The sequence below is a fragment of the Vicia villosa genome, linkage group LG3, assembly GCF_029867415.1.
Source record: "Vicia villosa cultivar HV-30 ecotype Madison, WI linkage group LG3, Vvil1.0, whole genome shotgun sequence".
Classification (NCBI taxonomy): Eukaryota; Viridiplantae; Streptophyta; class Magnoliopsida; order Fabales; family Fabaceae; genus Vicia; species Vicia villosa.
In genome coordinates, this window is record NC_081182.1 from 146427204 (window position 1) to 146499292 (window position 72089).

Consider the following 72089-nt stretch of genomic DNA (forward strand, 5'->3'; position numbering starts at 1 on the left):
TCTTACCACTTCACCCTTCTCGCTTAGCTTGTTTCTGAACACCCATTTAGTGCCAATGATGTTAAATCCTTCTGGTCTAGGAACCAAGTCCCATACATCATTCCTTGTAAACTGATTTAGTTCTTCTTGCATGGCAATTATCCAGTCTGGATCTTCTAGAGCTTGATCAACAGAAGTTGGCTCGATCAAAGAAACAAGACCTAATTGACATTCTGCATTGTTCTTAAGGAATGCCCTTGTTCTGATGGGATCATCTTTCTTCCCAAGGATCACATCTTCTGAATGAGCTGAGGCAAGTCTAGGTGATCTTCTGACTGTTGGCTCTTCAGAAATCCTGAGATTCTCTAAAGATGCAGCAACTTGATCTTCTGATTCATTGCTTCTGAGACTGCCAGCTTCTGCAGCTTTGCTTCTTGGTTCTACTTCTTCTGATATATCAATATCAAAATCTGCAAAATTCTCAAACTGCTTTGGTTTTTCAAGACCAAGCTTATCATCAAACCTGATATTGATTGATTCTTCTACAATCAATGTTTCAGTATTGTATACTCTGTAGCCTTTAGAGCGTTCAGAATATCCAAGAAGGAAACACTTTTGTGTTTTAGAATCAAACTTACCAAGATGATCTTTAGTATTCAGAATAAAACATACACATCCAAAAGGATGGAAATATGAAATGTTGGGCTTTCAGTTCTTCCACAGTTCATAAGGAGTCTTATTTAGAATAGGTCTGATAGAGATTCTATTCTGAATATAACATGCAGTGTTTATTGCTTCTACCCAGAAATGCTTAGCCATATTGGTTTCATTTATCATGGTTCTGGCCATTTCTTGTAGAGTCCTATTCTTTCGCTCTACAACTCCATTTTGCTGTGGAGTTCTAGGACAAGAGAAATCATGGGCAATACCATTTTCTTTGAAGAACTTCTCAAAGAATTTGTTCTCAAATTCACCACCATGATCACTTCTGACCTTTATGATTTTGCACTCCTTCTCAGATTGGATCTGAGTGCAGAATTCAAAGAACACTGAATGAGACTCATCCTTGTGTTTCAAGAACTTTACCCATGTCCAGCGGTTATAATCATCAACAATGACTAATCCATATTTCTTCCCTCTGACAGATGCTGTTTTGACTGGGCCAAACAAATCAATGTGCAAGAGTTCTAACGGCCTTGAGGTAGAAACAACATTCTTAGACTTGAATGCGGGTCTGGAGAACTTGCCCTTCTGACATGCTTCACAAAGAGCATCTGATTTGTATTTCAGATTTGGGAGTCCTCTGACCAGATTTAGTTTGTTAATCTGAGAAATCTTTCTCAAACTAGTATGTCCTAATCTCCTGTGCCAGACCCATTGCTCCTCAGAAACAGACATAAGACAAGTTACCTCCTGCTTCTCAAGATCAGAAAGATCAATCTTATAAATGTTGTTCTTCCTCTTGCCTGTAAATAGGATTGAGCCATCCTTCTGACTTACAGCCTTGCAAGACTTTTGATTGAAGATTATATCATAACCATTGTCACTTAATTGACTTATGGACAATAAGTTATGCGTTAATCCTTCAACAAGAAGTACATTAGTTATGGAAGGAGAGTTACCAAGACTTATGGTTCCAGAGCCAATGATTTTGCCCTTCTGATCTCCTCCAAACTTGACTTCTCCACCTGGTTTAAGCACCAGGTCTTGGAATGTAGACCTTCTTCCCGTCATGTGTCGCGAGCACCCAGAGTCCAGGTACCATGACATTTTGCTTTCTGTCCTCTTTGCCGCCAAGGATATCTGCAACAGAAATTATCTTCTCCTTAGGTACCCATAATTTCTTGGGTCCTTTCTTGTTAGTTCTCCTCAAGTTCTGATTGAACTTGGGTTTAGCAAAATATTTAACAAGAGGAACAGCATGATATTCTTTAGGTTTGTCAGCATGATATTTCTTAGGATGTGTCACAAGTTTCTTGGTGTGAACAGTGTTAAACTTCTGTGCATGTGAAGTGAGCCTAATATCATGTGCATGGCCATATTTGAACTGATCATACAATGGCTTGTATGTGATCTTCAGATCATCAATAGGTTCAAATTTATGTGAGGTGTCACCCTCATAGCCAAAACCAAACCTTCTGTTTCCAGAAACACCATATATCATAGAAGCAAGATGACTTCTGCCAATACTTCTAGATAAGAACTTTCTGAAGCTCGAGTCATATTCTTTCAGAATATGATTTATGCTAGGAATGGATTTTTCTGTTTCAGAAGGAGATCCACTATCTTTGGATAGATTTAAAACTTTTTCCTTCAGTTCAGAATTTTCCAATTCCAGCTTCTTAGTTTCAAATTCAAACTGCTTTTTCAGCTTTTTGTATTTGATACTAAGACGAGCCTTGAGTTCCAGAAGTTCTGTTAAACTGGAAACTAACTCTTCTCTAGATAGTTCAGAAAATACCTCTTCAGAATCTGATTCTGATGTAGATTCTGATCCATCATCTTCTGTAGCCATCAGCGCAAAGTTGGCTTGCTCTCCTTCAGAGTCAGATTCTGATTCTGATTCAGAATCATCCCATGTTGCCATAAGACCTTTCTTCTTATGAAACTTCTTCTTGGGATTCTCCTTCTGAAGTTTTGGACACTCGTTCTTGTAATGTTCAGGCTCATTGCACTCATAGCAGACAACCTTCTTCTTGTCAGATCTTCTGTCACCAGAAGATTCTCCTCGTTCAAATCTCTTTGAACTTCTGAAGCCTCTGAACTTCCTTTGCTTGCTCTTCCAGAGTTGATTTACCCTTCTGGAGATCATGGACAGTTCATCTTCTTCTTCAGATTCTGATTCTTCAGGATCTTCTTCTCTAGCCTGAAAAGCGTTAGTGCATTTTTTTAACATTAGATTTTAATGCAATAGACTTACCTTTCTTCTGAGGCTCGTTTGCGTCCAGCTCTATTTCATGGCTTCTCAAGGCACTGATAAGCTCTTCCAAAGAAACTTCATTCAAATTCTTCGCAATCTTGAATGCAGTCACCATTGGGCCCCATCTTCTGGGTAAGCTTCTGATAATCTTCTTTACATGATCAGCCTTGGTGTAGCCTTTATCCAGAACTCTCAATCCAGCAGTTAGAGTTTGAAATCTTGAGAACATCTTCTCAATATCTTCATCATCCTCCATCTTGAAGGCTTCATATTTCTGGATTAGAGCAAGAGCTTTAGTCTCCTTGACTTGAGCATTTCCCTCATGGGTCATTTTCAATGACTCATATATATCATGGGCAGTTTCCCTGTTAGATATCTTCTCATACTCAGCATGAGAGATAGCATTCAGCAAAACAGTCCTGTATTTGTGATGATTTTTGAAATCTTTCTTTTGATCATCAGTCATTTCGCTTCTCGTGAGCCTTACACCAATAGCTTTAACAGGATGTTTGTAATCATCCAACAGAAGATCCCATAGATCAGCATCCAGACCAAGAAAGTAACTTTCCAGTTTATCTTTCCAATATTCAAAGTTTTCACCATCGAATACTGGTGGTCTAGTATAACCATTGTTACCGTTGTATTGCTCAGCAGAGCCAGATGTAGATGCAGTTGGATTTGTAGGAACTTCACCAGCCATCTTTTACTGAAGCGTTTTTCTCTTCCTGAATCTTTTCTAAACACGGTTAAGTGCTTGCACCTTAGAACCGGCGCTCTGATGCCAATTGAAGGATAGAAAAACACTTAGAAAGGGGGGGGGGGTTTGAATAAGTGTAGTCTTAAAAACTTGAACGATAAAAACAAATTGTACAGCTATTTTTATCCTGGTTCGTTGTTAACTAAACTACTCCAGTCCACCCCCACGGAGTGATTTACCTCACCTGAGGATTTAATCCACTAATCGCAACAGATTACAATGGTTTTCCACTTAGTCCGCGACTAAGTCTTCTAGAGTATCCTGATCACAACCTGATCACTCCAGGAACAAATGCTTAGACACAAGCTAAGACTTTCTTAGAGTATCCTGACCACCACGTGATCACTCTAATTACAACTGCTTAGACACAAGCTAAGACTTCCTAGAGTATCCTGATCAACACTTGATCACTCTAGTTACTTACAAATTAATGTAATCAATTCTAAGAGTATTACAAATGCTTCTGAAAAGCTATAATCACAACAGTGATATTTCTCTTAACGTTTAAGCTTAATCTCACTAATATATTACAACAGCAATGTAGTGAGCTTTGATGAAGATGAAGTTTCTGAGCTTTGAATTTGAACAGCGTTTCAGCAAGTTTATTGTTAGCAAAATCGTCAACCTTGCTTCTCATCAGAACTTCATATTTATAGGCGTTTGAGAAGATGACCGTTGGGCGCATTTAATGCTTTGCGTATTCCGTACAGCTTTGCATTTAATGTTTCACGCTTTTGTCAACTACCTCGAGCCTTGTTCACGCTGTGTCTACTGACGTTGCCTTTAATAGCTTCCAACGTTCCTTTTGTCAGTCAGCGTAGCCTGCCACTTGTACTTTCTTCTGATCTGATGTTTGTGAATAAAATATTTGAATATCATCAGAGTCAAACAGCTTGGTGCATAGCATCTTCTTATCTTTTGACCTTGAAGTGCTTCTGAGCGTGATACCATGAGAACTTCAGTGCTTCTGCTTCTGATCTCAAGTTCTTCTGATGCTTCCATAGACCCATGTTCTGATTCTGCCTTGACCATCTTCTGATGTCTTGCCAGACCATGTTCTGATGTTGCATGCTGAACCTTCTGAGACAAAGCTTCTGAGCGCTGATTTGTGCATACTCTTTATATATTTCCTGAAAAGGAAATTGCAATGTATTAGAGTACCACATTATCTCACACAAAATTTATATCCTTGTTATCATCAAAACTAAGAATATTGATCAGAACAAATCTTGTTCTAACAAGGACTTCTCTCCTCGATACTGCCCTTTAATCGCTCACACCCCACATGGGCACACGATTAACCTCATCGCTCACACCCCCATGGGCACACGATGACTTCTTACTAATCTCCACACAATGGGAATTAGCCACCAACGATCCACTCATCAACGAGATCCATCATCAAATGCATATGAATGAATGAAACACACATAACATACTTAAAACATCACCGAATCACGATGAACAACTCACCTCAACACCACATCACCGAATAAGTATGTACATGTTTTCAACATCATTCAAATAGCCATGCATTCATCACAATCACAATATTAATCACAACCAATTCATCATCACATCAAACACATTGTCACACCTATCTCATATGCACACAATGTTCAATTCTCATCAAGTAATTAAATCGAGTTTTAAAGAAATAAAGTCGGCCACCGCCCATATTCATCATTCATCATATAAAACATTTAATTACTTGCATAACGCCCAAAATGGCACTAAGAAATGATACACGGATCAAAAGAGACGTTATTTTAAGTTTTAGAAAAGTTCACACACAGCAAGGTTTGCTCAGCGAAGCAAGACAGAAGCGAATCCTTCAGACCTCCGCTCAGCGGACCTCTAGCGACGTCCAACAGAAGCAACCTACGTTGGGACCTCCGCTCAGCGGACCCCCTCCGCTCAGCGGACCTGCGATTTCAGCAAACCCCAAGTCCGCGACAGACCCTGCGATTTCACACCCTTTTCACCCAAAAACGATTCCAGACATCACATACAGGCATATAATCATCATACATTCAATTATAAACCACAAAACATCATTTGAATGCATTATTAACCAAATAGTTCACACAATTATCATCAATTCAATCCAATTATAACAACCTAACCTAACAACCCCAGTGTCTAATTGAATCAAACCATACATCAATCTACCTATTACCTAAGACCACATAAGAGATACTAAAAGGAAGAGTCCCCCCTTACCTCGATGAATCTCTTCAATGCTCTCCTACCGGTTCCACGTTCTTGCCTCTTTCTCTTCTCTTGCCCTTTTCACGTGTTCTTCCTTTTTCCCCAAATGGTTCCTTTTTTTCTTATCTTATGAAAAATAAAATAAAATAAATTAACCATAACTTAGTAAAAGGCCTAACCAATTAGCACCCCTCTTTTACTAACATCACACCATAAGCCCAATAGCTCTTACTCCATCATTTTCCAATTAAATCCAAATAAAATACTAAAATTCCAATTATTTAATTTAAATCCAAATTAAATTAATAAACTGAAATTACGGGATGTTACAAGCGTTTTCAGCCAAAACTAACCCCTCCATTAAACTCAGGGAGTCATAATTAGGTAATTTGGGTTCCCATGAACGGCTCTTTGTTGTTGTTCTTCGTGTTTCAGATGCGCAGGTTTGATGAAGGCGGCATGGCAAGAAAAATCGCAGCTAAAGCCATGGATAAATCCGCAGGAAATCTGGGCTCAGATTTTGTTGAGGATGATGAACAGTGTGACGCATGGCGCAGAATTATTGGTGGGTCAGCGAATCCAGTCCTCTCTCCAAACTCCATTGGCCGGTCAATGTTCTCAAGCCACTCTCTCCTCTTCTAATTGGATCACGCATGAACATGAGGGTCCCACTCTAGTTTATATATTGACTTTTCAGTTTCTTTGCATTAACACATTATATTTTTATTGTGTGGTTATATTACAAAGGAACAAAAGCAGCTTTGAATTACCAGCACCCAGGTTTGTTACTTTCCCTTTTCTTTTTCTTTTTTTATTTCTTTTCTTTAATTTTTGTTATCAAAATAATTCTTTTAATTAACATAGGATAATTAGTAATTAGAATTAAGTTAAATAATTAGATAATTAGTTTAAATAATTAGTTTAATTTAGAGATTAATTTTAGCCTAATTAATTAATTTAGGCTAGTTTTAGGTTAAATAACTTAACAATTTAGGTTTAATTTTAGGTTATATTGATTATAAATAGATTTTAGGTTTAGCCTTAATCAAAAACTCATAGGTAAACCTTAGAAATTATCAATAAAGTAAGAGTTAGGTTTTTTAACCCTTAGGTTTTAACATTTAGGTTTGTCTAGGTTTTTTAGCCATAAGGTTTTTTAACCTTGATTTTTTTAAAGTATATTTTATTCGCGATTTCTCTCATCATCTCTTACTCCAGTGTATGTCGCATGCCTTTGATTGATTTCTTTTCTTTATTTTTGCCATTTAAATTCTAGAAAATGTGTATAGGTTTGCAAAAGTTTTTTATGTAATAGTAATTAGGGCTTTAACTTCCGCCTTTAATTTCTCGCATTTTATTTTCCTTTCCCCTGACGGGTTTTTGACTATGTAATCCCCCTCCCGAAGCCTTGTAATAGCGTAGGAACATTTATATTTTTGCCTTTATTATACTGCGTGGTTACTAATATAGGGAGTGATAAGCCTGCTAATTGGACCTAGATCACTAATTATAAGATAAATATAACTGAATTGAATCACATGATTGTTGTGTTAAAACACTTCTTAGTTTTGAGGACAACATGTTATCATCCTAACTCCTCTAACAAGTGTACCTTGCAGGTCCTCTTATTGTTTAAACTCATATATTTTGTTTTAGCTTTAACATGATCTTATCAAAACATGGGCAAAAGTATTTGGTTCAAATGACAGCATATTCCATCCAATCAAAATAAACCAACGTGCATCTATTCAAAAGATAATGATCATCTACTCAAAGGACTATCTTCTGAATCCTCAAAGTACACATCCAGCTAAGACAGACTGCTCTTGTACTCAAAGGACTATCTGTTGATATCCTCAAAGTACACATCCAGCTAAGAAAGATATTTTATTGCCTTGCAAGTACAAACAGACATATTCCTTCTTGCCTCTATATAACTAGCACCTCTTGCAAAGAACAAAATAACTTTTGACATTCAAGCTTAATCTCATTTTGAATCAAAGTCAAAAAGCTTATCTTATTCATAAGAAGAGGAAGAAATCCTATCACTGCCAAATAGTGAATCATCTGCAAATCATCCATTAAATACTTTTGTATATCCTCAAGAGATATAAAATCTTGATTGTAACAAGAGAGATAGAAAGTTCTAAAGTGATACTTTAGTGTGTGTAAAAGCCTTTTGAGGTTGTGTAAAGCATAACATCTTTATCCCTCGTTTAAAGGATAAAAGTGTAAGATATAAGAAAATCTCACTGTGTGTGAGGACTGGACTAACCCTTTTGGTGAACCAGTATAAACCCTGTGTGTTCTTTATTACCAGTCCTATATTTCTTTATATCTTACTCACACACTTAAACTAAAATTTTAAGAGGTCACTATTCAAACCCCCCCTTTCTAGTGACATTTATTACCAACATTTGGTATCAGAGCTCGGGCTCTAAAAAACTGCACTTAACCGTGTTAGAGTAAAACGATCACAACAACCCAAAGAATGGGTGAACAAACAAAATTCATTACTGAAGGAGGATCATCCCACAGACCTCCACTCTTCAATGGAATTGACTACTACTACTGGAAAGGTAAAATGAGACTCTTTCTCTTATCTCAAGATATAAATATGTGGTCCATCATTGAAACAGGAAACTTCACTCCAATGACTGCTCCAAATGACGCCGCTCCTGCTGCCCCAAAACCTCAAGCGTCCTGGACCCCTGAAGAGAAAAACCAGGTACTCTTAAACTCAAAAGCTCAATTTATTTTATCATGTGCTCTAAGCAGGGAAGAATACGATAGAATTGAAGAATGTAACACTGCCAAAGAGATCTGGGATAAACTCAAAATTCACCATGAAGGAACAAGTCATGTTAAAGAAGAAAGAATAGATATGGGAGTAAGAAAATTTAAAACATTTGAAATGAAAGAAGATGAAACTATAGACAAAATGTTCTCCAGATTTACAATTATTATTAATGAATTAAGATCTCTGGGAAAAACTTATTTTGTTCATGAGAGAATAAGAAAATTACTCAGATGTCTCCCTAAAGTATGGAGACCAATGGTTACTGCTATAACTCAAGCTAAAGATCTGACAACTCTACCGGTTGAGGAACTTGTTGGTTCTCTTCGTGCTCATGAATGCATCATTCTAGAAGATAAGCCACAAAAGAAAGGAAAATCAATTGCTCTCAAGGCTGCTCAAAACTCAAAAGAAACTCAAATGAAAAGTGAGGAGTCAAATGAAACACCTTCTGAAGACGAGGATGATCTAGCACTCATATCTAAATGCATTCAGCAAATGGTATTTCGAAGAGGACAAAACAAACGACCATTTAGAAGAGATCCTCAAAAAGCTGAGATAGACAAAAGCAAAATCACATGTTATGGATGTAACAAAGTTGGACACTTCAAAACTGAATGTCCTCAACAAAAAAGGTTCGTCAAAGGTACACCATTCAAAAAGAAATCAATGATGGCTTCATGGGATGATTCTGAAAACTCAAATTCAGACACTGACAAAGAAGAAGCAAATCTATGCCTTATGACTACCCCTGACTCTGAAGTAAGTCCTCTTATCACCTGTAACACTTGTCATGAAATGAACTTTATGTTTGACAATCTACTAGAGGATTCAGACCTCTTAACTCAAAAATGTCTTTTTTAAAAAGAACAAATTTCAAACCTAATCAAAGAAAAGGAAGATTTAAAAAGAATAATTGATAAACAATCTATCACAATAACTAATCTATACAATGCTCACTCTTCACTCTCCTCTAAACAAAAAGTACTAATTGAAAAATCAAATCTTCCAAAAATAGAAACTTTAGAAAACAAGATAGAAAATCTAACTCAGGATGTCACAAAATTTGTTAGGACTACTGAAACATTTCAAAACATAATGGGATCACAATCAGGTATTTTTGACAAAGCAAGAATAGGTTTCAAATCCTCAAAAAACAAAAAAAAATATATGAAACGTTTTTTACACCTCATATAAAAAATTCAGATAACACCACTTTAATACAAATAAAAAAATGTTGCTACTGTAAGAAAACAAATCATGAGGAGTCAAAATGTTTCTTTAAAAGACCATTTAAACAAAACCTTGTTAAGAAACAAGACAATCTATTTCCTACATGGAAAGAAAAATCTCTTTCTAAACCCATAAAATTCGTCCCTGCCTCCAAACCCATACAGATTGTACTTTCTAAAAATAAATCTAACCCTAAAGGACCCACTCAAATTTGGGTACCTAAGAAAATGCTAACCTCTTCTACAGGAATGTCTTCTCACAATAAAGAAAAAGGTTTGGTACCTGGACAACGGTTGCTCACGTCACATGACTGGAGATAAGGATTGCTTCATCTCTCTAGAAAATAAGGATGGAGGATCAGTCACATTTGGCAACAATGAAAAGGCCAAAATAAAAGGTATAGGAACCATTGGTAAGAATGGTTCCGCTGTAATTAAAGATGTTCAATTTGTAGATGGATTAAAACATAATTTGTTAAGTATAAGCCAACTATGTGACAATGGTTATGAAGTTATATTTAAACAAAATACTTGCATCGTGAAACATCCTCTCACAAATGAAACTCTTTTTTGTGGAACCAGACACAAGAATCTACATACTCTTTTCTAAGATGAAATTTCATCTGAAACTTGCTTTGTATCTCATGAAAATGAAAAATGGATTTGGCACAAACGTTGTGGCCACACCAACATGAGAACCATCTCAAACCTAATAAAACTTGAACTAGTAAGAGGCATTCCCAAAATAAAATTTAATAAAGACGCAGTTTGTGAAGCTTACATCAAAGGAAAACATGCAAAAAGTAGCTTCAAATCAAAAAATATTGTGTCTTCAAATAAACCTTTGGAACTTATCCACGTAGACTTATTTGGTCCCGTCAAAACTTCAAGTCTTAGTGGAAAAAGGTATGGGTTCGTAATTGTAGATGATTACTCTAGATTCACTTGGGTTCTATTCCTAAAACACAAGGATGACTCTATTGAGGCTTTCAAAAACTTCTGCACAAAAGTCCAAAATAAAAAAAGTTCTAAAATCATATCAGTAAGAAGTGATCACAGAGGAGAATTTGAAAACTCTCTTTTTAAACAATTCTTTGAAGAAAATGGAATTTCTCATAATTTTTTGTGTCCTAGAACACCTCAACAAAATGGTGTGGTAGAAAGAAAAAATAGAAGTCTTCAAGAAATGGCTAGAACTATGATTAATGAATCAAATGTAGAAAAGTATTTTTGGCCTGAGGCAGTTAATACATCTTGTTACATTATAAACAGAGTTACCATTAGAAAATTTTTAAATAAAACTCCCTATGAGTTATGGAAAAATAGAACTCCTAATATTTCATATTTTCGTGTTTTTGGATGTTATTGTTTCATCTTAAATAACAAAGATAATCTAGGGAAGTTTGATTCTAAATCGGACAAAGGAATATTTATTGGATACTCTCAAACTTCAAAAGGATATAGAATTTACAATCATAAAAATCAATGTGTGGAAGAAAGTATGCATGTTATATTCAATGAAACTAATGAACCTTCAACCATTGAAAATCTTGATGATGAATTAGATGAACAGGAAGAAATCCTCAACAAAGAAATTCACTTAGACTCTATTGAAGAGTCACTTCCAACTCCTCCAAAAGGATGGAAAACTGTACCACATCATCCTCATGATGTAATTATTGGTGAAGCCTCTGATCAAGTACGTACAAGACAATTCTTCAAAGACAAAAACAACAACCTAGCAATGATGTCTCAAATTGAACCCAAACATATAAATGATGCTATACAAGATGATTCATGGATTCAAGCCATGACTGAAGAGCTTTCACAATTTGAAAAGAATCAGGTATGGAATCTCGTTCCAAATCCTCTTGATAAAACTATTATTGGAATTAGATGGATTTTCAGAAATAAGCTAGATGAAGATGGAAACATTATAAGAAATAAAGCTAGACTAGTTGCTCAAGGATATAATCAACAAGAAGGAATTGATTATGACGAAACATATGCTCCAATATCTAGACTTGAAGCAATATGTATCCTTCTTGCATATGCAGCACACAAAGGTATAAAACTTTTTCAAATGGATGTGAAAATTGCATTCTTAAATGGTTTTTTAAACGAAGAAGTTTTTGTTAAACAACCACCTGGATTTGAGGATTCAAAATTTCCAAATCATGTTTATAAATTAACAAAAGCTCTCTATGGTCTAAAACAAGCCCCTAGAGCTTGGTACGAAAGACTTAGTCTATTCTTACTTAAAAATGACTTTTCTAGAGGAAAAATTGACACTACCTTGTTTAAAAAAATCATATAAGGAAGATCTTTTAATTGTTCAAATTTATGTGGATGATATCATTTTTGGATCAACAAATGAAAAAATGTGTGATGATTTCTCAAACCTCATGAAAAGTGAATTTGAAATGAGCATGATGGGAGAATTAAGATACTTTCTAGGACTTCAAATAAAACAATCAGAAGAGGGCATTTTTATCTTTCAAGAAAAATACATCAAAGATATTCTAAAAAAATATGGTATGACAAATGCAAAAATAATGTCTACACCTATGCATCCTTCTTCTAGTCTAGATAAAGATGAACAAGGAATAAATACATCTGAAAAGGAATATCGTGGTATGATTGGATCCTTACTTTATTTAATTGCAAGTCGTTCTGACATTGTATTCTCAGTTGGACTTTGTGCTAGATTCCAAACAGATCCTAAGGAATCTCATCTTACTGCTGTAAAGCGTATTCTCAAATATCTTATAGGTACAACTAACATTGGTCTTTGGTACAAAAGAAGTTCATAATTTGACTTAAAAGCATACCGTGATGCTGACTATGCTGGAGACAAAGTAGAAAGAAAAAGTACTAGTGGTGCATGGCAAATCCTAGGAGATGCTCTTACATCTTGGTCATGTAAAAAACAAAGTACTATTGCACTCTCCACAACTGAAGTTGAATATGTGTCAGCAGCTAACTGTTGCTCACAGATCATTTGGATAAAAAATCAATTGGAAGACTACTCTCTAAACTACTCCAAGGTACCAATTTATTGTGATGATACTAGTGCTATAAATTTATCAAAGAATCCTATCCAACATTCCAGGTCTAAGCACATAGAAATAAAACATCATTTCATCAGAGATCATGTTCAAAAGGAAGAAGTAGAGTTAATTTTTGTACAAACTCAAAATCAACTAGCTGATATCTTTACTAAACCATTGATAGAAGATAGATTCAATTTTTTAAAACAAAGATTAAATATCATAGCTTGTCCCATCGAATCCTCAAAATGAAAAAAGAATCTTCAAAATCCTTTTTGAAGCCTCATTTCATTAAAAAAAGGACAAAAGAAAAATGAATTTTTGTCTGGTTGTTAAAAGTGACACATGGGCACAAATGTCTTGTCCTTTGCATTAAATGGTTCACTATTCACATCACATTTATGTCTAATCATTTTAGAAAAAAGGAGAAAAAAAGATATCTTTGCATTTATTGAAAAAATCTTTTTTCCATTTTTGATCTTCTCCAGGCATGCTAGCTCCACATACTTCACGTTTTCCAATTCTTTTTTGCACAGCTTTCTTAAAAACAAATAATGTGCATGCATCATTACTTGTACTCTTCATCTTCCCCCACGTGCTCTCGACCTTTTCAACTCCAAATGGAGGAACAGGAGTGTGATCTACGGAAAACCCATGGACTTTGAAAGCTTCACTGCCCGTGGTTACAACATTGAAGAGCTCATACTCGTTCAAGGTTGGAGAAAGATGTTAACCCTAGAAATCGAACCTACCCAAAATTAGTTCGTTGCTTCTATGCAGCAATCCATCAAGACACCAACGATGTGACTCTCAAATCTACCATCAAAGGTATAACCATAACCCTAACTCCATCTCTAATCTGTCAAATTCTTAACATCCCTGATTCTGGCATTCATCTCTTTGCAAAAGAATGGGTTGGATTGTACAACACCACTATGGATAGCGTTTATCGTGAACTACTTGTTGATACCACAAAACCCCTAGTGTCTTCAAATCTGAACCCTGTCCCTCGTATCTTACACAAAATGTCCATTCACAATAAATACCCCCTTTCACTAGAGGGCCATGTATTGATCATTCTTACTCTTACTCTCTTGTACTTGCACTCCGCCTTGCTCTCTCTCTCTCACACACACACACTTTGGCATTGGAGTACCTTGCAGGTACACCCCCATTCTTAGAAGTCCATCAAATTGCAGGCCAAGACGATCCATTATGATAAGGTACAATCAATTTCTTAAGGAAAATTATTATCTCTTAGAAATCTGAAGCTTCAAAGAATTTTGAGAAAAAAAATCAAGAGAGAGTCCTCCAAAGCTTACCTGCCAATTGATCTTAAGTTGAATATTACCATATGCGGGGAGAAGCATAATCTCATGCTCACTTTGCAATATCCTTGCTCGTGTATTTTTTTTGAAATCTTGATATCCGGCCTTGTGATCGACTAATCCAAGAGTACCAATCCTTGCTCGTCTACTTATGAGATAACTTGCTCTTTTACATAACCAAATATGTTATCTATGTGCTATCCTTTTTTTTTCCTTTTTGATTATGCTAAAAGATGAGAAATATACTCTCAGGACGAGTAGAGTATACTCACTAAATACTTTACCACCCCTAAAAAATACTTCATCATCATAAAAAATAGGCAAAATACTCTTTTTAGTATCGTATATTAATCTCGAGGTTCATTTTGTTCCCTTAATTTTAAAAAGTTCCATATTGGTCCCATAACTCTTCAAAAGGTGTCATTTTAGTCCTTTTTGTCATATTAGCGACGAAAAAATTGAAAAATTGGTCGCTAAATCGGTCGGTAATATGACAAAAAGGACTAAAATGACACCCTTTGAAGAGTTAAGGGACGAATATGAAACTTTTTAAAATTAAGGGACCAAAATGAACCTCGAGGATAACATATGGGACCAAAAAGGATATTTTGCCTAAAAAATACCACCTCCCTAAAAATGTATTATCATCATAAAAAATAAAAAGAAGGTAGATCTATGTATTTGTAGACATCAAAAGTTCCTATATTGAACACATGTCGCATAGCATGTTGAGGGCAACAATGAACTTTTCTTAGGTAGATTATAGATTAGATATAATTAGTTCATACTTTTTTTTTCTTTAGGGAGTTCATAGGAGTTGAATATTTATCTTAATTATTCTCATCGTCTTATAATTCTAATTATTATACTAATTATACTCCAGATCAATTGGCTGCACCTTGATCATAAAAGTTACAAGTTTTCTACTTTCCCTTTCGAAGGTTCCAAATTCTTCTCCACAATGGCAAGCGTCTCGGTAGCCGCGGAGTGGCAGCTCCTCTACAACCGTTATTACCGTAAGCCCCAACTCTATGAAATACGCTGGAGAAACGTGGACCTCGCCCGCAACAAGGTCGCCGCTGCTCCTTTCGGAGGTCCCCTGGCCGTGATCCGTGATGACTCGAAGATCGTTCAGCTTCACGGCGAATCAGCCCTCCGCAAGCTCCGTATATTTTCCTCCTCCGGCCAATCCCTCGCTGACACCGTCTGGCGTAACCCCGGCGGTCGTCTAATCGGAATGTCGTGGACCGATGACCACACACTCGTGTGCATCGTTCAAGACGGTACGGTTTACCGCTACGATGTTCATGCTAACCTCATCGAACCGAATCTATCGTTAGGTAAAGAGTGTTTTGAAAGCAATGTTGCTGATTGCGCTTTCTGGGGAAACGGCGTCGTTTGTATCACTGAAGCGAATCAGTTGGTCTGCATCGCCGATTTCAAAAACCCTATTGCGGTTAAGCTAGCCGATCCTGGTATAACTGAACCGCCGCGATGTATGGCTGTGATTGAGCCACAGTATACGGTGTCTGGGAACGTTGAGGTTTTGCTTGGAGTTGGTGATGGTGGTGAGGAGGAGGATGCTGTGGTGCTAGCTGTTGAGGAGGATGGCGTGCAGCGTCTTGGTGGCGAGATGCTTCGGGGCCCTTTGCAAAAGATGGTGGTGTCAAGGGATGGCAAGTGGCTTGCGTCATTCACTCATGATGGCCGGCTTCTTGTTACTACGTCGGACTTGACTGGTGTCATCATCGAGAGGGAGTGCGAGGTGCGTGAATTCTGTTTTAAATTGGCTTGGAAATTGAAACGTGATTGTTATTGTGATTTATGTGTTGTTTGGACTATGAACCATTGCAGATTTTGTGGCCTTAGACGAGAGTAGTGATAATTTAAAGTTGAAATTCTGTCTTATAGTTATCTAGTTATTTCGTCAATGAAATAGGCTATGAAACACTTACAAAGACGTGGACACTAGGCATGATATTTTCATTAACTAATAGGTACCAATAATAATTTAAGAAAAAAAGATTGAATGGAATCACATGTATCTGTGTCGTGTTGGTGTCTGACGTCTATATGTGTCGGACACACCTTTAATTGGAAGTGTCGGTGTTACATAGGAAATAAGTTATTTTGGGATTTTGTAGAATTTGAGGGATGTGCTAAAAAGTCTAGATTGGTGAATGCTTAAGAAATGTATTTGTTGGCATGTAGCATACTTTTAAATTTATATCATGTGAATCAGTTGGTTGCTGTTTGTATATGAAGTTGCCATTGTCACCCAATTTTACTTATTGTTATTATGATATGTTATGCTGCTAGTACATCATGTCTCTATGACAAAAGAAAAGGCTGTATCTAAACTTGATAGAGACATCCATAGTTGTTTATGATCTGTACCATAATTGTTTATGATCTATATATGCTCTATTTGCGGTCAGCTCTATTGTTTTCATATGTGCAGTCAGCTCTTCCTCCGGAGCAGATTGCTTGGTGTGGAATGGATGCTGTGCTTCTTTACTGGGATGATAAACTTTTAATGATGGGTCCTGATGGAGAACCAGTTGCCTACCTTTATGATGAACCGATAATTCTTATTCCTGAGTCTGATGGAGTGAGGATATTGTCCAACACTAGTATGGAATTTCTACAACGGGTTCCTGACTCCACAGTTTCAATTTTCACAATTGGCAGTACATCACCTGCAGGTTTGCTGTATGACGCCTTAGATCATTTCGATAGGCGTAGTGCTAAGGTAGAGATTCCATTCCTCTTCTTTTACTGTTGCATGACTGACTTTATCATTTTTTATGTTTCGTAAGTTATAACTGTACATAGAGTTTGAATATCAAGAACTTTGAGGTATCAGCTGAAGTATGTCTTGTTCATAGAAATTTTAGCCTACAAATTTAGGGTATGATTATATTCAGATATCTTCTCATTGCCGACGAGTGAGTTTCTCAAATTGTCATGTACATAAAAATTTTAGCCTACAAACTTAGGGTATGGAGTAGGTAAAGACTGCAGAGTTTGTGTGATTTTGCTTGAAGTGCAGAGACCTTAAAATTAATATTTCTTGTCTGCATAGCTTGGTGATAATTCTCCATAGGCTAAAACTTCTACATTGGTCAATAATTATAATTTTTTTTGTCTTCCATCTTAATAATTTAAAAAAAATAAAATTTTAATAGGGAACTTAACGAGAGTCATTCACTGATAGCCTGCTTCTTACCAAAAATGATTGTATGTTAATTATTTAGGTGTAGCCCTATAATTAATGAATATATAGATTAACAAGATTATTGAGCAACAACGCTTTTATATTTTCATATATTTACACAACAGATTTTTGTTGGAAATTGGAATGTGCATTCAAATTATTATATATTGTAATTTTAAATCTGTAGCATTGTAAACTGATTATGGTTTGATTTTACTTTATAGTAGACAACTTACTTATATGCTCAAATATGTCTTGCTGAACACTGGGCATATTGAACATTACTTTGTATTGACATTATAATATGCCTTTATTGGACTTCTTTAAGAAATAAGGGTTAATAGTAATTCACCCCCCTGTAATGTTAGCGAATTTTGCTTTTCCCCCCTCCCTACCTTTTGGCAACGGTTTTTTCAAAAAAAACTGTTGCCAAAACCTGCCTTTGGCAACGGTGGGGGTAAACCAAAACACGCTCATATTACAGGGGGGTAAACTACTATTAACCCAAGAAATAAACTATGTCTATGACACCCTTTAATAAAGATAAAGATAAATTTGGCTGATTGAGTTTGGCTAATTTATTTTCTCTATTTAAGTTTTACATAATGGAAAATGATGAAGGAAACAAGCTTTTGTGTGTTGTTTACAATATACTTTTGAAATAAAAGTAAGGAAGAAAAAGTGATTTGTTATATGTGGACTTGGTTGATGCGTGAGGTCTTTATTTGCAATTAAATAATGGCATCGTCAAACAGTTCAACTTGTAGATGACTGTCTGATTTTCTTATTATCATTCCCCAGGCAGATGAAAATTTGAGATTGATAAAATCTTCTCTTCCCGAGGCTGTTGAAGCATGTGTTGACGCTGCAGGTCATGAATTTGATGTTTCACGCCAAAAAACTCTTCTAAGGGCTGCCAGTTATGGGCAGGCCTTTTGTAGGTGAGCTTGATTTGGATTTTCAGTTTGATATACTGTCCAAAATGTTTTAAAAATTGTTTTGATGCCTTAATTACACTCTTAGTAGTGAAAGTTTGGCAAACATATTTTCTGATATTCGCTCTCGGTAATGATATCCAGTTGACTTTGGCAGCAATTTTCATCGTGACCGTATCCAAGAAATGTGTAAAATTCTGCGGGTCTTGAATGCAGTGCGCAGCCTTGAGATCGGCATTCCTCTTAGTATTCAACAATATAAGGTTTTAAGGCATACCTGTCTCTTTAGTGCTGATATTGTCTTTGCTGACCTTATACTGAATTTGCTTATTACTATCAGTTGCTTACACCGTCTGTCCTGATTGGTCGACTGATTAATGCTCACCAACATCTGCTTGCATTGCGGATATCGGAATATCTCGGAATGAATCAAGTAAGTGTATGCATGTTGTATATTTTTGCACTTTTTTTCGTAACTGTGTATCACCACCATCTGATCAAATACAAGATTGAGACTTGATTTTCTTGAAATATTCCCCTTTACGGGGAGAAATAAATGCATTAAGTTACCTATCAAGTCATGGATTTCGCTGCCCTATTTTATAAAATCAGATATTCATTAAGACAATGAGAAGATGAAATTAAAGAATTTGGAAGATAATAGGCCCTGCTTAAAACATAAAGGATATACGAACAACAAAGCATGAATGCTACCTAATTCTTTGACTTACGTAAGGAAAAATTCTTTAAAAAGAGAATGTGCTAATACAAAGTAGAAGCTAATTGCCTAATCTTATCACAAAGTAGCTGCTCTTCCAAAGAATAATACTTATTAATGTGAAAAATTCACACACAAACCAAATGCACCAAAGTAAAACATATATTTTATGGTTATGGACGTGTAAAGGTTCATGCTTCTAGTCCTTCTAAGCCTTTCTCCAAAGGGCTGTGCCAGTCTGCCAGACACGTTTTGAATGCCGAGACTTCCTCAGACATGCGCTGAACAAGTGTCAGACACTTTTTAAAGGTGTGCAATTTTAAAAACTAACTATTCTTGGCTTGAACACCTGTTAGACACGTGCCAAGGGACTGAGTCAGCACCTGCTCTTGGTCAAACACTTTTTGAACACCCCCGACTTATATTAGATCTCTTATTGAGATAAATATCAAACTGATGCCTTTTATCATCTCTTTAGGTTTATTATCATAGGATTTACAAGTTGTTGTAGAAGACATGATCCATATTCTTAACTTAGAATTATGTAGGGATTGCATTGTAAATGATTCCTCTTAGTTTGTGTACTCTTTTTTGTGAGGGTCATTATAATTACCATAAATTTGTTTTGAGAAGGTTAATATGTTAATCGTAATTCTTAATTTAGATTTTTCTCATGTTAATTATATATCATAGGCACAAACACATCAATAGAAAATATTTATGCGATGTCTCAATGTTCTATATGGTTGACATTAGCCACGTTTCCTATCGAAATCTGTGTTTCATAGGGTTCAGTACATCCATGGGTATTGGCAAACAATTGATACATATTGTTGGTTGTTCAAATAAATTAACAGGCTACATGAAAACAATGCATGGTATAATGAATTGCTACAATTCAATTGATTGATTGTCTTACTCTCTGTTTTATTAATTACTGATCTCTTCATTTTGTCAGTACATCAGCAATCTTCTTTGAGTATTCTACTAAATTTGAACTTTTTCCTGACTACTTTTATGAAGGAGGTAGTGATAATGCACTGGGCATGTGCTAAGATAACTGCGTCATCGGCAATACCTGATACTACTCTTCTAGAGATTCTGCTTGACAAGGTACCTCTCCCCCACTTCAAACTTTTTTGCAATCTTCCTAGTATATGCAACTACTCTTGAATTGCATTCTTTTACTCTCAGTTAAAACTGTGCAAAGGCATATCCTATGCAGCAGTTGCTGCTCATGCAGACAAAAATGGCCGCCGAAAGTTAGCTGCCTCGCTTGTTGAACATGAACCCCTTTCGTCTAAACAGGTGGAATTCTGGTTTTCCGGTCATTTTGGATATTTTTAGAATTAATGCTGTCTCAATCTTGTCTCCCTCCTCCCCAAGTCACACAATTTGCTGACTGATTTCTGATGGGATATTTTATTACTGTTCTCATTACTTCGTGCTTAGGTTCCTCTCCTGTTGAGCATAGGAGAAGAAGATACAGCCTTGATGAAGGCAACTGAATGTGGTGATACAGACCTAGTTTACCTTACACTTTTTCATATTTGGCAAAAGGTATTAGACTCTGGAAAGTTTTATATTTTAAATGTTGTCAGGTTTGTGATGTATATGGAGTAACACGTGTATCTCATGCACACATTCTTGTTATATGACACAGAGGCAGCCATTGGAGTTTTTTGGAACCATACAGGCCAGACAATTACCGCGTGACTTATTTATAACTTATGCACGGTATGTTCCATTTAACCATTTTTCAAAAGGTAAGACAGTGTGTCATGGTTATGTAATATTAAGGTTCAGTGAATCAGTGCTAACTCGTAAGAAAATGAATAAATGAAACTGCAGATAATAAAAAACGTTTTCTTTTGACCTAATCGCTGGAAGAGTTGTGTATTATGATATAAGTAGAAGTTCAGGAGATCACTGAACAGTATTTTCTTAAGATCAATGCTACCTATACACTTTTGGTTTTGGATACGCCCTTTATAAAAACTGGCTCAATGATAGAAAACATGCTTTATATATGTCCATGTTTTTACTTGCCAGTTTATTTGTAAAAACACTTTAGAAAAAAATGATGTCATTTAATTTACTCATACCTGGAATGACACCTGTCAATGTCATGTGCCAAAGAAATCTCTGTTAATCCATTCTCTGAAATATCTAGAGGGAGTAGCTAGATCATAATACATAAAGTTGTAACAAAAATAGAAAGATCCTCCTAAAACAAAAAATAATACCAAGGTAATTAAAACCGAACCGGATATTAAACCGGTATACTCATGGGTTTGAGGTTTAAAGGTTGGATCGGGCTCGGTCCGAGGTTAGGCCGGTATTATTGAATATATAATTTATATTTTTATATTAAGTAGTAATTCAAAAGTAAATATTTATATTAATACTATTTAAAATTGATAGAACTCATAGTAGAACTATTCATTTCAGTTATAACTGAATTCTGTTATTATAGCAGGTCACCTACTGCTGAACCTGACACATGTCAGTCATTACAAGTGTTTGTAGAGTATAACCTACACATCTCATCTATACTCTAATAAAAATGATAGTACTCACTAAAAATAAAATAAATATAAATTTATTTATTTTTATTGAACTCATGTTTTTTATTATAATATAATATAATAAATAATTTTAATATATTTAATTTCTTACTGTTTCTTTAAACTTTTATATATTATATATTGAATGATAACAGTCCTACGCACTAACGATACATTCAAAATAAGGTTACAATTAAAGTATATTGGGTCAATAATGTTAGGCCCAAAAATTTCATTTGAAAAATAACCCTAACTGATATATTAGTTATTGAAATCATATATCTTCTTAAGTTCTCATATGCGCCGCTCTTCTGTATTCTCATCTGTGCCACACTTTTCTAGCATCTGTCCAACAATTTTCCAGTAAAACGACATAGATAAAGATTGAACAATATTTTCTATGTTTTTTCTATTTTCATGTTGCAGTAGAGCATAAAGTGGAAAAAGATGAAGTAAAACACTATCCAACAATTTAAACCGGTTGAACCGCTTATTTTCCGGTTTTCTGGTTTCTTTCAGATTTTTCAGTTTGAAATCTGGTTTGTATGCATGCCGGTTTTTTAGGATAGTTAGATACTGAGATCGGATATAGGTCCGGTTACCGGTCCGGTCCGGTTTTCATTATATTGAATAATACTGTATATTTCGAGTATTTTTACACAATATTTTAGTGGGTAAGAGGTTTAAGCATGTATATCTTGACAATCTTGGTCTAGAATATATGAAAGAGGTTTAAACATGTATATCTTGAAAATATAACTTTCTTGAATTATTCATTTATTTGTTTATGGTTCCTAATTAGCAAAAATAGTTCATTTTTAGTCCCTAGAAGCATGTATGTTTAGTCCTTCATGAGTATTAAAAATATTTTTTAAAAATAATTGTTAGGATTAAATTTTTATAAAACTCAATAAGGATGAATTTTAAAAATAGCCATACTTTTAGGGATTAAAATATATTTAAACCTATCACATAATTGTAGTTAGAATAATGGAGATTATTTTAGCATTGTTAGGTTAGGATCATTTCCATTAGGTTAGTGGTGCTTTTGGTTTCTGTAATAGGAGACCGATAGATCTTAGTCTCTGCACATTTTTTTGATTCCATCCTGAACATTTAAGATTCTCCCATTTTTAGGGCTCTGTAGAATCTGATATTGTCTAAATGCTGATGTGAAAAATACATGCTGAGGTGTATATTTTATAATAACGTGGCAATTTAATTAGTGATTACTCAATGCTTATAAAATAAAATAACAAAAGACAAAAAAACAAATAAAGAAGAGACAAGATTAGGTTTATCAGTTTTACCTTCCCTCATATTGTATCCCGCCTACTGATCTTACTCATTACCATGTGAGTGTGTGACCCCATCCTTCCCTACTATCTGTGGCCCAATCACTACTCAACCCTTAATCAAGTATCCAAGACCACACTCCCTCGTTATTCCTTCGTTGTGCTACTCATTAATTACCGGTTTCATAAAGTTCAATGTGCGAAAGATTGATTTAGCAGAAGTAACAAAGCTTTGGAAGTTCAATGGTAGGTATGGGAAATTCTATGAGAGAACACGTAAGAGAGAGAAAATGGGAAAAGAACAAAAGGAATTAGTTGTTGCTGCACATGACTAGGGCCAGCTGGCAGCCTCCTAGTGGTGAGAGATTCTAGGATAGTGGAAATAAATGATGGGGAGAATCATTCTTTCTGGCAGGCAGAAATTGAGTGAGTTTTCCACTATTAGGAGAGTATAGGCCTCTCTAAGTGCCTCTCTCGTATTTTCCTTTCTTTCTGCATTTCTTTTTACTGCATTTTCTCCTTGTACTAGCTAGATCCCATATGAACTCTAGCATTTGCGTACAATGAAGCTCAGTTTCCGTATTTCTATTTTCTTCTATTGCTGATTTATTCTTTAGACTCCAAATTGAGCTTATCAATTTGGTATCTAGAGCCTTGGTTGTGCTTGCGCTGTGAATGGTGGTGACGCGAAGAATCATGGAAAATCGTGTTGAGAGCATGGAACAGAGAATGACGCAGTTCGAGGGAACAATAGAACAGATACGGCAGATTGTGACGGAGCAACAGTCAAGACCACAAGTTACAGTGGATCAGATCCGTCAGTTGATACAGGACCAGCCGGGTCGGCGTCGAGGATCCGACGATGATGAAGAAGGAGAAGGGAGCGCGAGGAGCTCTTTGTCACGCGAATCTAGACACAGACACCGCCGACATAGTGGTGGAGAAGGATTTCGCGGCATGGGAAGCAGAAGAAGGCTAGAAATTCCCATTTTCAAAGGGGAGGATGCATATGGCTGGCTCGTTAGGGTCGAACGCTATTTTCAGCTGAACCGAGTAAGGGTGCGTGATAAGTTAGACGCGGTGGTTCTGGCTTTGGAGGATAGAGCGTTGAACTGGTATCAGTGGTGGGAAGAGCAAGCACCCCTGAAGACATGGGAGGAGTTTAAGATAGCTGTTATGAGGAGGTTTCAACCGGGTCTTCTGCATAACCCGATGGGACCCCTGTTGAGCTTGAGGCAAAAAGGAACGGTGGTGGAATATATGGAGAAATTTGAGATGATGGTAGCTCCTTTAAGGAGGGAAGAGAGGATTATGTTGGATTCCATTTTCATGAATGGACTCAAGGAGGAAATCCAAGCAGAGCTCAAGTTACATGAGATACAAAGTTTATCCGACTTGATGGATAGAGCTTTGCTGATTGAAGAGAGGAATGAGGTTTTCAGTAAGAAGAGCAACTCTTGGAGGGATCGAGGGGGACCTTTGAAGATTAGAGACCCAGCTGAAGTGGGGGGAGTTAAGAAGGAAGGGGAAAGAGGCAGTAGTTATGGGGGAGCTGAGAAACAAAAGGGAAGAAGATTAAACCCTGCTGAATTAGAGGAGCGAAGCAAGAAAGGGTTATGCTTTAAGTGTGGTGACAAATGGAATAAAGAACATGTATGCAAGTTCAAGCACATGAGCTTGAAGTTGTGTGAGGACAGTAGTGAAGAGGAAGAAGAGAGCAAAGGAGTCGGAGTCCAAACAGAGGAGGTAGTAGGAGCAGGGAGAGAATTGAAAACTCTGCAGTTATCTATGCACAGTATGCAGGGGCTGACTTCTAATACATCTTTTAAGGTTTGGGTGACTGTACAAGATAGGGAGATGAAGACCTTAATTGACTCAGGGGCAACCAGTAATTTTATTGATGCAAAGCTGGTGAATCAATTGGGACTGAGATTGATGAGCACACCTCCTTATGTGATCGAGATGGGGAATGGAGAAAAAGTGAAATATCAGAACATATGTGAAGGACTGAAATTCCAGGTGCAAGGAGTGGAATTTCACCAACACTTTTTTCTGATGGATTTAGGAGGAATTGACATGGTGTTAGGGATGGATTGGCTGGCTGGTCTAGGAGTGATTGAAGCAAATTTCAAGGATTTATATTTGAAATGGGAGATTGGAGGGCAGAGGTATGTCATACAAGGGGATCCTGCTTTGAGTAACCAACAGGTTTCCATAAAAACTATGATGAAAGCTCTAAGTGATGAGGGAAGAGGGTTCTATGTTCACTCTGTACCTGCTGTACCTGAAGGGGACTGTGCTGAATTAGAAGGTATATTAGGAAGATTTGAGAAGGTCTTCAATCTACCTAAGGGACTGCCTCCTAGGAGGGAACATGATCATGCTATCAGGTTGAAGAATGAAGCTGTTATTCCTAATATACGACCCTATAGATATCCTTTCTTCCAAAAGAATGAGATAGAGAAGATAGTAAAAGAAATGCTGCAAGCCGGAGTGATAAGACACAGCACGAGCCCTTTTTCAAGCCCTGTGCTCTTAGTAAAGAAGAAGGATGGAGGGTGGAGATTTTGTACTGACTATAGAGCACTCAACAAGGCAACTGTACCCAACAAATTTCCAATACCTGTGATTGAAGAGTTATTAGATGAATTAGGGGGTGCAATGGTTTTCTCCAAGCTGGATCTGAAATCTGGATACCACCAGATTAGAATGAAGGAGGAGGATATAGAGAAAACAGCCTTTAGGACTCATGAGGGACACTATGAGTACTTAGTGATGCCCTTTGGATTATCCAATGCTCCATCAACTTTTCAGGCATTGATGAATGAGATACTCAGGCCTTTCCTTAGAAAGTTCTGTTTGGTATTTTTTGATGATATATTGATCTATAGTAAGGATCATGAGGAGCACAAGGACCATCTGACCATTATTTTACAGGTGCTGCAAGACCAACAGCTATATGCCAATAGAAAGAAGTGCTCTTTTGGCCAGAGGGAGATAGAATATCTAGGGCATATTATTTCAGCAGAAGGAGTTTCTGCAGATAAGAAAAAGGTGGAAGATATGGTGAAATGGCCCACACCACACAATGTAAAAGGGTTGAGGGGATTTTTAGGCTTAACCGGTTACTACAGAAAGTTTGTGAAGAATTATGGCAAGATTGCTTGGCCCCTCACCCAATTATTGAAGAAAGATGCATTTAAATGGGACAGTGAGGCTCAAGAGGCTTTTGAAAAGCTGAAGGTAGCCATGACAACTGTGCCTGTACTAGCAATGCCAGATTTTGAAAAAGAATTCATCGTTGAGACTGATGCCTCAGGACAGGGAATAGGGGCTGTGTTAATGCAGGAAGGGAAGCCCATATGTTACATGAGTCAAACACTGTCTAACAGAGCCCAACAGAAATCAGTTTATGAGAGGGAATTGATGGCCGTAGTGATAGCAATACATAAGTGGAGACCTTATCTGCTAGGGAGGCACTTTGTGGTGCACACTGACCAAAAGAGCCTGAAACACATCACCGAACAGAGAATTATTGGGGGAGAGCAGCAAAGATGGTTGTCTAAGTTGATAGGGTTTGATTTTGAAGTTAAATACAAGCCAGGAAAGGAAAATAGGGCTGCTGATTCACTTTCTAGACAGATGCAGTATGCTCATATCACTACTGTACAATGTGAATTTTGGGAGGGATTAGAAGAGGAAATACAGCAAGATGAAAGGCTCAAAGGGGTGGTGCAAGACCTAATCTCTGATCCTACTACTCACAAGAAGTTCCAGCTGAGAAAGGGCAGGTTATATCATGAAGGCAGAGTGGCAATTCCAAGGAACTCACCTAGAATTTCTTGGCTGTTGCAGGAGTTTCATGAAACTGCTATGGGAGGGCATTCTGGTGACCTAAGGACTTATAAGAGAATTGCTAGTGTGGTATGGTGGGAAGGAATGAGAAAGAGGATACAAGAGTATGTCCAAGCTTGTGAGGTTTGTCAAAGGAACAAATATCAGACCTTGACACCAGGAGGATTATTGCAGCCCCTACCTGTCCCTACACAGGTTTGGAGTGACCTATCTATGGATTTCATTGGGGGTTTACCTAAGGCACAAGGGTTAGACACTGTCATGGTAGTGGTGGACAGGTTAACCAAGTATGCACATTTTTTTCCAGTTAGTCACCCTTACACAGCCAAGGGCATTGCTGAAGTGTTTCTGCAGCAGGTCATTAGGTTACATGGGTTCCCAAGGTCTATAGTTTCTGACAGAGATAAGGTTTTCCTCAGTAGTTTTTGGTCTGAATTATTCAAGCTGGCAGGGACCAAATTACGCTATAGCAGTGCTTATCACCCCCAGTCTGATGGCCAGACAGAGGTGGTTAATCGTTGTCTAGAGACTTATCTCAGGTGTGTGACTGGGCTTAGACCAAAGCAGTGGCCAAAGTGGTTGGCATGGGCTGAATATTGGTACAATACTAATTACCATGCTTCGTTGAAGACCACTCCATTTGAGGCTTTGTATGGGAGAACCCCTCCAGTGCTGATCAGAGGAGATATTCCTGGATCTGCTGTGGATGAAGTTAATAAACTAACTACGGAAAGAAACTTGATGATTAAGGAACTGCAGGAGCAGCTGTTGAAAGCCCAGGACAGAATGAGACAGCAAGCTAATAAGCATAGGAGGGAGCTTACTTATGAGGTGGGGGATATGGTATACTTAAAGATCCAGCCTTATAAGATGAAAAAGTTAGCTAAGAGGCTCAATCAGAAACTCAGCCCCAGGTATTATGGACCTTATGAAGTGATCCAAAGAGTGGGGGCTGTAGCTTATAAGCTCAAGCTGCCAGAAGATACAAGAGTACACCCTGTGTTCCATGTATCTTTGCTGAAAAAAGCTGTTGTGCCAACTGCAGAACCTCAGCCATTGCCTAAATGTATCAATGAGGACTGGTACTTAGAACCGGCACCAGAGAAAGGCATGGATTTCAGGAAAGGTGAGCAAGGAAATTGGGAAGTGTTGGTCAAATGGAGGGATTTGCCAGAATTTGAAAATTCTTGGGAGTCAGCAGAGAAATTGCAAGCTGAATTTCCATCCTTCTTCCTTGAGGTCAAGAAAGTTTTTGAAGGGGAGGGAATTGGTAGGTATGGGAAATTCTATGAGAGAACACGTAAGAGAGAGAAAATGGGAAAAGAACAAAAGGAATTAGTTGTTGCTGCACATGACTAGGGCCAGCTGGCAGCCTCCTAGTGGTGAGAGATTCTAGGATAGTGGAAATAAATGATGGGGAGAATCATTCTTTCTGGCAGGCAGAAATTGAGTGAGTTTTCCACTATTAGGAGAGTATAGGCCTCTCTAAGTGCCTCTCTCGTATTTTCCTTTCTTTCTGCATTTCTTTTTACTGCATTTTCTCCTTGTACTAGCTAGATCCCATATGAACTCTAGCATTTGCGTACAATGAAGCTCAGTTTCCGTATTTCTATTTTCTTCTATTGCTGATTTATTCTTTAGACTCCAAATTGAGCTTATCATTCAACCACTGGTATAGTAGGTGAAGTATATGATGGTGTGGTTTGTTAGTGGATGCAGAAGCTGCAAAGAAATTATGATTGAAAGATGTTACAGACAGATTCTTTGGCAATTGGATCGCCTGTTGGAATCATGGGTTACATATTTCTTAACGTGGGTGATGAAATAGGCGGTGTTACGCGTGGACTATTAATTGTGTAACTTCCTCCCTCTTTGTGATCTTGTTGTATGTTGTGAGAAGCGTTTTTTAATAGCTTCAAGCGCCTGCACAACTTGAGAAATTGTTTCCTTGGAGTTTTTCAAGTTGGTTTAAATTATGTCTTTCTGGGTTTGGATATAGGGTAGTGGGAGGCATGTCTTTAAATATTAAAATTAGAGGGAGAGATTGGTGAAATGAAATGGTTACAATATAATTTCGATCCCATTTATTAATCTATGTCCATGTTTTTTTCCTTTTTTAAATAATAAAAATAGAATCACATGATTTGAAGTTTCCAACATGTTTTATTGAGAAATAATATGATGCAGCCATTGATTAATATATCTAATTTTCAGGTGCTATAAACATGAATTTTTGAAGGACTTCTTCTTATCAACAGGGCAAATTCAAGTATGTTATGTTTGCAATAAATTGCATAAAATATGCATGACTTCTGATTTGGAATATTATATATGAGGAAAATGTCTAGTTTATATCATCGGTTGCATTTCCTTGAAGGGGATGGTTTTACACGAAATACCGATAACCTCTCATTCAATCTCAAAAAAAAGTTTGCGATGCGGAATGGACAATTTATCTACTCACATGTCATCTGACTATTTATCATCACATTATACCTTTTTTTTTTCTATTTTTCTTTTCCTTTTCTTCCTATTATAGTTTTTACTTTAAGCTTGGCATTAGTCTAAAAGTGTCTCCATCTTGCAGTTTTCAATAATTTACCTGTTACAACACTGTCAGAAAGTTTATAATCATACTTATGTTTTTCCAGCACCAGTTATGCTAAATTTAAATATTGCTAATAATCAAATTCTTATATGCTCAACTGCAACTTTTCATGCTTTCCATTACTGGAATTTATTATGATGTTAATGCATACAGGATGTGGCATTTCTTCTTTGGAAAGAATCATGGGAACTTGAAAAAAATCCCATGGCAAGCAAGGGATCTCCACTTCATGGTCCTCGAATAAAACTTATTGAGAAGGCACATAATCTTTTTGTCGAAACCAAGGAACATACCTTTGAATCAAAGGCAGCTGAGGAGCATGCAAAACTTTTAAGGTGTGAGTGATCATCAGTTTTTTTTTCACATTGCTAGACTTTAGAATAAATCTTGAATGATTTAAATTGTCAGGCTTTTGATGTGCTTTAATGTTCATATATTTATCAATAAATGATTATTCATATATTTCTGCAGAAACATTTAGACTGTGTTACTAGCTGTTAAATAAATTTATAAATCCTTGTTGACTAAATATTCATGTCTTCGGTCAAGGGATGTTTATGCCTCTGTTGCTACTGCAGACTCCAGCATGAACTTGAAGTGACTACAAAGCAGGCCATTTTTGTGGATTCTAGTATAAGTGATACAATCCGAACTTGTATTGTCTTGGGCAATCATCGAGCTGCACTAAAAGTGAAAACAGAATTTAAGGTTGGTAGCTCTTAAGTTGAACTTTGATTGTGGTTCTTTAAAGAGATAGAATGACTCATTTCATGCCTTTGAATGAATGATTTGTGTAAAAGATGATAAAACAACATGAAATGAACAAAACACGACCTCTTTTTATGACCTCTACTTCATGTAAATCAGTTCCTGAGCAAACAATTTTGTGGTTCTATTTCCACAGGTGTCTGAGAAGAGATGGTATTGGCTAAAGGTTTTTGCTTTGGCCACAATCAAGGACTGGGCTGCTTTAGAAAAATTTTCGAAGGAGAAAAAACCTCCAATAGGTAAGGTTTCATACTGCTAGTGTATTTGATGCATGTAGTAGTGTATACAACTGTTATTAGTTGTATTTGGTTGTTATAACTGCTTAGACAGTTATATATAGTTAGAAAATAACCATTCAATGTATGCTTTTGTTGAATAAATAAAACACTCTTTCCTTATCCCTACTTTCTATTCTCTCTCTCTCTTTCTCAATATTCTCCCTCAATCCCCTATCATTGGTATCTAGAGCCTGTCGACCTCGGCCACATCCTTCATGGCAGAAGCGACGCGAATGCAGAACGCCATTCGTGAGGCGGAGGAACGCATAATGGCGGCGGTGGAGCCATGTATCACGAGGCAAATTCGTGAATTGGAGAATCGTTTCGAAATTCAATTCACCAATGTGCAAGAAGCCATGCGCGGAATTGGATTGCAAATGGCGGAGTTAACGGCGTCGCGTCGCCATGGTGGTACTGGTGACGGAGCAACTCGACCAGCAACGCGATTAACGCGTTTGGATTTTCCAAAATTCACTCGCGACGATGTCGAATCTTGGATTGCGAAATGTGAACGTTTTTTTTTGTTGGACGGAACGCAAGAAGGGGACAAGGTCTCCGTTGCGAGCATCGCTCTTGATGATAATTCTTTTCGTTGGTTCCAAAGTCTAGAACAGGGATCGAATGGCCGATTGACATGGCAAAATTTCACTGAGGCATTGAAGATGCGATTTAGCCTCGAGTTCGATTCACCTATGGAAGAACTCAAGAAACTGGTGCAGACTGGTTCCTTGGAGGCATATCAGGAAATGTTTGACAATCTTGTGGGTAGAACAGCTTTGACGGAATCTCAAAAGCTCCAATGCTATTTAGGAGGCCTTCAACAGGAACTGTGTAATGGTGTGAAGATGTTCGCTCCGCGTACGGTGTTGGAAGCCACTCGTATGGCAAAGTTGCAAGAACGAAGCTTGGATTTGTTACAGAAACGGTTGGGGCCTGCAAACCGAACACAAAGTTCTTGGAGTGAGAAAAAGAATACAGTTTCTAACACCTTTGACAAGAAAGTGATGACTCAGGAGAAGAAAGGGATTGTCGACGGTTCTCAGAAGAGCATTTTGGGAAAGCCGACATATACGTTTCAGAAGAAGCTTTCTCCTAAAGAAATGGATGAACATAGGGCTCAAAACTTGTGTTTTTTCTGTCATGACAAATTCTTTCCTGGACATGATTGTCCTCAGAGGAAGAAAATGCAAGTGTTCCTTATGGAGGTTGGGGAGGAAAACCAAGTGGAGTCAATTGAAGTTGATTCTGTTTCTGAGGAAGTGTCTAATGATCCTACTCAAGGTGTTGATCCCACTGTTTCACTTAATGCCATTCAGGGAGACTCTTCTCATCCTATGATGAGATTGATAGGATGGATGGGCAAAAAGAGAGTTCATGTACTCATAGATACAGGCAGCACTCATAATTTCATCAACCAGAAATTATGTAAAGAGGGGCTCAATATTCTACAACCCATGCATCTCTTGCGGATAACTGTAGCTGATGGTGGCCTTATACAAGGTGCGGGACGGTGTGAAGGCATCCGGTTAAAGCTTCAAGGGTATGATTTTCTCACTGATGCTATTGCAATACCATTGTCCAGTTGTGATATTATATTGGGCATGCAATGGTTACGGCAATGGGGAGTCATCCACTGGGATTTTACCAATATGGCTATGGAATTTTCTATGAATGGTATGCATGTGAAGTTGCAGGCTGTTAAAGAAATTAAAAGTAGGATAGTCCCAGCTGCTAAATTGCATCAGTTAATGGTTGAAGATAGCTTCTGTTATATGCTACAGTTGCTACCTTGTTCCACAGAGACAATGTGCTGTTCAGTGACCACTGAGGAGCTAGAGGATCCGGTGATGAGGGTCCATAGAGAATCTGTTCTACATGAGTTCCAAGAGGTCTTTGATACACCTACTCAACTGCCACCCTTTAGGGGTATTCATGATCATCAAATTGTGCTAAAGGAGGGTTCTAACCCCGTTAGTTTAAGACCTTATAGATATCCACCAGCTCAGAAGGATGTCATTGATGGCATGGTTAAAGAGCTCTTGGATTTGGGAGTAATTCAACCAAGCTCTTCACCTTTTGCTTCTCCAGTTGTGTTAGTTAAAAAGAAAGACGGGAGTTGGCGAATGTGTGTGGATTATAGGCGGTTGAACGACATGACAGTGAAGGCTAAATTCCCAATTCCCTTGGTGGAGGATTTATTGGATGAATTAGGTGGGGCAGTGGTGTTTTCTAAATTGGATCTTAGGGCTGGATATCATCAAATAAGGATGAAAACGGAGGACGTACCAAAGACAGCATTTCAAACTCATGGGGGGCAGTATGAATATGTGGTGATGCCTTTCGGCTTGTCCAACGCACCAGCTACTTTTCAAGGAACAATGAACACTATTTTTTCTGGTTTATTGAGAAAATGTGTTCTTATTTTCTTTGATGACATACTAGTGTATAGCCCATCTTTGGAGGCACATGTGGCTCATCTTCGACACGTGTTTCAGATCCTCAAAGCTCACACCTTCTATGTTAAGAGAAGTAAGTGCGCATTCTTCACGACACGGATCGAATACTTGGGTCATTTCATTACACCTACGGGAGTTACTACTGACCCAATTAAAGTTCAAGCTGTGAGAGATTGGCCGGCGCCTCAAACAGTTAAGCAATTGAGGGGCTTTCTAGGATTGACGGGTTACTACAGGCGGTTCATTAAAGGTTACAGCATCATTGCTTCTCCTCTTACTGATTTACTCAAGCGGGATTCGTTCCATTGGACACAAGAGACACACAACGCCTTCACTACGTTGAAAGATGCTTTGAGTAATTCTCCGGTGTTGGCCATCCCTAATATGCAAAAGTCATTTGTGGTTGAAACAGATGCTTCGGGCACGGGAATTGGTGCTGTGTTAATGCAGGACAGGCACCCTGTGGCTTTTATTAGCAAGGTTTTGTCTCCTAAAAACAGGCTGTTGTCAGTTTATGACAGGGAATTATTAGCATTGATTCATGCAGTGTCTAAGTGGCACCAATATCTTTCCCTGAACACATTTACAATTCTTACTGACCAACATAGTTTGAAATACCTATTGGAGCAACGTTTATCTACTCCAGCCCAATATAGATGGGTCACTAAACTCATGGGTCTTTCTTATAAAATTTTGTATAAGAAGGGTAAGGATAATGTAGCTGCAGATGCCTTGTCGAGAGCTTCGCATGGGGAAGTTTTACAGTTGAACGTCTCTTCTATTTCTTCAGAGTTATGGGACTCTCTCCTTAAAAGCTATGAACAAGATTCAGCGTTGCATGACCTCAGGCTGCAGGTTCTCGCTAACCCAACCTTGCATCCCCATTTTTCTGTTTTGGACAATTTATTGTATAGGAAACACAAGCTGGTCATTCCTAATGATGGACAAGTGCGATTGGTGATTCTACAATGGCTTCATTCTTCACACCAAGGAGGCCATTCGGGCATCAGGGCTTCTATAGCAAGGATCAAGAGCATGTTTTATTGGAAGGGCCTTGCCAAAGATGTCACAAAGTTCATTCAGCAATGTGAGACTTGCCTTAGATGCAAGTATGAACCTAGAGCTGTTGCTGGTTTACTTCAGCCCCTGCTAGTTCCAGAGGGAGTGTGGCAAAGTATAGCCATGGACTTCATTGAAAAGCTTCCTAAATCTCATGGTAAAGACACAATTTGGGTAGTTATTGATCGGCTGAGCAAATATGCCCATTTTATTCCTCTTGCTCACCCTTTTACTGCATCAAAATTGGCTGAAGTTTTCATTTCTGAAATTTACAAGTTACATGGTGCACCTGCCAACATTGTGAGTGACCGAGATCCCTTGTTTACAAGTAAATTTTGGGGTTCTTTCCTTGGTCAATTGGGCATTTCCCAGAGCTTAACAACAGCCTACCACCCTCAATCGGATGGTCAAAGTGAAGTCTTGAACCGCTGCTTAGAACATTACTTGAGGGCTATGACATGGCAGCGGCCTAAAGAATGGGTCAATTGGTTACCTTTGGCTGAGTGGTGGTACAATACCACTTATCATTCTGCTATTCAAGCTACCCCTTATGAGATCGTGTATGGTCAAGCACCTCCTCTGCATCTTCCTTATTGCCCTCAAAGTACCAAGGTGGATGCGGTAGATCGAAGTTTCGTTGTAAGGGAGGAAATGATCCAGAAATTACAAGGTAACTTGGTTCGGGCTCAAGCACGTATGAAGCGGCAGGCTGATAAACATCGCAGTGATCGGGAATTCAAGGAAGGAGATTGGGTTTTCCTAAAGTTACAGCCCTATAGACAATCTTCTGATCAATATCGTGCTTCCGAAAAGCTTTCTCCTCGGTTTTATGGTCCTTATCAGGTGCTACATAGAGTGGGAAAAGTTGCATACACCTTGATTCTCCCAGCTAATTCGCGGATCCATCCTACGTTCCATGTATCTCTCTTGAAACCGTGTCCTGATGCAAACATTCCCGTGGTTGCACTTCCTGAAGAGTGGGGAAGTTTGGATGATCCTAAGGAACCATTTAAGATTTTGAAGAGGCGCTCGATTCAGAGACATAATAGGGCAGTTACTGAGGTTTTGGTTCAGTGGAAAGGGGAGGCGATGGAAGAGGCTACTTGGGAGCTACTATACAAAATCAAGCTACAGTTTCCCTATTTTGATGTTACAGCTTTTCCTTGAGGACAAGGAAGATTTCAAGGGGAGGGATATGATGCATGTAGTAGTGTATACAACTGTTATTAGTTGTATTTGGTTGTTATAACTGCTTAGACAGTTATATATAGTTAGAAAATAACCATTCAATGTATGCTTTTGTTGAATAAATAAAACACTCTTTCCTTATCCCTACTTTCTATTCTCTCTCTCTCTTTCTCAATATTCTCCCTCAATCCCCTATCAGTATTTTTAGGGGTATTCGGAAGGAAGTCATTCAATTTCAAACGAAATCCTTCCTTTTAAATCTTATTTAACTCCAATGTGAGCACTAGTTTGTCAAATTGATAGGCTTTAATTTAATGGCTTGGTTATAAGTACTGGTCATTGTTTTGGGTGGATATCTTATACTCGCAAAGTTATTATATGTTGCTACAAAACATTCTCCATTCATACAATTTAAAAATGAAAACACATTGACCGTTAGTTACATTAAGAAAAATTTATTTCAATGATTTGGTCATCCAAGCATATTATAGATTGATATAAAATAAAATGCAAAAAATATCAAAAACTCCAGCTTCAGGCCAAGTTCCTGTAGTTTTGGGGACATTTTGTGGTGTTTTGTCCAGCCAATTTTCAATGGGTTTTGTGGATAATATTCAAATTGATTTAAGATATTGGCTAAACAATTGGATTTGTTTGGGTGGTAAACATACAAAATCTGATATTTAAGAAATTGCACTATTGTTTATGAGAAGAAATCATAGAATTGTGACATTGTTTTTTCCCATAACTTATAACCCCACTAATAATATTTTTACACATCATTAACTCGTGCACTGCATTAGCATAGGTCCCTGCTCTATAAGTTTCTTACTTTAGGATCTCCACATGGCTCTGTATATTGGTTTTAGAAGGCTGCTTCATCTGTATAGATTTGATTTCCAACTGTTTTTATGTTGTATCTCAAATTAGTTTTTGTACTTAATTCGAAGTATGATGATTTTCAAATAAGAGTTGCAGTGCTTTTTTAATTAAGAATTCCAGCATATACTTTGCAATTTTGAATATCGGCAGAAGAGAATACTAACGAGTTCCCTTAGGGCATTGGTTGAGAAAATATAAGTAGAAAGTATTGAAAATATAAGAATGATTTTAGGTTTAATGCTTAGTCTATTAAATGCTCTTTAAGCTATATCTTATAGGCACTATTTAGCAAGACTCCGATGAGTAATGAAACTGATGCAGATCTGAAATATTGGTTCATTCTTCCAATGTTCATTACGAAGTAGAAGTAGTAGTTGTAGTCGTTGTTTCCCTTTTTTTTCTTGACTATGTTTGCTTCCTTTTTATTATATTGACGACCAGTACCTACATGTTCTGGCATCCATAGGTTATAGGCCATTTGTGGAGGCATGCATCGAGGCAGATGAAAAAGGAGAAGCTATTAAATATATCCCCAAACTTGCAGACCCTCGAGAAAAAGCTGAGGTATTTTAAGCTTTGTCTCAAATCTCAATTGATGTATTTGTTATTTTTTAAAGTTTTTGAGAATTATAAGATTGAAAGGCTTATAATAACCAACCAATAACCTTCTCTATTATTGTTTTTTTTCTTCATGTTTTTAATTGAACTAGTTACTTCTCAGATGGATTTGGCTACCTCACCTTAGAGGAAAAGATACACTAGGTTTGAATAAATATTGTATGCAGTGATCATAATCTCAGCCATTGATTATGGCTAAACTTCCTCACTTTTTTTCCATATTAAATGAAAAATTCTCTATTAAGAAGACAAATCTTTGATAAATAGTCATGTCTCTCCAGTAATGACGACAATATTGCAGAAACTCCAGCCCAGTACTAAAAAAAAAACACAGCTCAAGGAATAATAAGTTCTCATAAAAAAGAAAAAAATAATCAAACACTTGTTATTCATATTAAGCACTAAAGGATTATCATTATAAATATTATTGGTACTGCCTATATTCGACCCTGCACCTTTGATCATGATTATCATTATACTTATCCCATCAATACTTTTAGCATTACTGCTTCTCTGATGTAGGAATTTATTGACGGTTAAACAATGTTCTTTTTGGGGCTGGGCATGGGATGTTTTAATTTATTTACGTATACTTTTGCTCATGTGTAGTGTGGACATTACAGTTTTATATCTTCCTTATTTTGGACAGTCATATGCTCGAATTGGCATGGCCAAGGAAGCTGCGGATGCTGCTTCACAGGCAAAAGATGGCGAATTGCTTGGTCGTTTGAAATTGACGTTTGCGCAAAATGCAGGAGGTTCATCAATATTTGATACTCTTCGAGATCGATTGTCTTTCCAAGGTGCTTCATGAGTTTTTTTCCTGGGTTTTCTGCCTCCCTAAACAGTTTTCCTATTTATTTTCCTTCAATTGGAACAGTTGTGTATATTGTGATAAAAGTGTATTTTATTTGGAGGCTAATGTTGTCAATGTTGTACTTTACGTATTCCCCTTACATAAAGAAAGAGGGATTCACTTTTTTGTGTTTATATTGCTTGATTTTGTCGTTAGTGCATCTGTAGTACAGTTTGTTAATGAGTAATGATCACAGATGCATTTACTTTGAGAAATGTATGTAACACTACACCGTATCATAATGCGGTTTTGTATTTTTAAAATATTTATTTTTTATTTTCGTTTGTTCTGACACACAAACTATCACAAGGACATTGTATTTGAATACGGTGTACATACATTGTGTTAAATCTTGGTATACACATAGCAACTCTTATTTACTTTTTGTATTGATGATTGCAAATTTTTATTGTGATTCCTCTTGTTTGGTCGTTTCAAACTGTCGCATGTTTATATTAGGTAAATACTAACGAGTGCTCTCAGGGTAATGGTTAAAAATTTTAAAATAATAACTTTAAAATAGAAATGCTAATCTGTGTATTTAATACCTTGGAATTGAAATATTAAAATTTCTATAAAATATTTTTTTTTTAGGAATGTTTAACTATTGTCTTGAGGGCACTGGTTAGCAAGACCCTATATATATATATATATATATATATATATATATATATATATATATATATATATATATATATATATATATATATATATATATATATATATATATATTATTGTGAAGATGTATTGTTTTTATAAAACAGTTATACTCAACTTTTTGGAGAGTATTTTATTCTGAGCTGTGTTTTTAAATAAAAAATCATGTAGAAAAGCTATAAAAAAAGGGAGTATTTTATTATATTCTTTTTAAAACTGACGAACTGGTTATTTTTGTGAAGTAAATTGGTAGGTGTGTGGGGACACTTTGTCCACTTTATTAACTTTTAAAAGGTGAATTTCAACTATTAAGCTACTACACTATTTTTTAAATACTTTTTATTCCAAAAAAATAAATTCGCTTTTCAATTACTTATTTTTTTTTCAACCAATGAGTAGTTTGTTAGAATAGGTTTGTTTTAAAAATTAAAATTAATTTTAAAAATATTATTTTTAAGAATATTATTATTGAAAACTTTATTCTTATTTACGTGTGTTTGTTGAGTAATCTCATAAGAATTCAGAGGAAATTTTTTTGGAATGGCGGGGCAGACAAGAGAGGAATAACGTGGGTGAGTTGAGTGTGTAGAAGTAAGAGGAAATTCTTAATCGACAAACAAGCCATATTAGAACACAAGTATGGTAGGCTGGATGTGACGGTTTTTGGTGGTTCAGAGATCAATAGACCCAAAAAAGACTTGTTGTGGTGGAGGTATTTTAAAGCCTCGAGTTGTATGGTCCACGATTCATCTGACTGGTTTTTGCAAGAAATTTCATGCAGATTGGGAAACAGTCGCGATATTCTGTTATGGAAAAGCAACTGGTGTGGAGGGATTCCTTAGAATATAGTCTTTCCACTTCTGTTTCGGGTTTCGTCTTTCCCTAATGCATCGGTTTGGGAGATGGGAGATTTTGTCGATAATAAGTGGCTCTGGCACTTCAAGGGTGTTTTGGATTTCTTGTCTAGAATCGAGAAGGATCAGGGGAGGAATTGAAGGAGCTTTTGTTCGACATTGGCCCGAACGAGCATGCTAAAGATAGGTTTATTTGGCATAAGAATGTGGGAGGTTCTTATCTTGTGAGTGATGGATATGTGGAAGCTTTGAAGAAAGGTGATCTCAACTCTATGTCTCTCATCGTAACCGACACTTTGGCTAGTATATGGAAGACTAAAGTGCTTTCGAAAGTTTAAATCTTTGGTTGGAGGTGCGTGAAAGATCGTATAGCTACTAGGGAGCAACTTCATAAAAGGGGTATTGTTCCAAATGAGAATGGTAGTACTTGTTCTCTCCGCGCCTCTTCGGTTGAGTCCCTAGATCATCTACTATTTTATTTCATCTTTTCTAAAGCGGTGTGGTGCAAGGTTTCTTTATGGCTAGGCATTCCGGTGGGAGTGGTTGTATCGATGGTGGAACACTTGCTTTGGCTCAAAGATTCCCTCCGAGGTAAATCTTTGAAAAATAAAAGGTTGGTTATTTTGTTGTCAACTTGCTGGGCCTTGTGGTGTGCAAGAAGTGCGGTGATTTTCAAACACTTAGAATTTGATGTAGGCGAAGTCGTGAAAAGTGTTAAGCTTTTATCTTGATATTGACATGTAATAAAATTAAATCTAATAGTTGTAAGAATTTCTACTTTTAACGTCAAAGTTCTTGTTTTTGAATTTATTGTATCATTTGCGAGTACCCCTTTTACTCTTTCTTTATAATTTCATTGCCTATAAAAAATTGTTGTTGGTTCAAACTCACTCACCCATGCTCTAATAGATCATATAATTGCACTATAATATCAAGCGTAATGCATTATCCTAGAAATTAAATTATAAAATACAAAACATCTTAATAAAGTGTGCTTAATATGTGTTAAAAAATCTCAACCAAAATAAAAAATAAAAATAACCTTAAACTACAAACATATAGTTCGAGAAGAAATTGAATGATAGAAACTCAATAAAAAGATATATTTTTTTGATACGATCAATAAAAAGATATTGTTTTATACATTATTTTGTGTAATAATCATTTACATTGATAATCAATTATATTTGTCAAACTATTTAAAATTTAAACCATTTATATTAATTATAATTACTTTAAAATTCATCTATAAGATTATTTTCCTATAAATTGGACCTTAATTCAAACCTTAAAAATTTGATGTTGAATCAATGTTTTTTTTTTTAATAAAGGAAGATATTATAAATTTTTTTTATAAGAAGTCTTGGAGGTCATAAACAAAGCCTTGAAAAAAGAGTAAAGTAGTAAACTATAAAATAAAAAAAAGTAAATAAATTTGTAAGTCCGGTTTGAACCTGGTTTAAAACAAGTATTATAGACAAAATATTTAGAAATTTTCTTAGATTTTAGGAAAAACTTTTATAAGTAGTGTTCTCCAAATATTTTTTTATCATGCACTCTTTATATGATCAACTTTTGTGTTTAGGATTCCACCATCACTAGCTTGTTGTTTTCGAATTTATTTATTTGATGTTTGCCACTCTACTTCTTATTATCCTAATTGACTACATATTTAATAGTATTTGATATTTTTTATATTAATTTTTTTAATATTATTAGTGAATAACAATTTAGTTAAGGGTATATTAGTAATTATATTTCTCTTTTATATGAAATAAAAAATTAAATATATTAACTATCATTTTTAATAAATGTAATATTTTTTTTAACTTGTCGGAATATTAGTTATATATATATTTTTTTAATAAATGTAATATTCGTAATTTTTACTCTAACTTTTTTTTTTTTTGGCTTTTATACCACCGGTTTAGTCCGGTTCGGGGGCGAGTTCTGACATCAAGTGGTTCCATCCCCCTCCCGATCGCAGTTGCGGGGGATCGAACCGTGGTTCTCCCTACCAAGTCCAGCGCCAATCACCACTGGACCAACTAACGATTGTTAATTTTTACTCTAACTTTGAATACCATACTTTTTACAAAGAAAAAAAAATTAGAGCAATGTCATTTAAAACCTTTAGTAATTTGTTATTTAGAATGATTGATTGTATAAATAAATTTAAATTGACTTTAAAGATCAATTAAGCCTTATTTAAAACAAATAAGAAGTCAGTTATTATTTTACATCCCTGTCTATAAATAAAAGAGGATTTTGATGCAAATCATATCCAAAATTCAAACTAATTAAAAATAAATATTATTTTATATTTTAATAAATTAAAACAATATTATGATACAAAATTTATATTTTGACTTGTAATGAAATTCACATTGAGTAGTAAATAAAATTTACTATTATAAAAAATAAAATAAAAATAAGATTTACAGAATAATGGTTAATTTTAAGAAAAAATTTAAATTTTAAAACAAAATCAATTTTCCAAAAATAGAAAGCATTCTATAGCTTTTTTACAAGTAAAATATTCTTAAGCTTTGTCTATTTTCTAAAATGTATTTCAATATTTTTATAAAGTTTAAGAAATAGAAGGTACTCATAATCCATTATTTCCCTCTAATTACTACTTTTTATAAAAAAAAAAACTTTTAAATTCATTAAACAAACAATATATTTGATCAAACAAATATTTATTAATTATAAAACAATTATTTTTTATTTTATATTGGAAATAAATAGAGTATCGCTTATATGCAATTGAATATACTAATTCCTTGAGGGTAATTTTAAGTACTATAATATATTTAAAATTTAAAATCTTTAAAGAACATTTCTTTAAATGGTTTTAATGATGTAATGATTAGGTTGATTGACCGTTTAAATAATATTTACACAATACATTAATTCTAAATTAAAATAAAATAATAAGTTGCTGATTTGTAACCATTTAAAGGTAACATCCATGCCTATAAATTGAAGAGGCTTCAGATACAGATCATCACAACCAAAACTCATTAGAAAAACCAAAGCTATATCCATTCATATTGAAATCAAGATGTCGAGCCAGAAAACAGTTTCTGCAATATTAGTTTTGTGCATGATAATGACAACAACATTACATGCAAGTGAAATCGATGACGTTTCATGTCCTGAGGCTATTTCAAATCTATTGCCATGTCTAACTTTTCTAACAGGGTTTCTTCCACCAACACCATCTGCTGAGTGTTGCACTGGAGCTACTAATTTGTTCAATAAGGCTAACACAACTCCTATTTTGAGAAGTGTCTGCCAATGTCTCAAAGATGCTTCTACTAGGTTTGGAGTTAAACCAGACAGGGCTGCTCAACTTCCACCACTTTGTCACATTAATTTGTCTTTTCAAATTAGTCCTTCGGTTGATTGTAGCAAGTATGTTGTTTCTATTGCCTTTTCTTATTAATTAATTTATACTCACAAAAAATATTTGTTTTTAATTATTATTCTAATTTATTTGTTTTAATTATGTCCAGGATTCAATGATTAGTGAAGAAGACTTAAAGAACTACATGGAAGAGTTTTTATTTTGTTGATAATCTAGAATGAAGATTAAGATTATATCAATAAGCAATGTGAAAAATTATTTAGTTTTAATCAAATTTATAAATAAAAAATAAAATCTATTTTTAAGTGTTTATTGCTTGATGTTTGGTAAGTAGAAAGTATGTTATTTAAGGAAACTTATTATAAAAAAGTATTAAATAAAGTGAGTTCAAATTTTGTAAATAAAATTAAAATAATATATTGCTGAATAGTGTTATAAAGGTTCATGGTAAATATAATATGAGATTAAAGATAGTGCACTGACAGTGTAAAAAAGTTTACACTGTCATCCAATAGAAACAAATCGTTTTGCCATGTCATATAAGTTTTTTTAAAATTACAGTCTGATTTGTCCTAATTCATGGTCGTGATTGGTTGACAGTGTAAAATTTTTTTACACTGTCAGTCCATCATCCATTTTCTCATATAATATTAACAATATTTTATTCATTAAAAATTAATTTGTTAATGAAAAGGTTGGTTTATCTATGTTAAAGATTATGCAAATATATTAAACTTTAATTTTTTTTTAAAAAAGCAAACGAAGAGAAAAGGGAGTAGGAATGACAATTGGACGGATTAGAGATAGTTTTTATCTTCTCCAAATTCAAATTAAATTTTTGAACAATTTCCATCTCTTGCCCCGATTTCTAATGGAAATGAAAAATAAAAACCTAAACCAACTCTAAATAAATTCGAGTATTTCCGTCTCACCATTATTCATATAATAAAATAAATTTTTTCAATAAAAATATTTATTCTTTTCAACATGAAATTCTATTACAAATTAAAAATAAAACAATTTCAATTTTTTTTAAAGAAATTAAAATGATACATTAAGTACCAAAAAACCCTTCCATTATTTATATTCCTAGAAGTTTAAACTCTGCTGCCAATAATATTGTTGGAGCTGGGCATAGAGAAGGAGATTGTATGTGGTTGGGGACTTATCCCACCATGAATGTTGCTGTTCTTTCCAACCAAAATAAAAGTTAAATAAACAACTTGAATTAAAAACCGCAACAACGAACACGAATAACATAATAGATACAAATCAAAATATTTAAACTTTGACAACATATTTAATGTTCTAAATGATCAAAACTAATCAACAAACTATGTAATGAAATAAACGGATGGGGTGCGTATTAGTGTCCCATTATTTGACACGTTCTCATAATTTGTAAGTAGAGAAAACCCAAACTTAGTCAAAGCAGATTTTCTTTGTCAAATTCGGCGCGGACTTAGTTGAATGAATACCTATATGTATGGATTATATTGTCATGCACTGTAGCTAACAAGAGAATTTCAGGAGAAGGCACAAGGAGTATCGAAACAAAGATCAAAGTCAAGAACAACAACAAGAAAAACCTCTAGGTAAAAAACAACCCCATCCATACTCAAACAAAACTATAAAAAATGAAGCAATAGAAAAACCAGCATCATGAATGACACAACAAATCAAAATAGAACCATTTAAAACTAAATCAAAATATCTTATTTTTAGTTAATAAATTCTCTCAATTCTAACTCAACTACCAAAATATAATTATACATATCTCTGAATCATTTGTACTTAAGTGGTAGGTCTGCTAAATTCGACTACTTTTTTTTTAATTATCCGCCGTGCAATCACACTTTCCACATATATATAAAGTTAAGACCTCATTCACTATCTTTTTCGTATTCAATTCACTATCTTCTTCGTATTCACTATTTTCTTTTCTCCTCTAGAAGATTATTTATGTCCATTCCAATTATGTACGCGTTTAACTCAAACCTATTGAAACCTACCAAAAAAGCATGACCACCGGTAAGGGTTGGTTTTACATGTTAACGGCTACTTTATGAAGACTCAGCTTCTGCACTCATCTCTCCTTCACTCCTTCTCCTTAATTAATGAATTTTACTACCTTGTTCCCGGAAACTAGCATTCATCCAAACTCCAAAAATTCAGAAAACTCAGGAAAAGCTTCCTGTTCGTTTAATGACTCAGCGAAAAATGTGCAGGAAGGAACTCGGATAAAGTCTTTTGCCGCAGCAGTTTCAAATAGCATTTGTGACATTCCGCTGATTCAACTCCCTGTCCCTTATCTAAAAGGGGACAAATTAGCCATCACTATCCCTGAGGAAGAATACAAGCTCGGTGTTGAAGCTTGTAAGCACCATTTACATGGCAGAGTAATATGGTCAAAAGGGGCCACGCCTTTAACCGTGTCAAATCTGAAGAAAAAGCTCTTGGAACTTTGGCCGGCTATAGGTAAATGGGGCGTCACATCACTAGGATAAGGTTTTTTTGAATTTTCTTTCTCTTCATTGGAAGATGTTCAGAGAGTGCGCTCGGTCAGTGCTTGGTCCATCCCTCAAGGAGTGTTAAAACTGTTTCCTTGGACAAAGGATTTTGTAGCCGCTACGCTCAAACAGACATCTGCTTAAGTTTGGATCAGAATCCATGGTATTTCACAGGAGTATTGCAGACCGAAAATCCTCTTTGCTATAGAAAGTAGTATTAGTACTCCAATTTGCATTGACTTAGCTTCTAACATGTCCTCTTTTGAAATGCCTTTTGGAACCACAAGAGAAAGTAGTAGTATTATTTTGAGAAGCTCATTGCATCATAACATTGCATAAAATTCAGGTTGCCTTTTAGGCCGTGCTACAACCAAAACAAAGTGGTCCCTTTCGAAAGCATCTGCTTCACATCCAAGAAAAAGAGGGGTATTTACCCTGGATGGCATCTCTAAGCCCATCTCCCGCAGGACATCTTTTCCAACACGAGCAAATTTCAGGGCATTCTCAGTGTTCAATCATCTTTTACCTTTAGATCACGATAGGCAGACGTGCCTATCTGACTCTTCAGGTTTAAGAAGATTGAACAGGGGCAGCTGTCATACCCCAAAATTTGCCCTCTTATATTCAATAAAAGGTTCCTCTATGCATCTTCAATGGCTCAAGTTTCAAAGGCTTATTCAGGTCACTCTCACCTAATCAAAGATCTCCGAAACTAAGGTTTCCATTTTATCAAAGGATTGTGAATATTCAAGGCCTCAAACGGATCTCAAGGTGTCTGACATATATCAAAGTATCTCCATTGTGAATACAAGATTACACTCAAAGATGTTTTTGATTCATGGCAAACTCAAATAAGCATTCAAACAACAAGAAGGAAGCAGAAAACTCAAAGAAAAGCAAGCATTGATCACTCATGATAGAATAGGTCAATCCATTATGTTTATATGTTTATAGGTTGACTCAACACAAGCAAAACAAGAAGAATGCAGAAAAGCAGCAGTTAGGTCGACCTACCATCAACCCAGGTCGACCTAAAATGGAGAAAAATTCATATACTCCTGCTAGGTCGACTCACACACCATTTAGGTCGACCTAAATTGATGAATTTTACATACCAGCCTGTTAGGTCGACCTACACATCAACTAGGTCGACCTAATCTGAGAAAATGTTCCCAGAACGCATCAGAAGAGGATTCTGGTCGACCTACTCCTTCAACAGGTCGACCTAACTGGGAGCAAACTTCAGCAAGCACTGCTAGGTCGACCTAACCCCTACAAGAGGTCGACCTAACTGATCAAGAAAGTCCAAAAATCAGTTTTTCTTGGTTCCAACTGTTATGCAATCATATATATTGTGCAAGGCTTAATTATTCAAGTAACACCAACGACTGAAAGATACACAAACGCTTCTCATCTTCGTTCTTCATCATCTCCAACACAATTACACATAATCATTCTTGCGTTGCGGGTTAGTGATGAGTTCGATAACGTCCATGGAACGGAATTGAAGATTCCTAGTGGGTGAAGGTTTGTGGGGTTTGTTGGTGAATAAAATCTGCGGGTTTTGTCCTCCACGACGGGTGGTTCTTGGGGGTTTTTATCAAGAGGCGTTCATTGAGGATTCGGCTGAGTGTAACGATTGAGGAACGGGGAGTTCAAGGAATTAAGACACTGCAGAAGGGAATCAAAGTGAAGCTCTTGGATAACCTTGATCTTGCTCAAGATTAAGGGGGAAGAAGATTCAAAGGATCGACATAATTGGTTTATCGTTTATCGCTTTGTTATCTTCTTTGTATATACTACTTTCAACATTAATGAAAGATTACCCAATTTCAATTTGGAATTGGGGGCAGACGTAGTCGTAGCGAGGACGATCGACGAACTGCCTAAACAAATATCGTGTTCTTGTCGCTTTTACTTTTTCATTTACATTCTGTTCATATTTGGTTATAATAGCAAATTGATCAACGATTCGAGTGTTAAGATTGTGAACTAAGAACTTACATAAACATCACAATCCATCACACATTGAATTACCTTCAATTTGATCATTATCACCAAGTGTTTGTATATTTGTTTCTATCACTCTTACTGCATTGCAAACATTGTCCATCATACAAAAAGTTAATCTGATTTTCAATAAGAGAAACGCCTTGATTCTGCAACATATACTCTTATCATTTACCTCAAGTCTTTGACTGGTTTTTAAACACATATATAATCGTTTCGATAGTGGTTCGGAATAGACGCGAGTCGATTCAGAATCACTTCCGCTGAAAAGTCTTTTAAATCCGTAAAACTGTGAACGATCTATTCACCCCCCTCTAGATCCTAAGGCCAGCATCTAACAAGTGGCATCAAGAGCTCTGGTTTATTCCGTGCTACGTGAAACACTTATTGGAAAGATGGCTTCCGGACCTAAAGGGGCTCATAATAGAGCTCCAGTTTTCAACGGCGAAAACTACGGCTATTGGAAGGATTGTATGTGTGTCCATATCAATGCAATTGATAGGAACATCTGGACAGCTATTGTCAATGGTCCATTTCAGATCACCGTGACAAATGCAGCTGGTGCAGTTGTTCCAAAACCAGAAGATACTTGGAATGCTGAAGATGAAAAGAGATATGCATACGATTGGAAAGCGAGAAACATTCTAATCTTAGCTCTAGGAGTTGATGAATACTATCGCGTTTCCCATTGTAGATCAGCTAAAGCTATGTGGGACACATTGCAAGTTGCCCACGAGGGAACGGATGATGTCAAACTAGCTAGGATCAATACGTTAACTCAAGAGTTCGAACTCTTCCACATGGAGGATGGTGAATCCATCGAAAACATGCAGAAGAGATTCGTTCATCTCAAAAATCGGTTAAATTCTCTTGATAGACCTGTTTCCAATGCAGTTGCTACTAACAAAATCTTAAGATGTTTGAACAGGGAATGGCAACCCAAAGTTACAGCAATAAAGGAAGCAAATGATCTAAACACTTTAGACATCACAACTCTATTTGGTAAACTAGAGGAACATGAACAACACCTTAAATGCCTTGACATGCATGAGAAAAGGACAAAGAAAGAAAAGAACATGGAGAAAGAGGTAGAGAAGAAGTCAATAGCTCTAAAAGCTTCGAGCTCCAAGACCTCAAAACGAGAGCCAAAGGATAGTGACACAAGTGATGACGAAGACTCCGATGATGAGGAAATGGGACTGTTTGTGCGAAGATACAACAAATATCTAAAGAAAAATGGAGCAAAACATTCTGACAAAGGCTTGATCAACTATAGAAAGCAATCAAACATGTTCAAACAAGATGACGACAACAAGGGAAAAATCAAAGGTCTTTGCTTCAATTGTGGGAAAGCCGGTCACTACAAACCGGATTGTCCATACCTTAAGAAAGAAAAGGAGAAGAACCAAAGCAAAGGTCATAACAAATCTAAAAGAGCCTACATAGCATGGGAAAGTGATTCATCTAGTGAAAGCTCATCAAGCGATGAAGAAGAATCAGCAAATCTTTGTTTCATGGCTCATCAAAACAAGAAAAAGAAAGCTGTAAGTCATCTTAAACCTGAACTCGTAGATAAGGTATCTCATTCTCAACTAAAACTTGCTTTTGAAGAATTACATAGAGATGCAATTAAAGCTTTCAAACTTTTGGCCTCAAATAAGAAAATATTTTCATATCTTGAATCAAAAGTTGAGAAAACCGAAAAGGATATGGAAGCTTTAAAACAATCTATGCTAGACATTCAAAAGGACAAAGTTGAAATAGATCCTACATCATGGTTTGGTTGTGAGACATGTCACATTTGGCAAAAAGAAGTAAGAGATCTAAAAGCCAAGTTAGACAAGGCTCTACAACCAAAAGTGACTTTTGCGGTTGATCCAAATAAGTTCAAAAGATCGTATACTCCTTTATATAGTAAATACACTTTTGTACCAAAAGTATCAACTAGCAAAAATCCATATTCTCATCATATTACCTGTCATTATTGTTGCAAAAAGGGGCATACCATTGAAAAATGCAAATTTAGGAGAATTTTAGTTCCTAAAGGAGTATTTCAATGGTTGCCTAAGTGCAACAAATTGTGTACTCACTACCAAGGACCCAATGAAAATTGGGGACCTCCCTCCTTAAATTAATCTTGCAGGAAAAGTGTCTTGACATTGCCGAAAGGTTGTGGTTCCTTGATAGTGGATGTTCAAGACACATGACTGGAGACCTATCTCTTTTCGTTGAGTTTCAAGCAAAGAAAAAGGGGTATGTCACCTACGGAGATAACAATCGGGGAGCCATACTTGGTAAAGGAAGTGTAGGTCTTTCATTTAATGGTGCAGGTCCATCCACTGAAGACATTGTCAAGGATAAGGAAGATGAGAATGAAAGTATTGTAAAGAAAGATGCTGAGAGAGAGAAAGATGAGTCTCACAATGAAAATGAAAAAGAAAGCATCTCAAACAATGAAGAACTTCCCAAGGCCTGGACAAATGTGAAAGACCATCCAATTGACAATATAATAGGAGACATCTCAAGGGGCGTTACAACACGCTCAAAGATAAGTAACTTCTGTCATCATTTTGCTTTTGTTTCACAAGTTGAGCCGAAAAACGCTAAGGATGCATTACTTGATGAGCATTGGCTAATGGCCATGCAAGAAGAATTAAACCAATTTAAACGGAATGATGTTTGGGACTTAGTCCCTCATCCGGGAGATCATCAAGTAATAGGCACTAGATGGGTTTTTCGTAACAAACTTGATGAAAACGGTGTTATTACTAGAAACAAAGCTAGATTAGTTGCCCAAGGTTATAATCAAGAGGAAGGTATTGATTATGAAGAGACATACGCTCCTGTAGCACGTCTCGAAGCTATTCGCCTCTTACTTGCTTATGCTTGTTCTAAAGACTTCAAACTATTCCAAATGGATGTTAAGAGTGCCTTTCTAAATGGCTATATAAATGAAGAAGTCTATGTTGCTCAGCCACCCGGCTTTGAGAATAACATATATCCAACTCATGTCTATAAGCTGAAACGTGCTCTATACGGTCTTAAACAAGCCCCTCGGGCTTGGTACGAACGTTTGAGCAAATTTCTCCTTAGTCAAGGGTACTCTAGAGGTAAAGTTGACACTACTCTCTTTATTAAAAGAAAAGATAAGGATATTCTCTTAGTCCAAATTTATGTAGATGATATTATATTTGGGTCGACTAATGCAAAACTTGTCAAAGACTTTTCTAAGCTTATGCAGAGTGAATTTGAGATGAGTCTCATGGGTGAGCTAAATTTCTTCCTTGGCCTACAAATCAAGCAACTCAGTCATGGAACGTTTGTGAATCAAATTAAATATTGTACGGAGCTTCTCAAAAGATTTGGAATGAGTGAAGCAAAGGAAATTGACACACCTATGGCAACAAATACTAATCTAGACAAAGATGAGAAAGGTAAAGAGGTTGACGTGAAATTATACCGAGGTATGATAGGTTCACTATTGTATCTTACTGCCTCAAGACCAGACATTATGTTTAGTGTGTGTATGTGTGCAAGATATCAATCTTGTCCAAAAGAATCTCACTTGAAAGCTGTCAAAAGAATTCTGCGATACTTACGTGGAACTACTACATATGGCCTATGGTATCCAAAAGGAAATGAGTGTCATTTGGTAGGATTCTCCGATTCAGATTTTGCTGGCTGCAAATCCGATAGAAAAAGCACTAGTGGAACGTGTCATCTATTCTCAAACTCATTGATAAGTTGGCATAGTAAGAAACAAGTATCGGTTGCATTATCCACTGCTGAGGCAGAATATGTAGCTGCTGGAAGCTGCTGTGCACAAATATTATGGCTCAAGCAACAACTTCTTGACTTTGGTATTAAGCTTGATCGCATACCTATCATGTGCGACAACACAAGCGCCATAAACTTGAGTAAAAATCCTGTCTTACACTCACGTACCAAACATATTGAAATAAGGCATCACTTTCTACGAGATCATGTAGAGAAAGGAGACGTTACTTTTGAACATGTAGAAAGCAAGAAGCAACTAGCTGACATCTTCACCAAACCTCTAGCAACGGAGCAATACTTCAACATTCGTAGGGAATTAGGGATACTCGATATCTCTAATTTGGGCTAATTACGTTTGTTTTCTCTTAATATTATTTCTTTACTTTATGTATATATATATTTTTCTTGCTAACATTTTTCTTAGCGTAAAGGTAGTTCATCATCAAGCCAGGCGTCATATTGAAAAAGCGGTAACGTAATTGTTGTTCACTTCCAAAAATATTATTGATACTATAATATGCTATCAATTAACATGCTTATAGTGACTTCATGCATAAAAAAACTGCTCTTGCTCACATATGTGTCTCATGCTATCATTAACTACCTTTTATCTACTATACTGTACATGCTAGCATTGTTATCTATGGTTCTCTTGTTACTCTCCTATTCTCTTGTTTTCTCTTTTTGATGTTGACAAAGGGGGAGATAGATGCTGAGAATAGGTGCTGAGTGTACGGGGGAGCTTTGTTAAGAGATTGCCTTGTTGAGAGATAGATGCTGGATGTACGGGGGAGCATTGTTGAGTCTTTATCACTTACTACCAAAACTTAGACGAATGGTTTGCCATCATCAAAAAGGGGGAGTATGTGAATACAAGATTACACTCAAAGATGTTTTTGATTCATGGCAAACTCAAATAAGCATTCAAACAACAAGAAGGAAGCAGAAAACTCAAAGAAAAGCAAGCATTGATCACTCATGATAGAATAGGTCAATCCATTATGTTTATATGTTTATAGGTTGACTCAACACAAGCAAAACAAGAAGAATGCAGAAAAGCAGCAGTTAGGTCGACCTACCATCAACCCAGGTCGACCTAAAATGGAGAAAAATTCATATACTCCTGCTAGGTCGACTCACACACCATTTAGGTCGACCTAAATTGATGAATTTTACATACCAGCCTGTTAGGTCGACCTACACATCAACTAGGTCGACCTAATCTGAGAAAATGTTCCCAGAACGCATCAGAAGAGGATTCTGGTCGACCTACTCCTTCAACAGGTCGACCTAACTGGGAGCAAACTTCAGCAAGCACTGCTAGGTCGACCTAACCCCTACAAGAGGTCGACCTAACTGATCAAGAAAGTCCAAAAATCAGTTTTTCTTGGTTCCAACTGTTATGCAATCATATATATTGTGCAAGGCTTAATTATTCAAGTAACACCAACGACTGAAAGATACACAAACGCTTCTCATCTTCGTTCTTCATCATCTCCAACACAATTACACATAATCATTCTTGCGTTGCGGGTTAGTGATGAGTTCGATAACGTCCATGGAACGGAATTGAAGATTCCTAGTGGGTGAAGGTTTGTGGGGTTTGTTGGTGAATAAAATCTGCGGGTTTTGTCCTCCACGACGGGTGGTTCTTGGGGGTTTTTATCAAGAGGCGTTCATTGAGGATTCGGCTGAGTGTAACGATTGAGGAACGGGGAGTTCAAGGAATCAAGACACTGCAGAAGGGAATCAAAGTGAAGCTCTTGGATAACCTTGATCTTGCTCAAGATTAAGGGGGAAGAAGATTCAAAGGATCGACATAATTGGTTTATCGTTTATCGCTTTGTTATCTTCTTTGTATATACTACTTTCAACATTAATGAAAGATTACCCAATTTCAATTTGGAATTGGGGGCAGACGTAGTCGTAGCGAGGACGATCGACGAACTGCCTAAACAAATATCGTGTTCTTGTCGCTTTTACTTTTTCATTTACATTCTGTTCATATTTGGTTATAATAGCAAATTGATCAACGATTCGAGTGTTAAGATTGTGAACTAAGAACTTACATAAACATCACAATCCATCACACATTGAATTACCTTCAATTTGATCATTATCACCAAGTGTTTGTATATTTGTTTCTATCACTCTTACTGCATTGCAAACATTGTCCGTCATACAAAAAGTTAATCTGATTTTCAATAAGAGAAACGCCTTGATTCTGCAACATATACTCTTATCATTTACCTCAAGTCTTTGACTGGTTTTTAAACACATATATAATCGTTTCGATAGTGGTTCGGAATAGACGCGAGTCGATTCAGAATCACTTCCGCTGAAAAGTCGTTTAAATTCGTAAAACTGTGAACGATCTATTCACCCCCCTCTAGATCCTAAGGCCAGCGTCTAACATCCATGTCAATTCTCAAACTTCAATCCCAAGGCTTTCCCATTCAAAGGCTCAGATGATCAATAATCAACTATGTTGACCTAAAAGTCAACTATAGTCAAAGTACAGTCAAAACCTCTCAATTTTGGTCAACATCAAGTGTGTGAGAATATATCCATCATTTGATCAAAGGTTGATCATGATCCATTAATAAAAACTCAGAGATGAACGAATTCAAAGGTTCAAATTAGGGTTTTTTATAGGAGAAGTCAACTCAACTTTGATTGAACATAACTTCCACATGGAGTATCAGAAATTTCCCACTCAAAGCCTATTTTGAAGGAAATTGAATCCTCTACAACTTTGTCTTTCACATGCCGAAGCCAGAAATGCTTCATCAAAAAGATATGATCCAATGTATTACAAGTTCTTCAAAGGGAGGTCATCTTTCTCGAAAGCCCATAACACGAGCATGAAAGCTTCAATGGTGATAAAACAAACAAAATCATTTAGGGGACACTCTAAGCTTTCTAAAAAGTCCTAGAACACCTCCATAGGACAAATATTGGGAAAGTTATGACTTTTGGAAGTTAGCAAAATTTGTGAAAAATACAAGGGTTAACTTGAGTAATTTGGAGTTTTTTTAACTAAATGAGCCTATCATTTGGATATAAAACAGGCCCATGACACCAAGGGAGGCCGGTAAATTCACCAACTTATTTTAGGGTTTTATTTATATTTATTTGAATTATATTCATCTAAATATTAAATAAATCATTTAAGAATATAATAAATGGATCAAATCAAACAAATCATTTAAAAAAAAAGAAAACAAACAAAAGATACATTTTTAAAGTGGTAAAGAGGCGCGAGGAATTAAAAGAAAGGGATTGACTTGATTAAAATAAAATAAAATAAAACAAGATTGGAAAGTTTGTATTTGATTTGCAATCAAGTAACAATATCCAAAATCAACAAGATGTGATCCAATTTTGTTGACCTAAAGCTTCCACTATATATGTTCAGTCGATTCATACACCAGGGGGAGGGTTGGCCGCAGAGAAAACCATGTTCCCGGATTGAAAAATCAAGAAATCGGTGGCCATGGCAAGAGAAGTTTGAAGACAATTCAAGCCTCTCTAGGTGTCTAAAACGCCTCCTCTACTTTCTCTGAAGCGAACCCAGTCCGTCCTAACATCTGAAGGCATCGTGTATAACGGTCTACGTGCTTGCGGTTTTGTCAATTGTTTTATTTTTTATTCTGCCAAATTACATATCATGAATGCCTTATGATTATATATATGAGTTACTGTGAATGTGGGAATCGTTTCTGGATCGTTTATTATGAGTTTAGGGGCGAAATATGCAAGTTGCCATTGTTAGGTTTGGAAGCTCTAAGTTTAGGGCTCTTTGATATAGGCAGAATCAGTCCGAATTGATGACACCATTGCACTCAGAAGAATATTTCCAATCAAACCATGCTTTGATTTTAAGTTTATATGTTGTATTTTGTGAGATGGAAAATTGCAGGGGGTACGGCAACACACTAAAACCGTTGCCAAAGATTTCCCAATTTCAGAAAAAACATGAGGAAGAAGAACATTGCTGGGCGCGCGAAGTTCTGTTTAAGCTTTTGAATCTTTTACGTTTTATATATTATAACGTTGGAATAGCCATATGTCAACTAAAAGGCGCAGCAGAGGTGGTTAGAGTGTTTTGTTGGCAATCCCAGGGATAGGGGTTCGAACCCCTATGGCCACAATTTATTTTTGGATGTTTTTCACGTTTAGATCCGGTGCTCATCTCCATCACTCATCCACCATACGCCCTCTCCATTGATCCATCAGATTGTCACCACCACTAGATCTGACACACCAGAATTGTCAGTCTACCATGGAGCTTCAGGGGCGTGTCGCGTGCAATTCTAACCAGGTTTTATATATATTTTCTTATACTTTATTTGTTTTTCTATTTAGATTTAATGGGAATTAATTTTTATTTAATTGAATCAATTTATTCTAATAAAGATTAATATAATCATATTAAGATTAGGCTTAGGATTTATGCTCCCGAGTATTTCGATTACTCGATTTAATTAATTTTAATTATAAAACTCATAAAAACCCTAGAAACCCTTATTAACCATTAGGGTTTGTACAATCCCATTAGCCTTTTTTCAGCCATAATAATAAGATTTAATTTCTTATTCGCTTCGATTAAATCAATTGATCGCGGTGGGTAATAATAAAATAATTACTTAATTCTTAAATATAAATTAAAATAAACTTATTTGGCTAAAGGGTTTCAACCATTTTTATTGGTTGCGATGATTAGCCTATTTTCCTCACCTTTAATCATTATTATTTTTAATCGATTCAATCGATTACGAGGGGTAATGATACAAATTAAATTACTAAGATCCCTAAAAAATACTTTTATTCGTTATCAGTGATAGTTGAATCCATCAATTAAAATTGGTAACGATACCACTACCAATCTTATAACTATGGTGATCGAATCTATTGATCATTGCGGTTAATAGTACAAATTAAAATCAGGGTTGTACGCCCAAATCCTAAAACACTTCCCAAAATCTAAAATATTCAAAACACTTCAAATCAAACTACAGATTTTTATCCTTATTCAAAACTACGATAGGACATTCAAAAAGCCTCCATAACCATACCAAATCAAATTCTAATTTTAAGGGCGTACAACCCTTCCCCGAACTACGTAGACTCTGATCCTCCCTAAGGAGGTACGTAGGCACTTGGCAACAAGGCGAGTCCCCTTCCCATAAATCTCATCTTTTCCCCTATTCAATTCCTTAGCTATTAACCTTAACTTTTAGCCATAAAACTTGACCCTTAGATTCAAAGCCAATAGGAAACGGTTGAGGGTGCCTAACACCTTCCCTCGACCTGAATATAGTATCTTACCCTGATCTCTTAACTGCGCAAGGTTTCCTATTCGCCTTGGTAGAATAGGTGGCGATTCTAAACATTAATTTTTTAGGCAGGTTGCTACAGCTGGCGACTCTGCTGGGGAAACACATTAGGTTAATTATTATGCTCCTAAGACTTGAGAGGGTTTAGGTTTGTGGCTAATGGTTTAGGTTTATGGCGCACCTTTAGGGTTTGGCAAACTTGCCATTTTTAGGGTTTGGGGGAGGTTCATCTTTATAATAAATATTTTAACTATTTGTTTTGTTTTTTTGTCATTGTTTTTTTATTGAATGTTTTATGTAAAATGTTTGATTATATATTATATGCATTGCTGGTGTTTTTTTTACGTTGTGTTAAACCCTAAGTGTGGGAGTTAACTTTGAGATCAGGGGGGAATCGAATCGCCTACGAGTCTCATTGATAACTCCACTCGGAGTGGGTTGAGTATTCGGAAATGTCCAAAATGAGGCTTGACTTTGTTGAGGGCAGGACTGGATACTTGGCTGATCTCTCCGAGAACCTACCCCAAAAATTCAAACCTCATGGATAAATTGAGTTGTTCTAAAATCCGAAGAGACAAAAAGTCTCGGAGGCTACGAACGACCCCATGAGACCTTCTAGAACACTCCCATGGAAAGGGTAGGCTCCCTAAAGCCGCCACGTCGAACCTATGAACCTAGGACTTTTGGGCTTATGTGCTTATTATATGTTTGCAATTTATATACTTCGAGTATCTATGCATTTCAATTTTGCAGGTATCCCTATGTATTCCCTAGCCTATAGGGATCCTATTCTTAAAATCGTGTCCTTCGTACGAAGGACACCTTCGTTGGCATACGTCGATTGGCCTCTCGATGGCCATGAGATCTAGTGACTGTCTTGAACGGTCATTCTAGGCTTGCTCCTACGCACTCCCTAGCCCGTAGGGATTTTCCTTTTACACCTTTGTATTTTTACAACAATGTGTCCTTCCCACGAAGGACGTCTTCATTAACGCATGTCGATTGGACTCTCGATGGCCATGAGATATAGTGACTGTCTTGGATGGTCACCTCGTGCTTGCTCACGCGCACCCCCTAACTTGTGTAGGGTTTGGATTTCCATCTATACATCTTTTATCCCTAGCCTGTAGGGATTCTCTTTTCGTTCTTATATCGTCCTTAGATAGGTTGTGTTCCGCATAGAGAACCTTCCCACAAGGGACAACTTCGTAAGTACATGTCGAACGACCTCTCGAAGGTCATGAGACTTGGTGACTGTCTTGAGCGGTCGTCAGCTGCTACTTCCCGCGTACCCCTTAATCTAAGAGATTCCCATCAACGTGTCATAATATCTAGCTTGCAAGGGTTTCGTCAAAGTCTAATGTCATCCCTAGATCCGCATAGGCTATCCTTAGGACTATATCTATCGCGCGTTCGCATTGCATTACATACAAGGAGTCATAATATACAAAAAAATAAAGGAGTCCTTTGCATACGCGTGCATTCGCATTTTCATGCGTTCATACATTTACATTTACATTTGCATTTCTATCTTCGCCCGCATCCATACTTACCGTGCTAGCCGGTTTCCCGAAACTCCCAAAGAAATAAAAGGATTATCAACTATGGAGAAAGGAGGATAAATAATTGGGAATGAGCCTAAAAAAAGGGGGATGTCTTTCACCATGTCAGACGCATGTCCATGCCTTGTCGTGACAGGATTGTAAATACAACAAAGGTTATCGTCGAGCAAGGATTAGTTCAACAAAAGAGTTCCCTCATAGATACACACAAGGGGTATCTAGTCATAAGGGGGTTCATCTATGAATATAGAAAAATTTACAAGGATGCTCTACGATAACTTGAGGGGCAAGGGTTTGTCCAACTGGGGCAATATCCCGAACAACGAGGCATAACTACGATGGAGAAAAGGCGACGTGTGTTAACTCCCCACCAAGGGGCAAAAAGGGTCATAGGTTCTCTCTATCAATCTACAAACTATGGAGGTTACGAACGGTGTGATACTATCCTTAGGAAAAGCAAAAGAGGTTCAGTCAAAGGAAACTCATGAAGTTCCGATACGACGAAAACCCACCGCTAACAATTTATTCCCGACAGGTTTGACGTGCCCAAGGAGAATTCGAGATTACCCTTCACTTCTACAAGTCAACGAACTAAGGAGTAAAACAAAGTCGACGGATTCACAAAGGAGATTGCCCTTAGGATTAATAAGTTTATCTTTCAAGTTGTATTTCCTACGATCACAAAATGCTATTTGATGTAAAACGTTGTACCTTTCGAATAGTAATTCAATAAAATAATCATGCATGTTTTGAAATCAATTCTTTCGCTCCGCTCTTGCATTACTACCACTTTCCATTTCAAATTATCTTTCAAATTATCACTCCCAATCATTAACAAACTTGAGGGAGAATGACGAATACAAATAACTAAGTCCAGCTAAATATATTCTTTCAAGGTAAGACCGAACCGACGATGTACAGGCATTGTTTCAAATCCCTAAACAGTGGAGGTATAAGGATGTTAATCCCTCGTCACCCCTTCGAGCCAGGAGTTGGAGTTTGTTTCTACTTTTAAAAAAAACCTTGATTTCAACCAGGGGCAGGGTAGATTTTGATTAATTCAATGGTGCATTTTGTTTGTCAAGAGAATCAGTCAATCCAAGCAAGGATTCAAGCAAAGGATCAAGCATAAGGGTCGAGCAAAGTTTCAAGCACGTCTTCTTCCTCGCATTCATCAAAGATTGAGGAAGCAATGGAGGTAACATTCACAACATCTCCTTCCTCATTATATCATTCAAGATCGAGGAAGTATCAAAGTTGAAGCTTGCAAATCAACATGGCAGTCACAATATTCAAAATCCAAGGATTAAATCTCAAAAGGAGAATTCAGAAAAAGGAGGAAAGCGCCCGCTAAGTCAAAAAACGGAAGATTCCATAAAAGAAAACAAAAACGACTTAGGCAGAATTGGGGCATCCCGATGGATCAAATTTAAAGGATTTGGTTCATGCAAAAATAAGGGATCAAAACCAAACGAAGGCAAAATACAAAGGGTAATCTTGTGACTACTAAATCATCGAAGCTTCCCAATGATGCTTGGATCTCTACCACATTCTTCATCGATGCTTGGATCTTCACTAAAGCTTTCTGCTCAACATCGAAACTGAAATGATTCTCTTACAAACAAAGTACATTTATTGGATTAAGCGAATTTTTAGGATCTGGAGAACATCAAGGAGAAAGGGGTGGGTTAAATAAATTTTGAGCCTTATATCCATTGTTTCTTAAAACCGTGAACCAGGCCAAATTACAACATTCAAAAGTCCTAATTGAGGCAAGGTTAACTACGAAAGCATATTAAGCAGGATTTTGTTATACTGACTCCTATGTTTGTTAAAACAATTTCTAACCGCTACGCTTTTTCAAGCATTCATTTCTAATCATCCAGTCCTAATTCATAACGGACTTCGATTTCAAAACTTACATACGCATCGCATTGGATTTACTTCTCAAAAGGGTACAACGCTGTCTACGAATATACACTTAGCATCGAGGAAATATCGAAATTGGTTTAACCAAAGGTGATCATTTCTGATAAAGACTTTTGAATGGGGAAACCACGTCTAGAGGGTTTTCCTAAACAGGGGCATACAACCAAACATCCTATTTGCTAGGGGCATTCTTCCTAAGGTCCAATCGACTTGGGTCACATCTCGAAGCAATCTCAATCAGGGGCATGTCAAACATAGGATAAATTCAAAATGGATAGAAAACCATGGATAACCCTCCATATCTGGCAAGTCAGGGGCACACCCTTCAATCTAAACATCGAAGTATATGACAAGGTTATTTCCTGGGGCACTTCCCTCATAAGCATCTCTTCCCATGAAAATATCGGGGCAATGGATATCAAATCCATAAGACGCACAACAAAAGGAAAAGGCGTCTTCACACTTTACAACATCCGACAAATCTGTCTCCTAACTACGATCTTCAAAAACGAGTATCGGGGAATCGCGCTAGCATCCAGCAAACTTACAACATTAGCAAACTATATCTGCTTGGTTATCAACAACCTATCATTGGGGCATCATGAAAATACATAAATCATGCATTACATACATTGGTCGACACATTACACCACGCCTTTTCAGGTAGTCTTTTGTAAGACATTTTCATTCAAAATAGTCTTTTCTAAGACATTCATCATCCTTTCTAGGAACCTCTTCAGGCAGTCTTATTTAAGACAATCATCGTCATTTCCAAGAACCTTTTTAGGGTAGTCTTCTCCAAGACATTCTTCTTCTAAGTACCTTTTCAGGTAGTCTTCTTCAAGACATTCCTTTTCTAAGTACCTTTTGAGGTAGTCTTCTTCAAGACATTCTTCTTCTAAGTACCTTTTCAGGTAGTCTTCTTCAAGACATTTCTTTTCTAAGTACCTTTTGAGGTAGTCTTCTTCAAGACATTCTTCTTCTAAGTACCTTTTCAGGTAGTCTTCTTCAAGACATTCTTCTTCTAAGTACCTTTTGAGGTAGTCTTCTTCAAGACATTCTTCTTCTAAGCACCTCTTCAGGTAGTCTTCTTCGAGACATTCTTGTTCTAAGCACCTTTTCAGGTAGTCATCTTCGAGACATTCTTGTTCTAAGTACCTTTCCAGGTAGTCCTTTTTCAAAACAATTTGGCATCCTTTTCAGGAATCTCTTCAGGTAGTCTTCTCTAAGACATTCTACGAACCTTCCTAAGTAGTCTTTTCTATGACATCCATTATCCCTTCCAAGAACCTTTTTAGATAGACCTTCAAGACAAATGTTCACATCCATTCCGGAAACCTTTTTCAGGAAGTCTTATAGAAGACATTATTTCGTCAAAACATCCAAGTCATCATAAATCATTGTCATGCATTAATCATGTCGCTTCACTCCAACATCAAACCATGCATATCATCTGGTACATTCATATACTGTAAAGGCTCAATTTTCATTTGCAAATCCAAATCCTTACAAAGTCCAGTCTCGTCCTGGAAAACCATCAAATCCAATTCTCGTTTGGTAGTCAATTCCCGTCCGGCTGTTACATCAAAATCCAAATCCCATTTCAAATCCAATTCCGATTCCTATTCCAAACTGTTTCCCAATTCCTATTTTTCAAATCCTATTTCAAATCCTCTTCCAATCCCTATTCCGAACTGATTTCCCAGTTCCTATTTCAAATCCTATTTCAAATCCTATTCCAATTCCCATTTCAAATCCTATTTCAATCCCATTTCAATTTCAATTTCAATTTCAAACCAAATCGTGACCTTCGCGTTACGTCTTATCACGTTAGTTTTAGCGATGATATGGCACCGAGTTCTTTGGTACGTAAGCAACCAAGACTCATTTCAATTTCAATTTCAAACCAAATCGTGACCTTCGCGTTACGTCTTATCACGTTAATTTTTAGCGATGATATGGCACCGAGTTCTTTGGTACGTAAGTAACTAAGACTCATTTCAATTTCAATTTCAATTTCAATTTCAAACCAAATCGTGACCTTCGCATTACGTCTTATCACGTTAGTCTTTTAGCGATGATATGGCACCGAGTTCTTCGGTACGTAAGTAACCAAGACTCATTTCAATTTCAATTTCAACCCAAATCGTGACCTTCGCGTTACGTCTTATCACGTTAGTTTTTAGCGATGATATGGCACCGAGGTCTTTGGTACGTAAGTAGCTAAGACTCATTTCAATTTCAATTTCAATTTCAACCCAAATCGTGACCTTTGTGTTACGTCTTATCACGTTAGTCTTTTAGCGATGATATGGCACCGAGTTCTTTGGTAAGTTAGTAACCGAGACTCATTTCAACTTCAATTTCAATCTAAATCGTGACCTTTGCGTTACGTCTTATCACGTTAGTCCTTTAGCGATGATATGGCACCGAGTTATTTGGGACGTTAGTACCAAGACTCATTTCAATTTCAATTTTAATTTCAATCCCAACCATGACTTATTGCGTTGGTCCCTGAGCGCAATAAGTTATGTCATATTACGTTAGTCCCTCGGCAGTGATCTTCTTCAATATTTCAACAATAACAAACAAGGTTCTATTTTTCTTTTCCGAGGTTACTAGCTTCAACTAACATAACTAACAATCATGCATCATTCAATTAAAATACCTCATTCATACATAATGCATATACATACATCGCTCTCATTTATTTTGAGAAGCTCACTGCATCATAACATTGCATAAAATTCAGGTTGCCTTTTAGGCCGTGCTACAACCAAAACAAAGTGGTCCCTTTCGAAAGCATCTGCTTCACATCCAAGAAAAAGAGGGGTATTAACCCTGGATGGCATCTCTAAGCCCATCTCCCGCAGGACATCTTTTCCAACACGAGCAAATTTCAGGGCATTCTCAGTGTTCAATCATCTTTTACCTTTAGATCACGATAGGCAGACGTGCCTATCTGACTCTTCAGGTTTAAGAAGATTGAACAGGGGCAGCTGTCATACCCCAAAATTTGCCCTCTTATATTAAATAAAAGGTTCCTCTATGCATCTTCAATGGCTCAAGTTTCAAAGGCTTATTCAGGTCACTCTCACATAATCAAAGATCTCCGAAACTAAGGTTTCCATTTTATCAAAGGATTGTGAATATTCAAGGCCTCAAACGGATATCAAGGTGTCTCACATATATCAAAGTATCTCCATGTCAATTCTCAAACTTCAATCCCAAGGCTTTCCCATTCAAAGGCTCAGATGATCAATAATCAACTATGTTGACCTAAAAGTCAACTATAGTCAAAGTACAGTCAAAACCTCTCAATTTTGGTCAACATCAAGTGTGTGAGAATATATCCATCATTTCATCAAAGGTTGATCATGATCCATTAATAAAAACTCAGAGATGAACGAATTCCAAGAATTCAAAGGTTCAAATTAGGGTTTTTTATAGGAAAAGTCAACTCAACTTTGACTGAACATAACTTCCACATGGAGTATCAGAAATTTCCCACTCAAAGCCTATTTTGAAGGAAATTGAATCCTCTACAACTTTGTCTTTCACATGCCGAAGCCAGAAATGCTTCATCAAAAAGATATGATCCAATGTATTACAAGTTCTTCAAAGGGAGGTCATTTTTCTCGAAAGCCCATAACACGAGCATGAAAGCTTCAATGGAGATAAAACAAACAAAATCATTTAGGGGACACTCTAAGCTTTCTAAAAAGTCCTAGAACACCTCCATAGGACAAATATTGGGAAAGTTATGACTTTTGAAAGTTAGCAAAATTTGTGAAAAATACAAGGGTTAACTTGAGTAATTTGGAGTTTTTTTAACTAAATGGGCCTATCATTTGGATATAAAACAGGCCCATGACACCAAGAGAGGCCGGTAAATTCACCAACTTATTTTAGGGTTTTATTTATATTTATTTGAATTATATTCATCTAAATATTAAATAAATCATTTAAAAATATAATAAATGGATTAAATCAAACAAAACATTTAAAAAAAAGAAAACAAACAAAAGATACATTTTTAAAGTGGTAAAGAGGCGTGAGGAATTAAAATAAAGGGATTGACTTGATTAAAATAAAATAAAATAAAACAAGATTGGAAAGTTTGTATTTGATTTGCAATCAAGTAACAATATCCAAAATCAACAAGATGTGATCCAATTTTGTTGACCTAAAGCTTCCACTATATATGTTCAGTCGATTCATACACCAGGGGGAGGGTTGGCCGCAGAGAAAACCATGTTCCCGGATTGAAAAATCAAGAAATCGGTGGCCATGGCAAGAGAAGTTTGAAGACAATTCAAGCCTCTCTAGGTGTCTAAAACGCCTCCTCTACTTTCTTTGAAGCGAACCCAGTCCGTCCTAACATCTGAAGGCATCGCGTATAACGATCTACGTGTTTGCGGTTTTGTCAATTGTTTTATTTTTGATTCTACCAAATTACGTATCATGAATGTCTTATGATTATATATATGAGTTACTGTGAATGTGGGAATCGTTTCTGGATCGTTTATTATGAGTTTAGGGGCGAAATATGCAAGTTGCCATTGTTAGGTTTGGAAGCTCTAAGTTTAGGGTTCTTTGATATAGGCAGAATCAGTCCGAATTGATGACACCATTGCACTCAGAAGAATATTTCCAATCGAACCATGCTTTGATTTTAAGTTTATACGTTGTATTTTGTGAGATGGAAAATTGCAGGGGGTACGACAACACACTAAAACCGTTGCCAAAGATTTCCCAATTTCAGAAAAAACGTGAGGAAGAAGAACATTGCTGGGCGCGCGAAGTTCTGTTTAAGCTTTTGAATCTTTTACGTTTTATATATTATAACGTTGGAATAGCCATATGTCAACTAAAAGGCGCAGCAGAGGTGGTTAGAGTGTTTTGTTGGCAATCCCAGGGATAGGGGTTCGAACCCCTGTGGCCACAATTTTTTTTGGATGTTTTTCACGTTTAGATTCGGTGCTCATCTCCATCACTCATCCACCATACGCCCTCTCCATTGATCCATCAGATTGTCACCACCACTAGATCTGACACACCAGAATTGTTAGTCTACCATGGAGCTTCAGGGGCGTGTCGCGTGCAATTCTAACCAGGTTTTATATATATTTTCTTATACTTTATTTGTTTTTCTATTTAGATTTAATAGGAATTAATTTTTATTTAATTGAATCAATTTATTCTAATAAATATTAATATAATCATATTAAGATTAGGCTTAGGATTTATGCTCCTGAGTATTTCGATTACTCGATTTAATTAATTTTAATTATAAAACTCATAAAAACCCTAGAAACCCTTATTAACCATTAGGGTTTGTACAATCCCATTAGCCTTTTTTCAGCCATAATAATAAGATTTAATTTATTATTCGCTTCGATTAAATCAATTGATCGCGGTGGGTAATAATAAAATAATTACTTAATTCTTAAATATAAATTAAAATAAACTTATTTGGCTAAAGGGTTTCAACCATTTTTATTGGTTGCGATGATTAGCCTATTTTCCTCACCTTTAATCATTATTATTTTTAATCGATTCAATCGATTACGAGGGGTAATGATACAAATTAAATTACTAAGATCCCTAAAAAATACTTTTATTCGTTATCAGTGATAGTTGAATCCATCAATTAAAATTGGTAACGATACCACTACCAATCTTTTAACTATGGTGATCGAATCTATTAATCATTGCGGTTAATAGTACAAATTAAAATCAGGGTTGTACGCCCAAATCCTAAAACACTTCCCAAAATCTAAAATATTCAAAACACTTCAAATCAAACTACAGATTTTTATCCTTATTCAAAACTACGATAGGCCACTCAAAAAGCCTCCATAACCATACCAAATCAAATTCTAATTTTAAGGGCGTACAACCCTTCCCCGAACTACGTAGACTCTGATCCTCCCTAAGGAGGTACGTAGGCACTTGGCAACAAGGCGAGTCCCCTTCCCATAAATCTCATCTTTTCCCCTATTCAATTCCTTAGCTATTAACCTTAACTTTTAACCATAAAACTTGACCCTTAGATTCAAAGCCAATAGGAAAGGGTTGAGGGTGCCTAACACCTTCCCTCGACCTGAATATAGTATCTTACCCTGATCTCTTAACTGCGCAAGGTTTCCTATTCGCCTTGGTAGAATAGGTGGCGACTCTAAACATTAATTTTTTAGGCAGGTTGCTACACTTATATATAATAAGTCTAGTCTTTACAGTTCTGTTCCAACTAAGGTTATCTTTTTGTATGGTTGATTGATTATGTCATACCAGTTGCTTTCAAACTGAAATAATATAATTATTTTAGTCTTCACACATCACTTTGTATACCATAATGAGTTTCTCTATTCTCCACCTTATCTCATTCTTTCTTCTCTGGCCTTTCTTGCAACAATCTTCATATGCCATCAAAAAGACAAGATCAACTTTTCATTCTTATATATATATATATATAATTTGTTTATGAAGGCATATTTAAACTAAAATTCTTTTGTTGCAGTCTTATATTGTCTACTTAGGATCACATTCTCAAGGGCCAAACCCTTCAGCAAGTGATCTCCAATCTGCAACAAATTCCCATTACAATTTACTTGACTCACACTTGGGAAGGTATGTATATGGTCTATAGAACTCAATAAACTTTTGTTATGAGAGAGATAGAGAGATTATACTAATTATTATCACCTTCATACCATGAGAAAGCTAAGGAAGCAATGTTTTAATCTTATAATAAACACATCAATGGTTTTGCTGCTGTACTTGAAGTAGAAGAAGCAACCAAAATTGCAAGTTAGTAAATCACATTTACCAACTCCTAATATATGTAGATTTTGTTCCGCAAGTCTTAGCTCAATTGGCAGAAGCCAACTTTGCTAGGTTGGAACACTAATACTCGTGATTGTGTGTGTGAGTTTCCAGTGGTTATTACCACTTTGTCTACGGACCCTATAAAATATATAAGTAGATTTTCATATTCTTTTGCTCAATTTTGAGTTGTGCACACCAGAACATCCAAATGTAGTGTCTGTGTTTGATAACAAAGGGCATGAATTGCAAACCACAAGATCATGGGAATTTCTTGGGCTAGAGAATGATTATGGAGTGATTCCTAAAGACTCCTTATGGGATAAGGCAAGATATGGTGATGGTACAATCATTGCAAACTCTGATACAGGTCAGTTTGTTATGAATCGTCATCAATCATCATCATCATACTCAAAAGTCAATTTTCCACATTTGATCTTGAATAGATGTTTGACCTGAATCTCAAAGTTTTAGTGATGATGGAATGAGTATGGTCCCATTAAAGTGGTGTGGAATCTGCCAACTTGACAATTTTCACTGCAATAGGTTGAACTTCGTTATTTTTGCGTTACAAAGCTAGACTCTTACTATTAATTGATAGGGAATTGAAATCAATGATCAACAAAATTACACAGGAAATTGATAGGAGCAAGATTCTACAGCAAAGGTTACGAATCAAAATTCGGAAGACTAAACCAATCCCTTTATACATCACGAGACGTATTAGGACATGGAACACCAACATTATCAATTGCAGGAGGCAACTTTGTTTCAGGCGCTAACGTTTTTGGCTTCACCAACGGTACTGCTAAAGGTGGATCACCAAGATCTCATGTTGCAGCCTACAAAGTGTGTTGGCTTGGAACAGTTGAGATCGAATGTACTGATGCAGACATCATGAAGGCTTTTGAGGATGCTATAAGTGATGGTGTTGATGTGATTTCGTGTTCTTTGGGTAAAGATAGGCCTATAGAATTTTTCGAAGATGGAATTTCTATAGGGGCTTTTCATGCCGTTGAGAATGGTGTAATAGTTGTTGCTGGTGAAGGTAATTCAGGACTAAAATTTGGAACTGTTACTAATTTGGCGCCTTGGTTGTTTAATGTTGTTGATCGCACAATTGATAGAAACTTTGGTAATTATCTTCAACTTGGTGACACGAAGCATATAATAATGGTATCTGCTTCAATTTCCGGCTGGTTTTTTTAAAACATCCGCTTCAAGTTGCATCGTATTTTGTACATAAATAAACATGTTTGTTTTCTGGAAGGGAACTAGTCTTTCAACAGGTTTTCCATATGAGAAGTTCTACTCCTTGATCAGTTCTGAAGATGCTAGAGTTGCTAATGCAACAACCGAAGACGCGTAAGTATCTATAGCACTGCCTCTAACTTTTGTGTTATGTTTGCATTCTCTACATCATTGTATATATATCTAAGATTTATGGCAGTGAAATATGTAAGGTTGGAAGTCTTGATCCAAACAAGGTTAAAGGAAAAATCTTGTTCTGCCTCCTAGGAGAGATAAATGGAGTAGTTTATGCAGAGGAAGAAGCTGTTTCTGGTGGTGCAATAGGACTAATTTTGGGAAACAATAAGCAATGTGGTAATGACATTATGGCATACGCGCATTTGTTGCCAACTTCACATATCAATTACACAGATGCTGAATTTGTTCATTCCTACATCAAAGCCACCAAGTAATTTATCTTACTTTTACATTAATTTATTTTGGCTTATTCGAACTTATCTACTAACGTATCTATCTATTTATGCATATATTGAAGGAACCCCGTGGCTTACATGAGTAAGGCCGAAACTGGAGTGGGAGTAAGACCAGCTCCAGTAATAGCTTCACTCTCATCAAGGGGACCTAATCCCATCTAACCGATAATCCTTAAGGTCCATTTTTTTCCATTAGTACATCCAATCTGATTACTCCTTAATTAATGTGTTAACAATCTTGACATGACTTTGGTTTTGATTTTCAGCCCGATATCAGTACACCAGGTGTGGACATTCTTTATACGTACATAGGAGCCAACTGGTCTTGCATCAGATAATTGTCGGATTCCATATAATATAGGGTCCGGAACTTCTGTAGCATGTCTCCATGTTTCTGCCATTGTTGCCCTTGTTAAAACAATCCATCACGATTGGACTCCTGCAGCCTTTAAATCCGCAATCATGACTACAGGTAAATTGATTAACATGCATTACACAATTTTTCTAAATATTGTTCCGCAAAATATGTTAGCAACTTTCTATTCGAGTCCTCAAAATTGTAAGCATTGGTCAAAATAGTCTATCATTTTCCTAACTTGCCAAAATTTATTTATGTGCTTCTAGCAACAATACTAGACAACAATGACAAAGAAATTAAAGATCAATCTAAGGAAGATGCAACTCCATTCGATTATGGTGCAGGACACATACAACCAAAACTTGCTATGGACCCTGGACTTATCTATGATCTAAGCATTATTGATTACAAGAACTTCCTATGTTCTCATGGTTACAACCAAACACAGATGAAAATGTTTTCTAGGAATCTGTTCACTTGTCCTAAGTATTATAACATGTTAGGGTTTTGACTATCCTTCAGTCACAGTACCTAATCTAAGCAAACACTTTGTGCAAGTTATTACTCGTATAGTTACAAATCTAGGGTCACAAGGTACATATCAAGTGCATGTCAAGGAACCTTATGGGATTTCTGTTTTGGTTAAGCCAAAATCATTAAAATCTAATGAAGTTGGTGAAAAGAAAACATTCAAGGTTATTTTTAAGGTAACCAAACCAACATCAGGTTTTGTATTTGGTCACTTGTTGTGGTCTGATGGTAGACACAAAGTTATGAGTCCTCTACTAGTGAAGCATAACTAGAGAAACTATCAGATTTCTAAACGGTTGTTAATGTGTATATTGTACTTAACATAGATTAAGAAATGAGGCATAATTGCATATGTTGGTGCGAATATATATGAATAAAACTTTTGTTCAAGTTATATTTCAAGTTTACAAATACTTAAGAAAAATGATAATCCTACACTAGATGATACAACTACACCGTATTTTTATACGGTTAGATTCCTTTTACTATATTTAATAATAATTGTTCAATTTTTTTAATAAAAAACACACACATGCCATATGGTATTTATATGGTGTATATACATGGTGTAAAAAATCCAGTGTAAGGATAGCAATCTCAATACTTAAATTCTACTTGGGTTTAACTTTTCTAATTGGGAAACTCTTATTCCACCCCATAGTCCTAAAAAAGACCCTGTACAATTTCGTTTTTGCCCCTCCAAAAACTAAAAATATATTTTCGGTGCACACCTTTTTTAATTTCATCTACGTAAAACTGGAAATGCACATAAAATCGAAAATATATTTCCTGTTCCTAAATCAATGGAATATATTAAAAACAACTTTTCACATGCACTAGAATAGAGGGCTTGCATTGAACTCTTCTCATATGAAAAGTTTTTTACTTTTTATCTATGATTTGAAGGTAGGAAAGAGAAAGAGAGAGAGAGAGAGAGGGAGAGAGAGAGAGAGAGGATTTTAATAATGTATATAGTGGATGGACACTGTAAAATGCATCATGATTAATGTAGTATGTTTTAGTTGGTATGTTGACTAGTTCAGGAATGACATGTTGTGATGACAGTAGTCTTGTTTTTATCATGTGTTAGTTCAAGTGGAAATCCAAATCAAAGACTATAGACATATACTATACACTACTATTTCCAATAATTACGAGATTGATACAATATCTTAAAGGGGAGTGCTTTAAAACCAAGTGAAGACAACTTGATTAAAATTTTGATTTATCAGTAATCAGAAATATATTTCCGGTTTTTTATCGGAATAAATTTTAATGTAAAATGGGGTGAATCTCAAAAACGAATGAATTATGTGTGTGGGAATGCGAACCAGAAATATATTTATGGTTTTCAGTGGGATTTTTGGAATTTCGCATGTTGCGCTGGAAAAGCATGAGGTGGAATAAGAAATTCTCTTCTAGTTACTATACTACTTAATTCCTACTTTGGTTTAAACCAGATTGTGAAGCACAGATTTCGACACGGACAACCAGACACAACACAGACACAGACACTTCGACTCCAATTATTGGAGTAATCATATAAATTTCCTATTATTTATTTTTTATATTTAGTCTTTTTTATTATAATAAATTCTCCTAGAATATTCTTTTTCTATTTTGAAGTTGTAATCTCCCTATTTATATCCACTATGGCTAAGAATAAAATATAATAGCATGTCCTATTAACTAATATCGTATCAGGGTCTCGTTTAAGATCGGTTGGGTCACCTGCTAGCATAATTCCAATAATTCGTGCTCCTGATGCCCAGTCTTGGGTGTGAGATGGGTATGTCAAAAGTCTCAGAACGGGTAAGGTTTGAACATGTGTTTATAAGTAGGGAGAAATTCTCACCCTACAAGTCAGTTTTGTAGGAATGAATTAAGCCCAAGCACTTTCAAACATGGTATCAGAGCCCTAGCTAAGGTTATGGTGCTACGTTATAGTTTTCCATAGTAGAAATACTCATTATTTTCTAAGTTAAGAAAAGTAAAAAATTGAAGGAAGAAGTCATCCTCAACTCATCTGCCATTCACTTCAGAACAAATAGGAAAACCGTTAAAAGTGTTTTGGTGAACTCCCTTGTGCTCTAGAGCTCAAAAGGTACATTTTTTCGTGCTAGTCCCGACAATACTTGGATAGTCGATTCAAGTGCTACTAATCATACGACCGGTGAATCTACATTTTTATCTTCATAATCTATGTGCAGTTAATAATAGGATAATAGTTGCAGATGACTCTTTTTCATCCATTGCAAGTAAAGGTTCACTCGTGTTATCGCTAAGTCTAACCCTTACAATGTCATTCATGTCCTAAATCTTTCTTGTGGTCTGATATCAGTCGGCAAGTTAACTCAAGAGAAACATTGTTAGACTAAATTTTTTAGTACTCAGCGTGTCTTTCAGGATTTAAACTCGAGAAAATGATCGGAAGTGCTAAGGAGATTAGAAATTGTTATTATTTTGAATTTGGAGATGAATATCCACGACCTTCAAAATGAATAAGTCCTAGCTTTAAATTTTTTTTATTTTAAAGAATGATGACAATATTATGTTATGGCATTTACGATTAAGTCATCCTTGTTTTCGTTATTTAAAACACTTGTTTCCAAAATTATTTATTAATAAGAATTTGACCTCTATTTAAGTTTAAAGCTTGTGAAATTTTCAAAACATAGTTGTTCTCATTTTCCTATACACTCTTGTTTTTATAGAGAGCCTATAAATAGAAGCAAATTTATGGTGTTAGACTCTTGGAGGAATGCACTAAACTTTCTGGTTTGGGGAGTTACCTACAATTAATAGCACCTTAAAGCCCAAGTTAATGATAAAATGAAAAATAGTGTGCAAATTGAGATAAACTTTAATTACCTGTAAAACGGCACGCTCTTTCATTTATATAGTGGGGCGGCTAAAATTGTTTGCATGGGACGCGACGCGTTATACATTTGACCGACAAAATAATCTAGGCGGTGTGTGATGCATGAGGGACATTGTAATACGGTGGGAGAACTGACTTTTTGAAATGTTGCGGATAGCAAGTGTCGCCACCGACTTTTATTT

The 72089-nt window shown here is 36.3% G+C and overlaps 2 protein-coding genes and 1 pseudogene across 3 annotated transcripts; all 3 read left to right on the top strand.

The window, feature by feature from the left end:
- Positions 1-14969: 14969 nt before the first annotated feature.
- Positions 14970-37789, top strand: LOC131662489 (protein VACUOLELESS1-like). 2 transcript variants are annotated; one of them, XM_058932282.1, is made up of 16 exons: positions 14970-15029; positions 15158-16039; positions 16736-17026; positions 18293-18432; positions 18584-18689; positions 18767-18859; positions 20168-20257; positions 20339-20452; positions 20597-20704; positions 20808-20881; positions 29076-29130; positions 29623-29804; positions 30048-30177; positions 30374-30476; positions 36567-36664; positions 37368-37789. In XM_058932282.1, the coding sequence occupies exons 2-16, from the start codon at positions 15236-15238 to the stop codon at positions 37530-37532; spliced, it is 2553 nt and encodes an 850-aa protein (XP_058788265.1). In that variant the 5' UTR covers positions 14970-15029; positions 15158-15235; the 3' UTR covers positions 37533-37789. The 2 variants fall into 2 exon arrangements, with proteins under 2 accessions (XP_058788265.1, XP_058788264.1); XM_058932281.1 differs by lacking the exon at positions 14970-15029 and having other exon boundaries at positions 15079-16039.
- Positions 37790-42152: 4363 nt separating this feature from the next.
- Positions 42153-42616, top strand: LOC131659129 (non-specific lipid-transfer protein 1-like). Its single transcript, XM_058928363.1, has 2 exons — positions 42153-42505; positions 42607-42616. The coding sequence occupies exons 1-2, from the start codon at positions 42153-42155 to the stop codon at positions 42614-42616; spliced, it is 363 nt and encodes a 120-aa protein (XP_058784346.1).
- A 23327-nt stretch (positions 42617-65943) lies between these two features.
- LOC131656777 (subtilisin-like protease SBT5.4) lies at positions 65944-69359 on the top strand (annotated as a pseudogene).
- The last annotated feature ends 2730 nt before the right edge of the window (positions 69360-72089 follow it).

Excerpts from the sequence above, each read along its gene's own strand:
- LOC131662489 (XM_058932282.1), top strand. The coding sequence starts at position 15,236 with ATGGCAAGCGTCTCGGTAGCCGCGGAGTGGCAGCTCCTCTACAACCGT. Across the intron at positions 20,453-20,596 it reads AACCCCTTTCGTCTAAACAG|GTTCCTCTCCTGTTGAGCAT; the intron begins GTGGAATTCTGG and ends CTTCGTGCTTAG. Across the intron at positions 20,882-29,075 it reads TTATTTATAACTTATGCACG|GTGCTATAAACATGAATTTT; the intron begins GTATGTTCCATT and ends TCTAATTTTCAG.
- LOC131659129 (XM_058928363.1), top strand. The coding sequence starts at position 42,153 with ATGTCGAGCCAGAAAACAGTTTCTGCAATATTAGTTTTGTGCATGATA.